Source organism: Haliotis asinina, chromosome 1, assembly GCF_037392515.1.
Source record: "Haliotis asinina isolate JCU_RB_2024 chromosome 1, JCU_Hal_asi_v2, whole genome shotgun sequence".
NCBI classification, from domain to species: domain Eukaryota; kingdom Metazoa; phylum Mollusca; class Gastropoda; order Lepetellida; family Haliotidae; genus Haliotis; species Haliotis asinina.
In genome coordinates, this window is record NC_090280.1 from 36,987,492 (window position 1) to 37,059,580 (window position 72,089).

General features: G+C 39.2%; 3 protein-coding genes across 3 annotated transcripts; all 3 read left to right on the forward strand.

Moving 5' to 3' along the window:
* Window positions 1–12,772: 12,772 nt before the first annotated feature.
* On the forward strand, window positions 12,773–20,294 carry LOC137272303 (carbohydrate sulfotransferase 15-like). Its single transcript, XM_067804669.1, has 6 exons — window positions 12,773–12,893; window positions 13,955–14,059; window positions 16,316–16,472; window positions 18,155–18,326; window positions 19,193–19,340; window positions 20,122–20,294. Exons 1-6 carry the CDS (start codon window positions 12,773–12,775, stop codon window positions 20,292–20,294), a joined length of 876 nt encoding a protein of 291 aa, XP_067660770.1.
* Window positions 20,295–29,961: 9,667 nt separating this feature from the next.
* Window positions 29,962–39,330, forward strand: LOC137272312 (uncharacterized). Its single transcript, XM_067804680.1, has 4 exons — window positions 29,962–30,034; window positions 36,531–36,809; window positions 37,436–37,681; window positions 38,897–39,330. Exons 1-4 carry the CDS (start codon window positions 29,962–29,964, stop codon window positions 39,328–39,330), a joined length of 1,032 nt encoding a protein of 343 aa, XP_067660781.1.
* Window positions 39,331–52,141: 12,811 nt separating this feature from the next.
* On the forward strand, window positions 52,142–56,768 carry LOC137272322 (uncharacterized). Its single transcript, XM_067804692.1, has 5 exons — window positions 52,142–52,202; window positions 53,008–53,286; window positions 55,049–55,333; window positions 56,041–56,313; window positions 56,437–56,768. The coding sequence occupies exons 1-5, from the start codon at window positions 52,142–52,144 to the stop codon at window positions 56,766–56,768; spliced, it is 1,230 nt and encodes a 409-aa protein (XP_067660793.1).
* The last annotated feature ends 15,321 nt before the right edge of the window (window positions 56,769–72,089 follow it).

Consider the following 72,089-nt stretch of genomic DNA (forward strand, 5'->3'; position numbering starts at 1 on the left):
AGTAAATGATTTTAGTAATGTTACGCCACATGGCGTGTGGCCATATTGTGGTCTGTATACGTTCGAGCTTCGAGTCTGGACCAGACAATTCTGTAATACAAAGCATGAGCATCGATTTACGCAATTTGGATACCATGCCGTGTCTACCAACTGAGCGAGCCTGACCACTCGATCAAGTTCGTCACCTCTTTCGACACGCATGGGTTACAATTCTACATATGTGCCTTGTGATCGTGAAGTACGTGATATACTTTTACGCTCCACTCTAGACGAAAAAAATGATGTGTGTGACTGTTCAGATTGTTGACGAGTGGTGCACATTAGCTGCTTATTGGAGAAAAAAAAAACAACCCTAATACGGTTTTTGCAATAGGGGAAACATTTACAGGTATGGGAAAAGGGTGTCAGAATTATCAAATTATCTATTTGGTGTGATAGGTACCTAAACAGTAAATTGTTACTCATGGCTCTGCATTTACGCCTGTACAAGTTGTGAACTTGCGATCTGGGATAACTATTATTTATCGTTTATATTATTGACATTGACGGAGGTATCGAGTAATATAGACATTATTGTGGAGATATATCAATGTATGTCAACACATTTGCAAACGATAGTCCTATCTAATGCGTCGTAATCAATAATTAGCTAGGTATTACGAGTCAGTGTGATTGTTTGAGGGGAACACGGATAGGAACGATGTTGACAACAGGGTTAGTCCCATGCGAAACTGGTTAAGATCAGGTTTTTTTAGCGAAAATCTGGAGGTGATATCTTTCACATCGCTTAGCTGTGACTATTGTTGCTAGACACTTTATTCAGTATTTTATGTCAAACGACCCATAGAACAGCTACATGTTTTCAAAATTTACATACTTACCACGTTTCACCTGCAAAAATAAACACATTTTTCAGAAAACGTGCTACAGAAATAATAAATAGAAACTAAAAGATTTATCATGGTGGTATTGTAAATAGATTTGAAAAATGGCCATATTGTAATACATGTATGAAGGTAAGTATTTAGGATTGGTGATGTCTTCTACATCAGCATAGCCTGTTGCATGTACGCAGTTAGCACTCCAAGCATCCAAAGCAATAACGCCTGTCTATAATTTGTTCAGGCAAAATGACTTTATATCATTTAAATAAATAAATAAATAAATAAATAAATAAATGTGGCTTCTTCTATTTCTAATAAGAGTGCACCTATTATATTACAGTAAAATACTTCTATAACGAACACGGATATAACGAACTGACGGCTATAGCGAACTGTTTTGAAAGTCCCGAATAAACCACTATATGTTATCATAAAAAAGTCGTGAATAACGAATTCTCTATAACGAACTTGCCGGCTATAGCGAACTGATTTGCAATCCCCGTGAGTCCCAGGAACCACTAATTAACGGTGTGAACAACGACCTGGTGCTCACTTTGAAATCTCGTTCTTGAATTTGAGGTGTAAAATACCATGACCCAATAGAAAAAAAATACAAACTTTATATTTTAAGAAATACTAAGGTGTCGGTAAATATATTTGCTAGAGCTATCCTCGGCGATACAGACATATATTCCATTTTTTTATTCAACACAATTAAGAGCAGTTAACTGTTGGATAAGGATATTACGTATGGATGATTATAGACACCCATATCAATGTTAACGCATGTTAAAACATCTAGGTGACAAAGGTAAGAACAGCTGGGTGTCTGATATCAGGTGTAAGTGTGAGTTTTCTTACGTTTGGATTTCACAGGGTGTCGGTGATAAAAAGCTGTTCAATTTGACTTTCAAACAAAGACTAATAGAAATATTTTACCGAGATTGTACACTCATCTAAATATCATTCCCATAATGCTCTTGTAAAATTACAACAGATATCATGACTACTGATTCTCAGCAGATTTGACACTTAAATATACATACAAATGGATCTAACCTCACTCTAGTGGGTGCCTCTGCGGTACATTAGCCCTTCTTGTAGTCTTGCCAGTTTGAATGCTAGCCAAGCTGAAAACCAGGATTTGTTTCACTAAGCGGGTACAAAGTGTAAAGTCTATATCTGGTTGGTAATTCACATTTGTCACAGAACTGGTCTTCAGCATAGTAATATCATAAACTTGACAAAATGCTAATATCGGTACCAATTTCAAAACAATATTTATGGTTTTCCAGAGAAAATGTGGACAATGAACTGCAAACTTTACACTTCCTACTTCCTACTTCGTACGCATGCTGGAGTTGGTATTCATACAACTGGAATTCATGGCGCAGTGGACTGCTGGCATTGCAATATGTTGCAGGGTTTTGTATATTCTGTAAAATATATTTGCATTGTAACCTTGTCATCTTTTGTGTATTATTCTGATTCATACCATCACTAAATTGTCAAATAAAGTACACATTTTTCCAGGATCGCCATTTTATCTCAACACCTCACTGCAGGATAAGAACTCTGTTCCCACCACTCTCACAGTCTGCACATAAAATCTCAGTATAAATTTAAGCGTGAACTTAAACCCATGAGAGATGCACAACTGCAGTGTCATTGAGCACTTCCACACACGTCACACTTCTGTTCTCCATCTCAGTTTCACAGCACGACACCTCAATACTTCCAATGTTCAGACAGTGTTCAGTTTATTGCCCCTGTTCCTAAACATTTCTACAATTCGGTAACTAATAAGGTGATCCGCCTTCAGTTGTTGACAATCTGTAACCTGTTATTTTGTTATTTCTCGTTAAATATTTTATACTTAATTACAAGTTACAAGTGGATAGCTGTGACACACTAATAGTTTTAATATCCTTCGTCAAAAAGGTTTTAATTTCTGATTTTACTGCTTTACAATATAATCATTGATTGCTCTCGCCATGATATGACTGAAATATTATGGTCGATGTGACGATAAAGATTAACTCACTCACGTCTACAGTTCAGACTTCTAATGTTCTACACCACCAACATACTTCCATATCTTGTTTAATGTCCCGGCTCCTAAGCATTTATATACTTCTGCTCTACATCGTAGTGGTGTCCGACTCCTGAACACTTCTACATCTCAGTTTAATGTCCCGATTCTTAAACGTTTGTACAGTTCAGTTCACACTCCTAATGTTCCACACCTCAGTGTTGCCCCGACACACTATATCGTTGAATATTTACATTACACGTCTAAAATATTGCAGGGGCAGTTGGGTTCGACCAAACTTGTGGAATTAATAGATTATCTATACAATGACAACACGAAATATGCTATTGCACGACTATGGTCAACATGCGTCGGCTGTTGATTGTGGTTTATGCGTAATGGGCTTTCAGACAAAGGCACATCAATAAAATCAATAAAATTGTTATGGTAATGGTCTGGAAATGATCGACTCGTGACGAGACAATAAGGTGATCAACATCATGAACGTCGATCTACGCAACTGACAGATGCGTGAACCAAGTCAACACTAAAGACAACCTAATCCTGTTAATGGAATCTTACGACAAGCCTAAGTTACTGAAGATCAACTCCAACCCGGATCTTTCCCGACTTTCAACAAGTCGTGACGTTAGTTCGTAAATATGCGCCTGTTTCCGTTCAATTAAAACTATATAAATATGTCACAAAGTGCCGCTCCCCAGATACAAAACACAGCAAGCACACAAACCAGAACAAACAAACAAACAAAAAACCCACATAAACAAAAGAAATAAACCAACCAACCAAAAAAGCAATGGCAATAAGCCATCATGTATCTATCTAGTTCTATCCATTTCTGTTATCTAGCATCGCATCTGCGATGAAATCAAACAATGAAATTTGCTGCTTGCCTTATTGTGGACTGAAACACGTGTGTCTACTCTCAGCTACCGGGCACTTATACGTGATGCGTGACATGGTAAACGCATGATCTTTTTGTAGTTCCATCATGATGCTGAATGGATGCAAAAATCTGATGTCAATAGGTAAACGCCTTGCAATTGTTTTGGCTGGCGCTTTCAAAATAAATCACTGCACGGTTTCCAGCTAGGTGATGTTATCATTTCTAAGCAATTCAAGTTTTTAAACATATATTTTGCTTCATTTGCTAAGGTACTGCTCTTCAGTTTGTCATTTCTGTGAATTCTGTGAATTTTGGACAAATTCGTTTAACGTTATACTTGACCACTGCATTATCAATCGCCCATACAGTGAGTTAGAGCACTAATAGCATGACGACACAGCCCAAATCACAAACAAATTCACAATTATTCCAAAAGTATTACGATCTAAAAGAAAGTACATTGTACCTTGCAATGACAACAAAATAACAAGCATCAAGCATTCAAACAATGAAAGATTTAGTCTTCTTTAGAAAAAAAGCCTACATTTCCTATGAATGAGGATGTTGGGCCAGCAAGTCTTGTCACTGAACGATTTATCAGAGGAATTAGACAATGCAGACACATTTTCCTTGCATGAAGCCGATACTCAAACCTCACAGACAATTGTTATTACTGAATGTGTTTTGACGGAGTGTCTCTTAGAAAAATAAAAGAATCAGTTCCCCGTGTCTTATATAACATACAGGAAGTCGGAAGTCATGATATGTTTCTTAACTTGGTGGCTTCACATTCATCTTCCGTTGGCAATCTTACTCCCATCATGCTGTTTTCCGAAGCGGTCTCTTGGTATTCACTTAGCAAAACAACACTGTACTTATGAGATACAGTGCAGTAAGAACACGTTTTGTTTTTGAAAACTGACAAATTGTTGAAAGGGAAATTTTTGAAATTCATGCAAAACACCAGCAAGGTGACATCGGGAAAAGTCGCTAGATGTGTGTATGTTCCTAGTGAGCCAAATGTAAACTTCGCGCTTGCTTATAAAGCCGTTCTGGACAGAATGAAAGAATGCAACTTGCTAAAACTGACCCAGAGCAAGTAAACTCTTGCAAAATGTGTGTTGATGAAAAGTACCAAATTTTGATTCTTTGCATTGGTATTTCAAATGATATTGCTGAATTAGAAAAATTGTGAAAAGGTGAAATTGTCTTAAATTGTACTTTTAAATGATATTGGCATCTCACCAAATGCACTATGTACTGAGACTGATCTTTGACCTTACCATGTGATGAGCATATATGTAATATTATTGTCCAAAATTTCAAACCACGTTAAGCATTAACGTTCCAAAACTACTATCTTGATGAACCTCGGACAGACCAATATATACATATTTATTTTAAAAAAGCCAACTTGTTAACGGTTTAATATTACCATAACTGACCTATCGCACCTTCAAAGGGCCTCTGCACAATAGTCATGCATGGCAGCTGATGACATGGCAAAATCATTCCTGACTGTGCAAATTCAAATCCCATTTGTCCGCCAGAACTGCATCATATGTACGTTATTTTGGGGATCCGTGTTCTAGATCAATGTGTCAGACCCAAGTGTGTGAAACACTTGAATAACGGTAGTAATATTTTCATCAAATAATTTGTTCACGAGAAAATAAAGAGGTATCTGTTGTAGTTTGTGATGAATACCAATACGCTTACCACCTCTGTTATCTCACATTGCATCAAGACAAACATGTGGGTGAAGATGTATTTTCACTCAAATTCCTAGAATAGGCTTATTTCAGAAGTTTGAGCAGTGTTGCAGCCACATGCTGTCATCACGCCTTTTGTATAACATTGTCATTGTGTCTCCCTTTGAACTGTATTTCTAATTCAAACATACACTTGTACGATAGTACTTATGGAAATTAAGTTCATTGTGAAATAAATAATTATTGTTATTTGTGTCACAATTTTTTTGTTCATTGATTTCATCACGCGAAGTTTCAGGTTTCAGTCGACATAGGGTTTCAACTTGGAAATCGACTCAAATTATGATAGTATTCGGTGGTTATTTGTGACGGTGCATCTACTGTCCATATGTCCATAGCTTAGACTTCATCTGATTTTTTAAACACTCCTGTTTCTAAAAGTAACACACACGAACATATGATGTAAGTGTAGTCTTCAGTGGACAGTAACAATAGTTTTAATATACACACATGTAAACTTAGGATAGTAATACAGTGGTGCAAAACCGATCATGTGGTCAAATTCTGTATTGTACCCCAGATTCAGCATTGAAACCCTATCGATTCCACTTTCTCAGAAGCTCATTAAAACAGATTAATGCAACTTAAAGAGGCGATGTGATAGCATGGATATATACCTTCAGATGTTGGCAATCTATAGCGTGTTGTTATGTTGTATTATCCTCATCTGTTTTAGAATTTGCTGTTAGTTTTAAGTTCTCATCTAGTTATTTTATTGTTGTTTGTTGACATTTTTATATAATTTAATATTAATTACTATGTATAACATTATTATGAGGGCCCTCGTCACGATATGGCTGAAATATAGGCCCTGTGACGATAGATGTCTTCTTGCTCAAGTTTTAAAGAAACACAAATAAACATATGAAAAAGTGTATTCTTCAGTAAAAAGAAAACAGTAATCCTTTGTGGTGTCAAGACCAACGAGCAAACGTTGGCTATGGAATGGGCATCAAACAAATGATTCCATGCAAATGTGCCTACTAATCATTAGTTGAAAATATGTAACAGTGACAGTGAATGAAATTGATCAACGCAGCTATCTTCTAGGACATGTGGCACCCGTGGCGAGCCACCTCCTCGTGGTGGGTGCTGGGTAACGCCAAGAGCTCGCCAACACCCCCGTGTGGATCCGGGGGCATATTTGGTCCACCAACCTGTTGGCCGTGGGTTGCGGCCCTGTGTCGGTGGAGGACGGGAGTCTGGGGGTTGAGGGCACTGGGAGCCTGTAACCGCGTTCCCTTTGCTCAACACACCCCTTCGACCCTTACTTCACCTAGACGGGTGGTAGAACTGGCCCGGTTCTATCAATCGGCTGGTCACGCCAAGCACTGTGCATGGTAGATATGTATTATTTGCACATGTCCTTGTTTTTTGGGCCTTGCATATTTTGATCTTGTAAGATACATTTATTGATTACTATAAATTGCCTAGAGTCCTATGCCAGAAAGCGGTGGCTCATGGGCCAATCTGGCAATATTGACCTCCAAATTCAGTATGTGTCCAATTACGTGTCACGGGCAGAACCACCCCGGCATTTAGTTTGGTATGCAAGTATTGCTATTTGTGTCATAATTGCTGGAGTATAACATCCCTGTATCCCTGGTGTTGGCATCTTGGAGATCCGGTGCTACTTGACACCGTCCTTGTTGACACTCCATGGTGGGTGGGGAGCAGGGGTGCTGAATACTCTTCCTTTCATGATGTCTTCCCAACAACCTGGTTCATCTCGCTGTGAAACAAAGAGGCGTCTGGTTGAAACAGATTGTACACCTGAAACCATTCCTGTAAATGTCGATTCTTGGGCTCGATTTTTAGTGATTGAGTCTAAGGACTTTCTACCAATCAAACTGAATCCCTTCGCAATTTCAAAAGCTATCTCTGGAATTTGTGGTGAAGTAAAGAACGTTACCCGTCTTCGTAGTGGCTCGCTTTTGGTTGAGTGTGCACGGAGACAGCAATCTCTCAATCTGCTGTCTGTCAAGAACTTTGCCAATATCGAGGTTGCTGTGTCTGGACACAGGACATTGAATTCTTGCTGTTGCATCATACGGGACAAAGCTCGTTGTCTCTGTGATATGTCAGAGGAGGATATAGCTCTTGAACTTGAGGACCAAGGAGTTACAGCAGTGAAACGTTTCACTTTCAAGAAAGATGGTAATATCACTCCAACTAATACTTACCTCTTAACCTTTTCGCGATCTTCTCTTCCACAGTCAGTAAAAGCAGGGTATGTTAACATCGGGGTGGATGTGTATGTCCCCAATCCACTACGGTGTTATAAGTGTCAGCATTTCGGTCATGGGTCTAACTCATGTCGAAACCCTGTGGTGTGTCATCGCTGTGGTGACCATCATGAGGGTGCAGACTGTGAGCATGACATAAAATGCGCAAACTGTGAAGGCCCACATGCAGCTTCATCCAGGTCCTGTCCTGTTTATATACGGGAATCTAAAATAATGAAAATCAAATGCGAAAAGAACATTTCATACCTTGATGCCAAGAAACTGTTTACAAGTCAAACTTCAACTGCGTTGAACATATCTTATTCTGTGGCAGTCACCCGCACTATAGCTACATCCTCGACTGCTTGTCAGACTGACTTGACGTGGGTTCAGTCAGAAAGGCCTGTTAATTCAGGTAAAACACTTACTTCAGCAGTCACTCAGTCTACTATCGGGTCTCACACTGAAATTCAGCCTTCGACATCAAAGACGTCTGTTTCACAGCCAGCTCATTCAAAAACAGGTACTGACCAAACAGGAAAGAAGAAAGGAAAAAGGTTAAATAGAAACTATCCACCTATTGTCCCATCACCTCCAGAGGTCCCGCTACAAAACCCGTTTGAACCTCTGGATATGGAGGTTACTCCTTCCTCACAAGGCAGTCGGAGGAACAGCTCCTCCTCAAATACCCGTGAACGATCACCAATTGAGCCACCATGACTCAGTTGGATAATATAATTCAGTGGAATTGCAGAGGGCTTAAAAATAACTTCAGTGAAATACAATTACTCATTCAAGACCTTCAACCGTCAGCATTATCTCTTCAAGAAACTTATCTTAAAAATACTGATAATATTAACTTAAGGCGATACACTGATTATCATTCTTTCTCTCCCCCAGGAGATAAGGCTACTGGAGGCTCTTCTATATTAGTCCATCAGAGCGTCACTCATAGCCCTCTTACTCTAAAAACGGATCTTCAAGCTGTTGCTGTTCGTCTGACTCTGCACTTTGTGCTGACATTGTGCAGTTTGTATATACCTCCCTCTTCCAGTATTCAACAATCAGATCTTCAAAAACTCTTTGATCAACTTCCGAAGCCATATCTTATCATGGGTGACCTTAACGGGCACAACCCACTTTGGGGAGGTGTCCATACTAATACCAAAGGTAAACTCCTGGAGGAATTCATTTCCAATAACAATTTATGTATTTTCAATGATGATTCAGCCACTTATTTACATCCAGCTACGGGAACATATTCTTCCCTGGATCTATCACTTGCTGACCCCATTTTATATAATGAATTTGAATGGACGGTCCATGATGACCTATGTGGGAGTGATCATTTCCCCACCATTCTGAAAACACTCAACCCTGGTGATGATCCACCGATATTTAGACGGAACTTTGCCAAGGCTGTCTGGTCGTTATATAAAATATTGTGTAATGATAACTTAAAACCTGATGTTTTTGTGAACAGCGAAGATCCAATACAGTTGTTTTCCGATTTATTGAATGACATCGCTGACCAAACTATACCTAAGTCCTCTGCAGTTCCACATATCCGTAAGCCATGGTTCAACAATGAGTGTAAACAGGCTAGGAAGTGTAGGAAGGAGGCTGAAAAGTATTTTCGCCGACACCCTACTGTACACAATCTTGACAAAGTTAAAATTTTAAATGCCAAGGCTAGACGTTCTTTTAAACAAAATAAGCGTCAGACTTGGCGAAATTATGTATCGAAAATCAATTCACGCACGCCTATGTCAAAAGTGTGGAACATGATTCAAAGAATAAAGGGCAAAGGTTCTAAATCTACTGTTCACCATCTAAAAGATGGTGATAATTTATTAACAAATAAATCTGATATTGCCAATAAATTTGGTGAAACTCTCGTCAAGCATTCATCTTCATCAAATTATGTCCATCAGTTTCAAAAGTTTCAGAAACATCAGGAGAGGAAAAGATTAAATTTTACCTCAGAAAAAGGTGAGGATTATAATTAATTATTTTCAATACATGAACTACATACCGCCCTTGAGCAAGCTCATGATACAGCAACAGGGGCTGACAATATCCACTATCAGCTCCTGAAGCACTTGCCTGAATCGTGTCTGGAAACACTGCTAAATATTTTTGATTCAATATGGACTTCAGGGAAGTTTCCATCTTCCTGGCGTAATGCCATTGTAGTCCCGATTCCAAAACCTGGCCGGGATCATACTGATCCATCAAATTATAGACCAATTTCTTTAACGAGTTGTGTCTGTAAAACCATGGAACGAATGGTAAACAATAGATTAACCTGGTATCTGGAAACCAATAACCTTATAACAAATATTCAATGTGGTTTCAGGAAAAATCGTAGTACCATTGACCATTTGGTACGTCTAGAATCCTTTGTCAAAAATGCAATAGTAAATAAACAACATGCAGTATCAATATTCTTTGATTTGGAGAAAGCATACGATACCACTTGGAAGCATGGCATTTTAAAGGATTTACATGACTTCGGTTTAAGGGGTCGTTTGCCTCTTTTTATATCACAATATTTAAAATACAGGCAGTTTCCAGTCCGAGTAGGTTCTACCCTGTCTGATCATTACAATCAGGATCAGGGTGTTCCGCAATGCAGCATTTTGTCTGTGACCTTATTTAATATCAAGATCAACAGTTTATCCAAGGTTTTAAACGATTCAATAGATGGATCACTTTTCGTGGATGATTTTAATATTTCCTGTCGCGGTAAGAATATGCATACTATTGAACGGCAACTGCAATTATGTTTAAACAAAATAAATAAATGGTGTCTTGAGAATGGGTTTAAATTTTCTAAGCCAAAAACTAATTGCATCCATTTCTGCCGTAAGTATAAACCACATAAGTACCCAGAATTATTATTAAATGACACTACTATCAAAGTCGTTAAGGAGGCCAAGTTCTTAGGTTTGATTTTCGACTCCCATTTAACTTTTCTTCCGCATATCAAATCCCTGAAAACTAAATGTCTGAAGGCACTTGATCTATTGAAAGTTGTGTCAAACTCAAAGTGGGGAGGGGATCAAGCTACTCTCCTGCACCTATACCGTTCACTTGTCCGTTCGAAGCTTGATTATGGCTCCATCATTTATGGTGGAGCCTGTAAAAGCAATCTACAACTCCTTGATTCTATCCACCACCAAGGTCGTTCCGAACTTCTCCTATTGACAGTCTCTATGTCGAAGCCGATGAACCATCTCTTACACAACGCCGTATCAAATTAGCTTTACAATATATTACAAAACTATACTCTAACGAATCCAACCCTGCTTTTAACTGTGTTTTCAATCCTCTTTATGAGCATTTATACAACAAAAAACCTTCTCTTGTTCCGCCTCTTGGGCACAGAATTAAACCATTCATTTCTGCTGCCGGCATTGAGCTGAAAAGTATAGCGCCTTCTCGACTTCTTTCTTCTCCTCCTTGGCAATTAGTGAGGCCACAAGTTGACCTCACATTAACAAAGTTAAAAAAAATCAGACACAAACGAATTACAATATAAACAAGAGTTTATGCAATTAAAAAATAATTATAGTACATACAAATCCTTATTTACAGATGGGTCCAAGGATGGTGGCACAGTTGCTTATGCCACTGTCATTGGATCCAGAACAATATCTTCTCGATTACCTGATAACAGCTCCATTTTCACTGCAGAAGCAAACGCAATATTAACGGCCCTTCAATATATTCAAAGACATCCTAATCATGTACAGTATATAATTTTTTCTGACTCTCTTTCTTGCCTTCAGGCTATTAAAAATTTGTCTTGTAAACATCCACTTTTAATTGACATAATTGAATTGTATAATGATATTGCAACTGGCCAGTGCGACATCGTCTTTTGTTGGTTACCCAGCCATGTAGGTATTTCTGGGAATGCAATGGCCGATCTTGCTGCTAAGGCTGCACTCAACAAATCTGTGACACCACTTCTTATTCCATACAGTGACTATAAAGCTAGCATTAGAACTTACATTCGTGATCTGATGCAAAAGAAGTGGGACACCCAAGTGGGAATAAATAAATTACATGCCATAAAACCTTATATTGGTTACACTCACTTGGGCTGTCAGTCCAGATTTGAAGAGGTCATTATGCGACGATGTCGCATTGGCCATACGCGTTACACCCACAGTTATTTACTAAAAGGCGATGATCCTCCGTTTTGTATCCCTTGTGATGAGAGAACCACGGTCAAGCATATCCTGCTTGACTGTGTTGAATTCTCCATCATAAGGGATAACTATTTCAATGTCAAAACAATGAAGGATCTTTTTAGCACAGTTAGTACTCATTTAATTCTTGGATTTTTAAAAGAAATTGATTTTCTTAATGAATTGTAATTGATATGTTCTGTAGATAGTTGTATTTTAATGATTGGTAGTTTAAATTAGTAACTTAGATTGTTAGTGGCTGTACCCTCAAAGGGGGTTGAAGTATTGTAAAATTATTGTCCTCCTGAGAGGGTACGTAAGTCCAATACTCTCATAGTCAATTTAAATCTACTACTAGTTTTTAATCGTAGAATATTTGTTGTTTTAAGTAATGGCTAAATTTCAGGATAATCGCCAATAGCTGAGGGGATGGTGTAAATCCAGCTAGGGTTCATGCAGGTAGCAGAAGTAATGTAAGTCCCCATGGACCTTAGTATGGTGATCTACCTTCAGTTGTTGGCGATCTATAGCCCCGGTTTTATGTTGTATTGTCGTCTTTAATTCCAATGTTTTAACTTTCAATGCTAGTTTTATGTTCTGTGATACTATAGTGTTTTTACTGTCCTTCGCTGACAGGTTTTACTTTTTCTCTTTTCTCATCTTAACATTACTGTAACTTATATTGTTCTCGTCACGATATGGCTGCAATATTGCCGATGTGACGTTAAATATTAACTCACTCACTCACTCTAGGACATGTACATTGACTCAGATTGTTATCAACAGAATGTACCACGGCCTGCGTTAGAATTCAACTACCCGTGCTGGTGGGTGGAAAATGTCACAAAAGATCACTGCCCTTGGACAAGGAGCGTTAGTGGACCCCTGATAGAGATTGTTAAACGGAATTTATTTATTTATTTATTTATTTATTTATTTATTTATTTATTTATTTATTTATTTATTTATTTATTTATTTATTTATTTATTTATTTATTTATTTATTTATGAGGCACTAGGCTCGTAATATTTAGCAGTGTATCAAAAGAACATACAGTTTCTTATGGAGCGATTGGAGGTACATTTTCGAGATCATAATTGGTTTTTTTTGTAGTTTAAGTGTTATCAAAACCGAAACCCAGATTGTTTTATATTGTGTTTGAGTGAGTTAGTGAGTGAGTGAGTGAGTTTAGCTTTAAGCTGCACTCAACACTATCCCAGCTGTATACGACAGTCACATCTGAACCAGACAATCCAGGGACCAACAGCATTAACATTGATCTACGCAATTGGGGTACGATGTCAGCGAGAATGACCACCCGATCCCGTTAAGAACCTCTTACGACTATTTTGTTTTTACATTTTTTTGTTATTCTTTTGTGTGTGTGAAGTATTATTCACACCGAGATCAAGACTGAATTCACCAAGATCAAGATTATCATTTATTGAGTCTGAAGTCTTGGGAACACCAGAATCCAGATTATCATTTATAAATGACAACCCGATCCCGTTAGGCACCTCTTACGAGAAACATGGGTTGCAGAAGACTAATTTTTTTTACATTTTGTGTTATTCTTTTGTGTGTGTGAAGTATTATTCACACCGAGATCAAGACTGAATTCACTAAGAACCAGATTATCATTTATTGGGTCTGAAGTTTCATCAACATTATTGTCACAAACGTATCTTACTGTTCTCGTTCCGCACAGACGTAAGCCACACCTTGATTTAAGGGGAATTATGCAATTTTGAAAGAAGTTAAAAAGAATAACTCATTCACTGTGTAATACCATGACAAAGCTTAAGTGACTGTTAGTAGTTTCAAACTTTCTACCGCTTTTCTGTATGAGAGAAATAATAAAAGCTACAAATATGCAGAACAAGAAAAATTCAACATTTTGTTGTTAATGCTTGTCACAAGTCTGTCATCTTTATCAGGGGAATCCTGTTCTTCCTTCGAGACGTATCTGAACCTGCGGCAGGTAGGCGCTAACTTCATACAGACAGAACACATTGAGAGTAGTGTGAACGAATATATCACAGGTGAGAAGTACTTTTTGTTACCTTTTTAATTTATTATCTTTAAAGGATATTTATACAATCCACAAATCCATGCAAGTAGTGCTTGCTCACGGCGCTGGTATTTGTTTCCTTCGATCATTGGATGTCAATTTCAACTTTATCTTATTGCAAAAATACTTTAATTTCGTTGCCACGAGAGTGGTATTTCAGCAACATCCTAAATACACTGCTGTTCATAAGCGGGCTCGTAGCTCCAAGAGTAAACTGGTAGTCAGCACCGATTACTCTTGAATGGCACATACCCTATACCAGCTTCATGTCTTGTTGATATACGCAACAGCTCTCCTACATGATGAGTGCAAACAAACCACTCCTTCTTATAGAAAAACGTTGCAGACAGACATCTTCCTTTGATACATTCACATTGTAGACAAACGTCTCCTTTTGATACACTCACACTGCAGACAAATCTCTCCCTTTAAAACACTCACACCGCAGACAGACCTCTCCCTTTGATACTTTCACACTGCAGAAAAACCTCTCCCACTGATAGATTAACGTTGCAGGCAACCTCTTCCTTTGATACATTCACACTGCAGAAAAACCTCTTCCTTTGATACATTCACACTGCAAACAAACCTCTTAGTCTGATACATTCATACTGCACCTTTCCCATTCATAAATGCACACTGCTTACAGACCTTTCCACGCAGTGAAGAATGCGATGTAGAATAGGCCCTCAGGAACCCATGCTTGCTTTGAAAGGCGACTATGCTTGTCATAAGAGGGGACTAACGGGATCGGGTCAGGGTCACTCACTCGAAGGATGAGGATATTGTGGATATACAACTTCTTTATTCTGTATAGGCGACGTTTCCACAATGACTCTAATGTCGTTGTCAAGCAAGTAATACACCCGCTTGAACAACATTCCTGTTGGAATACACACAATGTAAAACAACATTTCTACTGAAATGTAAAATACAGTTAGGGCCCATGCAGGTAGCAAAAGTAATGTAAGTCCCTGTGGAACCTTGTAAGGTGATCTACATTCAGTTGTTAGCGATGAATAGGCCATTTTCACACTGTATTGTCTAAACATAGTTTCCAAATGTTTTAAACCATTTTTGATAATCTAGTACTTATACTGTCCTTCTTTGAGAGGTCTCATTTATCGTATGTTTGTATTCTGAATTTGTAACTAGTCACGATATGCCTGAAATATTGCCGATGTGACGCTAGATCTTACCTCACTCACTCGTATTGGAACAACTCACTGCTGAACAATTTTCATCTTGATATATAAACTGTAGAACAACTTACCTACTGAAATATACACGGTGTTTTCCTACTCTCATGTAAAATAATTTAATTTCATTGGTCAATGACGCTTTAACAGCTTTCCGAGTCACCCTTCAATTGACAACGGTTACAAAGATTACCCGCTGCTACGGTAACCACCAAACTCTCCGCTGACAAGTTGTAATGCGGACAGTCGTTATAATATGACGCATGCATATGTATTCGAATCTGTTCTGAATTTCACGTTGGTCACATTCATTTCGCCGACATTTACTGCTTTATATAACCTGTGTTGTACATTGAATATTTTGGCACACTCAGCTCAAGCATAATACACCATTTTATAAGCTTGTCGGAATATAAGCAGTTATAAGCTTGTCGGAATATGTTTCACCGATTTAAAAAATCCAGTCGAAAGGCAGACGCCATTTGGTTTACATGTCAGTAGCAATATTCAAAAGAAAGTAAGATGATATTTTGTACATTTAACCTGGTGATAAGATATGTACGCTGAGAACGTCTTCCTCTGATAATACGGTCTGATGTATGCCTCTTTGACGCAGTGTTATCCCTCGCCACTCGGGCCGGGTAGCACTGTTACAAAGAGGCGTACATCAGACAGTATAGCACTCGATGAGCACAGGACTTACATAGAATAACTTTCCTATTGTAATATACACTCTGCAGAATGTGTGAATTTTATTTTACACCTTTTTTGCAATGTTCCAGCAATATCACTGCGGGGGAACGCCAGGAAATAGGATCCATACGCAGTGATGCAATGTGACGAGCGAACGGTTTAAACAATAGGCTATACGCACCGCCCACACCAACTGTGGCAAAATAGAGATGTCACTTGAGCGACCTATTTCTATAACAAGTGAAACAACAGTCATTTTCTTTTAACACTCACTTGTCAAAGAAACTACTTCCACTGAAGAAATAAGAATACTTTTTTAATGTTGATTCTTTTAGGCGATGCAGCACCAGATTATTTCTCCTATAACGACTTCTGGGATATGTTACCTGGTAACGAAGGATGTACCGAGCCGTGTGTGACCAATGCTGATATCATCCACCACCTGAACCCGCGGGCGAAGATCATTCTGTCACTAAGGAACCCCACAGACAGGTACTTGATAAACATACATCGTAGACGGGCGAGGAATCCTAAAAGCAGGCAAGCAGCAGGTGCAGTCACATACATAGGTATGCACGTACACGCATACGAACACACGCATGTTTGAAGACGACACGTCAGGTACCTTAATCTCCTTCAGTACTGTATCAAGGTACACACGCAGGACAGAGAAGTCACTGACAATACAGACAGACACAAACTAGTAAGGCAAATGTGATGTATGGGAGTTACGGTCACACTGGCGATATGTTTGCTTGGTACCACGGCAACAAACATCTCTAAAACATCCGTTCAAAAACACAGGACCCCGATGCATAACGAGAAACACAACAGTGCATGATAAGAGACAATGAGCGTTATGTGAGAGAAATGCATGTTAGTGACGTACATTGAGAGAGTGATACATAATGAAAGACAATAATGCCCAGTACCAGTGAGAATTCGTAACGTGTGATAGTGCCATATCATAAATGACGTATACAATGATGTACAAAGAGACGATGATGTGTAATGTGAGATAATGACGCATCATAAAAGTGCGTCTACTGGTATACAACGATTTACAAGGACAGACAATGACTCTTAATGTGAAATATTGAGAGAATATGACATACATTGAGATACAGTGTTATGCAACGGGAGACAATGATAATGAGACTAGCGCTACACAATGACAAAGATATACAATGATAGACAATTACATACTAGTATATAGAGAGACAATGACATGTAATGAGACAAGTATAAAAACCTAAGAGGCAAATATATTATAGTGAGAGACGATGATATGTAATGACATACAATGATATGTTTTGACAGACAATCACATGTGATGAGAGACAATGGTATATGTGAGAGACGATGATTATGTAATGACAGACAATGAAATGTAATGAGAGACAATGGTATATAGTGAGAGGCAATGACATGTAATGAGAGACAATGATATGAAATGAGAGACAATGATATGAAATGACAGACAATGATATGTTATTAGAGACAATGATTTATAGCGAGGGACAATGGTATGTCGTGGGATACAATGACATATAACGAGAGACAATGATGCTTGCCGATATCTAATGAAATATAGTAAGCGACAGTTATAAATGTATGTAATGCGATACATAGTTGCAGAAACTAGGAATAATGAGTTTTCAATCTGGATAGGAAGTGTAAATGTTAACATACGTTTCAAGGACAGACATCTTATGAACAACACTACCATTTCCATCTATTACCACACCTAAACACAACGCACGATATGCTCGTGCACAACGCAGTAGCCCCACACACGTGCATGGGGTCCCTTTCTTGATTTTGACGTTATTCCACAAGGTGGAGAAATCACTTTGAACATTAATTTTGACACTCACCTTGCACCACACGTTTGTTAGTGTTTGTTTCTAGTCGTTTGTTTTAAAATGAACATCATATATATGCACATTACATGCCATACACCAGTCATCTTTCAAAAGGGACTACATTCCAAGTAGCTATTGTTGTCAGTAAGTGCAAATGGTAGTGCACTCTCAAAACATTCAGTAATATCATACCAACATTGACTGACTCCGATAAATCTCCTAAATGTTTTTAATCGTAAATAAAAAAAAATCCCTTCTTTTTTGGAAGAGTACATATAAATTAAGAACAGGAGAGTGACTTTGCTCCAGACTCTACTCCTTCTACCTATCCAAGTCAGCTGAGATGGGAAAGGTGGCGTCACAACAGCTCTTCCACGACCTGGTTATCAGTGAAATCTACTCCTTCAACGACTGTCTGCGGTGGCAGTCCCTCCGTGGCTGTTGCTACAACTACACCATCGCCGATTCCCTGACAGAGCAGGTGCGTGTTTTCATTCTTTGACCCCAGTATCCTGCCATGATAAACATTGACACGCCCATCTTTGAGAGACAGAATAACAGAGAAATTGAGAGAAAGAAAAACAGAAGGAAAAGAGGAAAGAGAGAGTCAAACACGTATAGAAATTGAGAGAGAACAAAACGCAGTAAAAGGGAGAAACTGAGAGAGAGGAAGAAATTGGAGAGTCAAATTCCAACATGAACAGAGACTGAATGCGATCATAGTAAATACACACACGTAGGAAGAGAAAACGACAGGGGGCGAGACGGGGTAGAGAAGTGTTTAGGGGTAGGAGAGAGATAGTAGGAGAGACAGATAGGGTGCAGGACAGATGGAGATGGAGAGAGACGTATACACACAGACAGCCATACCGTCTAACAGGCAAGCAGGAAGGCAAGACTGCCCACAGTTTTCAACGAGAGCCGGTGGTTGGTGTTTTTATCAGCTAGAATATACCTTGTGTTCATTTTGCAATGTATTATGATTTATACTGAATACACTGTCCAAATTAAGTGAAATTAAGCAAAGTTGGTCGCGTAGTGTCTTTGGATGGGTACCTGTATGTGACAGCTTCACTCCTGAGAGATTCAGAGATATCTGTCCGGACCCACAACAAAACAGAGGTAACACGTTAGGCAAAAGAGTTTGCTCAAAATTGCCTCTGTTCACCCCAGGTGGGTACCAGGTGGTTTAAGCAGTATACCTAATAAACTAGCCCATCACCAGCTTCTTGGGCTATCCGGGGTAATGATGATGATGATGTCTATGTGTATGCGCTCAAAGTATATCCGTGCGACGTGTTGTCCAGCGCTGTGTAAGTGGCTAAATATTATGATGCGTTTCAACAGATTGATCTGCGGAGAGGGATCTACCACGTGTTCCTTTTGGACTGGATGAAAGTGTTCCCTAGAAAACAGATCTACATTCAGACTTTCGAGGACTACATGTTTGATAAGACAAAACATCTGGTAGACATTTTCAAGTTTTTGAATTTAAGTGAGTTCATTTTTTTTCTCATCGTCATGGGCATTATTTGACAAAGAAACTTGGATTCTTAATGTGGTTAATGTGGAGATTTCGAAAACGAGTAAGGTAGTGGAAAGCGTAAGGTCGTTCCTAGAGCAAATATTTCAAGTTACGAAAAATGCACTTGAACACCCCCACGCCACGAATAACAATTGATTATTCACAGATACGGCAATCTCTTTCTGAAACGAAATGACAACGAAATTATTGCCTGGTTCGTCTGGACAAATGGGATGCTATGACACGTTTGGGTTTCATGAGTCATGACCTGGTTTCCACGTGACACTGTTTCTTATTCGCTCTTTAAACCTTCTGCTTTACCATATTAACTGTTTTAGTTACCACACTTGTGGTCACAAGGTAGATTTATTATTGTTATTAAAGTTATATCGTTTTGATGCAACTTCCTGTACCGTACAATTTCACAGTTGCATGACAGCAGTATCGGTGAGTGAGTGAGTCTATTTTTTACGCTGCTTTTAATGATATTGCAACAATATCACGACTTCACACATTGTACCCATGTGGGGAATGGAACTCGAATCTTCTGCGTGACGAACGATCACTTTCCGTAAGTAACCACTAGGCTCCCACCGCCCCAGATGATGGTATTATAATTTACACCGAGTCGTATTGTAAAGAAACTTGCTTTTCACAAAATATACTGACATTAAGCAAAACGGCAAATACCAATCTCTGCAACAGAGTATACTCATCTTTTCCACCATGACTCGTAATTGTGTATTTCCAGGGTCTCTGACGGATGTCGCTCTACTCGACATCACCGGTCCAGAAGCAGACCGTCAGAAGAAGACTACTCAGACACTTGGTGGTATGATGATGAAGACACGTTACATTCTGGAGATGTTCTATGGCCCACATAACCAGAAACTCGCAACAATGATGGAGAAAGACTTTTGGTAGTTGACAAATTAGCTTCTTCTGAAGTAGAAAGGAATCTCCAGGTAACTCTTCTCCAGAATGTGAGACAGGATAGTGTGACTGTCGGCCTAACTGAAAGTTACGAATATATTCCCACTTTGATAAAACAATGTATTGTAAACATAGTTTGAAAATAAACGAAAGTTCCGATCCACAAAGCGCTCATAATCTTACGACTTGTAGTAACTCCATAGTTTTCGATAGTTTACGAACGTCGTAGCTGTAAGGACGCTTTGTTGATCGGGAGACCGTTGCATTTGTTCATGCTGTGTGAATGACCCACGTTAGGGGTTGTCTTCACGTAAATAATGAGGCTTCGTACACATATGTACTTCCGACAACTATGTAGTCATTTATGTCAAAGGGAGGTCACTCTTTCCGTCTTAGTATGGGCGTGTCACAGCACGCACTAAATGTGATGCTGTGAATCGAAATATTCTCTTAAAGTTAACAAAGAAGTGGTCAGTCATTTAAAACCTCGTGACAACATCGTAGATTTGGCGAGTAGACGAACCATTTAAATTGCAAATAAATAAACTAGTTTTACACATTGTACTATCTGACATTATGATCATTGCTGTCGCCTTTTATCCATGTGCTTCTAAGCATGGGTAGCTATCTATTTTTCAATGCGAATGGCAATAACATTCAGCATTGACAACCAGAGATAGCTATGATGAGTATAGTTGTGTGGCATGCGTCTACCTTTGTGGTGTTCATGTCCGTGTGCTTACTAATCCTCTGTGGGTCGGGAGAGTTCTGCAGGTTGGGAGTGTTGCCTTTTGTAACAGGGATTTTATATTCAAGGGAGGCAACTCCTCCCTTCTTATTATCTCCCAGTACAATATAATAATTTACATTATATGCGGCATGCGGACATCGAGGTGAGGTGAAATAATGAGTGAGTGAGTTTAGTTTTACGCCACACTCAGCAACATTCCAGCATTATGGTGGCAGTCTGTAAATAATCGAGTCTGGACCAGACAATCCAGTGATTATCAACATGAGTATCGATCTGCACAATTGGGAACCGATGACATGTGTCGGCCAAGTCGGCGAGCCTGACCACCCGATCCCATAAGTCGCCTCTTACGACAGGCATAGTCGCCTTTTATGCTAAGCTTGGGGCTGCTGAAGGCCTATTCTACCCCGGACCTTCACGGGTCGAGGTGGAGTATAGTTTAACGTCGTACTTCAGAATATATGACGACGTGCATGTGTGTGCATGTGTGGCTGCTTGTACTAGCTCAGACCTAAACTGGTTTTATAGTGCTAACTCACTGAGATAACATGAATAAGCATGAATACTCCACCCAGCCTCATTATACTGACTCCGAGCCGACCAGTCCTTGTTGTACCCATTTCTGTTTTCAAAAATACATGCTCGCTAGTTTTAACTCTTTTGTGATATTCTAGTTATTTTACAGTTCGTCGATGAAGGGATCTTTAACCACTTATATTTATTGTTATTGTACATTTCTAGTCACTATATGGCTGCAATCTTGTCGATGTGACGTTAAATTGTGACGTTTAAAAAACGGCTTTTGCTGTTCTGCATATTGTGAGAACCGTATATGCAGTTTATAGCACAGCGATTTCATGAACCTAGTTTGCTGAGTGAGTGAGTCAGTGAGTCAGGATTTTAAATCTCAATCTACAATATTTCAGCCATATCGTGACTACATAAAGTTATAGATTTAATAGATTTATAATGATTGCAAAATATATACACATCTTTCAACGAAGGACAGTGAAACAACCAGACTATCTCAGATGTAAATTTAAAACTAAATCTAAATTAAATCTAAAACATTTTAATAATAGCAGATGATACAATATAAAAACAGGCGATAGATCTCAAACAACTGAAGTAAGATCACCTTACTACTGACAAACACCTGTGGTGATGCTGATATAGGCTAGTACCGAAGGGTGCGACCGAGTTTCAGTGGTAAACCCTTGAGCGACCATTATCCCACATACTTCATCCAGATGTTACTCATTGTTCACTGCAACAGTAAACCCACACGTGTATTCGAATTGGAATGACATATTTTATTTTGTTTGAATTGTTCAAGTCTGTATTTGTTGATCGTATCATAGACTAGGAGTGGCCACACACATGTTCACGCTCCACGCTCACATACGCAAAAATACGAATAAACACACGTCTATGAAGAACTGAAACCAGGACCTTTCGCATGACCTGAACCTGGACATATGCACACATGCACGCACGCAAACACACGGTCACTTATACGAGCAGGTAAACGTATGCACCCAAAACATTCATTTATGGACAAGCGAACCTTGCAGAACTAGCACACGCACGCAAGCACTTAGGCAACCATTACACCAAACCACACCACGCCACACCAGAACACCACACACTCTCCTTACGCACGCACATGTACTTCGTTTCGTATAGACCCGTTACGATTAATCCATCTAGCAATAAATCTGAAGACCAGGATGGACAAATGGTGATCACGTGCACTATGAACATAAATTGTCCTTTTGTTGAATTGTGTGCTGTATTCGACAAGACTTAGTGTGGGCTTATTCGATTCTTGACTGTACCGCACACCTGTCGCATCATTTTGATCCAAGTGGGTAACAATACTCGCGCACTGCTGTATAGCTTGTAGAGAATCGATTCTTTCTCAAAGCAGTCCTGTATATGTTCAAAGTTGCAGTGTCCTGACTCTTGCACCCTTTCAGACAGACCCATCAGCTGCAGTAATACAATGTGTTGCTCCATTAATATCGTCACTTATCTCCATGTGTTGTTGGATATGTATCCTAATGCTTCTAGCCTTTGGTTATTTCCAATTATGTCAACATACTCATGGAAACGAATAAGAGAAGACAGGAAATTGTTTTCCTGAATTTCACTATGTGCAATATAAATCTACAGGGTGATTGTCGCTATACGTTAGACATGTTTTCTTTTCCCGGAATAACCGCATTTGAAGATTTCGTTTGCTCACAGGTTTTACTCTATGTGAGTAAGACCTAATTCCCTGCTTTACCTTTTTAATTAGACTTGTTTTAATATACAAATGTTTTCTTCCAGGCAGAACTGGCTCTGTTTGTTCCAGATAATTAAGCGGACGCTCTATCTTGCGGCCACCGTGCCGACAAGAATGTAGGGATTGGATTATCTAGTTATAGTTAGGCCTACTATCATTAATTTTTCTTTACTAGGGCTTCAGTTACTGTTATGTAGCTTCAGTACATGTTCATCTAATTATCCATCATTGACAGTGTATATGTATAATAAAGTACCGCTCTTAGGTTATGTTGGGAAAGTAAGACCCTCGACTGTAGGGTGGGGAGAAGACGGAGGGCATTTATCATACACATGCAAAGCTTGTGAAGAACCTTGGAAAGGAATAGAGTAAGTCTTGTACTTCCATGTGTTCCTTTATTCGTTTGTATGAGTCTGATAGATGACCATGCTTCTTTACGCTGTAAGCAAAGTTGTGCGTATCATAGTTTTTTGTCTTTCTTTTTGTTTTTGTTTGTTGTAAATCGATCTACCCATTTGGGATACGATGAGATATGTCAGCCAAGTCAGCGCACCTGACCAATCGATGTGGTCCCAAATGATGACCTCTGCTAGCAGCACCCGCGAAGATCAGGGTTACGACTCATCTTCAGCGACCCCAGCGTGTCGCAAGAGGCGACTGACGGGACTTCAATATCCAATGAATATACCTAGAACTATTTTTGTCTTCACACGTGAAATAACGAAAGCGAATGTTTCAGCATTTAATATGACCATACTTTACCGCATATGCATGTGTGCAGCACATCATAAGCCTTTGACTTAAATAAGCACATCAATGAATAACATAAACCTTTGACTTAATAAATCTGTGCACCACATCCATGGATAGCATAAACCTTTGACTTAAAATACAGGTATTGCATACTGATAGCACACTAGTTATAGATAAAGGGGGTATTTTAACACCGAGGCACAAAAACTGACATTTCGACAAAACAACGAAAAGACGACTATTCTTCATTTCGACCGTGGAGGATGGTTTTTCCCCAAAGATATTATAAATAGTCAGCTGCATTGCATTTGTTACCATGTTTTTCATTGTATTATCAAAGAATACATGTATATCTCCCAACGTTAGATTTAACAACTGCAGTGTTATTTTTCTAAAAGTGTTTAGATGAAGATAACAGCTATTATGCTGTTGGTTTGATATGGGGCTCCTCAATAATCTTTTGCCTGAAATATTTATTGTAGTTTTCTCTGTCAAAACAAAGCCAGTAAACAAAGAAATAACATGAAAACTGTAAGTGACGATTTATATGCTAAATATATCATGCTACTACACTGAGAGTGAATGGTGTCCTGGGTATCCATCAAAACATATACTATTCATTGCAATGGCGGAGAGAAGCTACATAGATGGAATACGCAAAGGAATGGCGCCACGTGTTTCCTAAAACATGGGAAACACACACATACACACAAAAAAACCCAAAAACAACAACAAACAAACAAAAAACACAAAAAAAGCCAAAACAAACAAACAAAAACAAGAATGATTGGTTGATGCATTCATTTGATAATATCATTCAAACTGAACTTTGCATGTTCTCGTCACATTTTACAACCGTTAAGAAAATTATTAAAATAGCATTAAAATGTATGTTTGGACCTCACTGGTTTTCAACAATCAAATGGTGAAACCACGCCATGGCCATGCACACAGCCTGCATTTATATATAAGCATTCTGATGGAGCTGGTGTGAATTATTCTTGAGATACACCAACAAGTCTTAATGTGTAATCTTTGTAAATTCTGGTCTCACGTTTCAAATGTGACTTTCACATTGTTGCTTGCTCTTCGTTTTTCGTTAAGTATCCTCTGGTGAATCACAACCCTGTATCGATCATGCTCGCAGTTTGCAAAAACATCCGAAGTCATCCGATGGCCCATTCTAAAATGCTGTGAAATCCCCCAGGAGCAACGTTAAGACAGAATGATGTACTCAACTGACGTGGTTTTCATCCTTTGTCACTTCAGTCCATATATGCAGTTTCATGCTGTTGACCATTGGACTGTCAGATCCTCACTCGATTATGTACAGCCCGCCGCCTGTTTTATCCGCAACACTGCTGGATCAAATGTTATACAAACAAACAAACAAGACTGCTGTACAAGTTACCTGTTAACCTTTAACAATTGCGTTAACCTTTAAATATGGCTCCTCTCCATTGTGTTCGATACTGTTTCAAGTTTAACATTTCCCACAAAAGGTATCTCAATTACGCTGAAATTGGCTTGCTCCTCTCCACACCCTTATATCCCGAGTCACCAGCACTCTGTGTTGATTGTTTCCGAAAACATTGGAAATTGTACCGATTTCTATACAACACCACCGTCGTGATTATTATGATTATTAGAATAATTGTCCAAATAATTACAGGAAGTGCAATGCCAGTTGAGGTATGACGTGGTCGTTCCTTCCCCATCGTAGATGATGTGGTGTCTTGAAGAACACCAGTCCAAGTATCTGTAACACAATCATTGAGTTATATCAGATCGATAAATGTACTAGATCAATAAATGTGTACAGATTTATGAACATTACACATCCCCACTGGATCAGGGCTGCTTAACATTTTGCAATTGCTTTCATTTTTTCATTATGAAGTAAAATATTTGCCAGTCTTGTACAAGATGGTGCACTCATTCGTGTCTCATTCTTGAAGGTGATACGATGCATACACAGGGAAAAGCACATCCGTTAATGGTGAGCAGACGGTGAGAGATGCTGAGGAAGGTTATACCACTCTAATATCAATCATTTTGTACTTATTCGACCTGGTCAAGAATGGAGAAAATGAAAGCACGTATAACGACGCTTGTTATTGGTAATAAACTAGAACTAAGATTAAACCAGGACAATATCCGATTTTATTTTCTCAGTGCTGCACGTTGGGGACAGAGGTGGTGGGTTAGCCTGGCAGAAAATGGATTCCACATGGGTACATTGTGAGAAGCCCATCCATGGTGTTCCGTCGTAATATTGCACAGATATTTCTACCTGCGGTGTAAAATTGAACTCACTCACCCACCGTTGGGTAGAAAAATCCCTAAGCTGACGAAAAGACAGCAGTAGCGACTTCAAGAAACCATTTAGTTCACATGAAAACTATTCCTTCTGCTTTTGTGTTGGAAGTTAAAACCAGCATTTTGCACAGCTTGTACCTCATTCTCCATAAATATATAGAAGCATAGACCTTTACTGGTCTAGTTGAAACAGTATCTGTCCGAAGACGTACAAAATGGCATTTTTTGTGCTCGATCTTAAGGTGATGATACAAGAACTGAGTCTTACTAATGAATTGCATTGGCATCTCTCTGTTACCTTCGTGAAACATGATGTCTCAGTGACCTAGCATTGCCAATCCTTCATATTCCTGCCTATGTACAATCGGCCACACACACGTGCATGGAAAAAGCAGTTGACTCTAACGTTATATTCCGACCTCACCTCAACTCACCTCAACTCACTATGCAATAACAACTCTGTGTGTAAGAAAGTCTTCAAAGTACAAAATGCTTCAGGCCTCAACTCAGAAAGCATCACAGCCCCCTCCCCACCTTCACTAAAACAACAGAACCCCTCCACCCCACACCTCACCAAAAACACAACGCCACTCCCTCTCCCCACTCCTCCACACATACCCCTCACGCGTCAACCCAACCCCACCTCATAGCACCTCAACTTGCCCACCTCAACCCAACTCACCCCACACCCCCGCCTGCTTCACCTCTCCTCAGCACACCTATGACAGCGTGTAGGAGTCATATCAAATAAAAAGACAAACAGACAAAACATTTTTATGTATGCATCTTGTGTTGCATTAATGCATAGAAATGTCAACTCACAATTAACTTCGTCGCATTTCAGACTCCTGACAACCTTGCCGCAGGTAAATGCCACATTGAATGTTTCAGCTGATCCAAGTTGCGTTGCAGTGCATCTGAAGCTTCCGTCTGTGATACGTGTGACAGGTACAGACAAACCTTGACACTTAGAACCCACAACCTGGAAGTGTAAACCCTCCGAGCAGTAGAAGCCAGTCAGGTTTACTTGGGTTGTTTGATCCACTTGGTTAGTGATCACAACGCATGAAGGGAGTCCTGCAAACAGAGATTCACATAAGACTGGTTCAGTGTGAGAAAGCTGTAATTTAACGTCACACCAGCAATGTTTACACACAGTCATGACGCAAGAATGCCTTGAAGAGTACGACTTCTGGGTTGTAGAAGCCAATCAAATATGCATTGGTTGTTTGATGCATAATCCTTAATTCAATACATGAAAGGAGTCCTTCAAACACACACACACATTCCAGGGGTTCATGGAGTACTTGACAGATATATTTTTAGCGCCACATAGACAATATTTCAGCCAGATGTGAGAATGCCAGTAAGAGTACGACATTCGAGCTGTTGACGACAGTCAGGTTTGCTTCGGGCGTCTGGTGCCTGTCATCACTAATTAAAGAAGCACAAATGGAGCGCCACAAGCAGGTACATGTACAGTATGGTTCAAAATTATTGAGAATAGCTAAAGCATTTCATATTATTAAACGAGAACAAATCAGATAAAATTGAATGTATTGTGAAAGTGAACTGACCTTTTCATGTTGTGTAGGTAACAATTTAATATTTTATCAAGTCTCCTTGAGCTTCACGGCACAGTCTAAGACGGGTAGGCATACTTCCTATCAGAGAGGTTAGTGTCTCGTGAGTTATGCTGTCCCAGTATCGGACCACTTCTCTCTTCATGTCTTCAATTTTTGTCAACCCCTTTTGATTCACACATTCCTTCATCATCCCCCAAATGTTCTCAATGGGATTTAAGTCAGGACTATATGCAGGAAATGGTAATGCAGTCACATTTTTCTCCTGAAACCACTGCTTGGCATGTTTTGCGGTGTGTTTAGGATCATTATCTTGCTGCAAAATCCAGTCATTTCCATAAAACACATGTGCACTTGGAAGGAGAAAATTATCTTATATGTTAGTGTAGCGTTGACTTGTCAGATTTCCCTCAAACACACACAGCGGGGTCGTTCCTAATAAGGATATCCCTCCCCATACATGAAACTTTGGGCTGTATTTAGGTCGTCGATACAACGGTGCTGACGCAGACTTTGTCCATATTTTCACATTATTGAGATATACCCATATTGAGCTTTCATCAGTGAAAATCAAATTTTCCCAGTCAAAGTTTTCATGTGCCAAACACCACTCAACACGCCTGTCTTTATGTTCTTGTTTCATGAGAGGAGAAGGAATTCCAGTCTTTTTCTCCCATCCAAGATCAATCAAATTTCTTCTAACTGTAGATTTTGATACAGCTGCTGATCCCCTTTCTATCATTTCATACCTGATGTTGGAGATGCTTGCCCTTTGCTTTTTAGACGCTAAAATTCCCAGCCGGACGCGATCTGAGAAGTCCAATTTTCTGGGTCTCCCTGCTCCTTTCTGGTGCCCCAAATCCTTTCCCTCTTTAAAATTCTTCCTAATCCTATACACAGTAGAAAGAGGAGTTCCTGTTCTCTCTGCCAATGTATTTACATCATCAATTCCTTGATTACACAACTCAAAAATCAACCTTCTTTTATCTTCAGCAGACATTGTTGACAGTGCTGAGGAAAATGACGTCTGCTACAAATTCAGGGGAGGTAACTCTAATTGTACTATACTCAGTAGGCCAAGATGAGTTACCCCCCTTATACCATTACTTAGTTTTAAGTACCAGTGAATCAGTTGAGGTGTTAGGATAGCTCAAAGTAAGAAGAAAAATTCTCAATAATTATGAACCAGACTATATATGCATATTGCCTTGAGTCGCTCTGTGAGCGCTTTACAGAGTGAGAGACAATTCAACATCGGACCAGCAATATGTCAAGCATAATGAGCGGAGATAATGTTTACCGTTGATTAAAACCATACCTATATTCCATACAATCAGCGAAAGACAGTACCTTAATTATGTATTACCTTAACTATTCATTCGTCAGCAGAATATACATTGGGGCGAGTGAAACCTTCTGATCATTATTACACATTGAATCAAACAAGTTTGTAGTGAGCTGGTATCTGCTTTTCTCACTGTTTACTTGTATACGCGACCCGTGATCGGCGTTACAGCTGATCTTCAAGAACTCTTTATGATTGTGGTGAGACTAAACACAGGGGATTTCATGGTCAGAGTCTGTTGATGATTGTCATCGTTAGCCCTTTGCGTTACACGGTGTTCAAGGTGTAAATCACTGGATAATCTGGCCCAGACTCGATTATTTAAGTCCGCAGACATGAAGACGAGTGACTGCTGAGTGACCCATTAAACGAAACAAAATAAAACAGTCAGTGTCTTACCAGTGATACTTACTGTAGACGACCATGTGGCAAGTCAACAGTGGCGAAGGTGGAACTGCACATCGCCACACTCCAGCATCAGATATTGTCGCTCTAGGAATGGTCAAAACGCTACAGGTGTCATTGACAACTGCTGCTGAGTAGTGGCCGAGAAGTTGACATGATGAGGCTTTTAACTCACAGATAGCGGCCACCTCCCTATTTGGCGTAGAGTAGCCATGCTTGTCCGCTGTGTCGGGTGCAATACAAGTGATGGTGGCTTCAGAGCCTATCTCTGTCTGATCTGGGCAGGTGAGAACCGACGTACCTGTAGACATATATGCAATCATCCATTGAGTCAGTGTGTTTAGGTGTACGCCACAATCAGCAATATTTCGAGCTGTATGACGGTGGTCTGTAAGTAATCGAGTCTGGATCAGAAAAACCCCGTCATCAACAGCATCAGCATCGATCTTTTATGGCAAGCATGGGTTGCTGAATGCCTATTATACCCCGGGACCTGCACGGGTCTGGCGCTCGGAATTAATAGGTACATAGCAAGGACTGGTCGGCTCGAAGCCGAACGAAATACGCAGTCAGTCCTTATGAAAAACGTATGTGTACAACAGATGAATCGCGCATTTTCATTCTTAAAGCTGTATGGCTTATAACGGAAGATTTAAAGTGTGTCTTCCTGGGGGAACGGATAGACACAATTGGTAAAGCACGAGGTAGAAGTGATTCGACAGACAAATCAGAGAAACCAAGTCGAACGACAGAAAACCGAGCGATATTTCACTGAGTGAGTGAGTGAGTGAGTAAATATAGCTCTACCCCGCTTTCAGCATTATCTAGGAGGGTTTAGGGGTGGGGGTGGGGGATTGGAGTTGTCACCAATAATGGGCTGCACACATTGTAGAGATGTAGGGAATTAACGTGACGAGTGGACACTTTTGAGACTATTCTAGCACATCTTTTCTTTACAAGAAGATCTGCGTACGTACCTAAAACTGATTTTATCAAGAGCAATAGGAGCAGAGCCTGCATACTCAATGCATCTTCAACCAGACGAACGATCCGCACATTTACGAACGGCACATGTATGCGTCGATAATGCTAAAATGGTAGAATAGTATACTTTAAACAGGTTCCTAAAACATGAAAACAATACATTGTCTCAAACTATTTTAAGTCACCATTTGCCGATTTAATGAGTGAGCAAAAAATTCAACGTCACATCGACAGTAATCCAGCCATAGAGTGACGATAGAACAGTATACTTTAATAACAAATAGATGAAATGTATTTATCTTCAGCTATACAGTATTTTTATTTGCTGTAGTGAGTGAGTGAGCTTAACAACAATACAATGTAAAAACAATACACATACAGTTTGCAAACAACTAAGACCAATCACTTAAAGCTCGTCCATGGAGTACTTGCTTTACACATAACATAATAAAAAGAAACAACATTTATATATGAATGTTGCTTCAGAATTTGTCGTTTGTTGTGGCGTCATCTTCTCCAGCATACACAAGCGCCGAGCTGCTTGTCATGTTATGTCCCAGGCATATAGCATCGATCACACGCTGACGCTGGTCACGTACTTCATACTGGGACAATACGATACGATTTATAGACGAACGGTTTTTTCTATACATACACTATACATTACACAGCTCTCCTAATACTTAGATAATTAATACTTCATGTTGTCATAATAATACTACAAATAGAAACGTTTGACAGAGGTAAACTGACACTTGACTCACCTTGTAAACGTCTACACGTCAGCATGGGAACAGCTGTCTTACCTTTATACATGATCTATACACATAGAATATATACGTGAACATGTTGCATGTACACATTTCAACAACTTCTGTTTCTTCAATTGAGTGAGTGAGTTAATATTTAACGTCAGATCGGGCGTGTACGGCTCTCAGCGTTACCCAGCACCCACGACAAGGAGATGGCCATTCACGGGTGCCTGATCAGTTTTGTGAGTGAGTGAGTGAGTGAGTGAGTGAGTGAGTGAGTGAGTGAGTGAGTGAATTGATATTTAACGTCACATCGACAGTATTTCAGCCTATCGTGACGGGAACATAACACTGAAATGGAACATATGTGTATTATAAAAACCTATCGACAAAGGACAGTAAAACAACTAGAATATTACAGAAAGGAATGTAGAACTAGTATTCAGACCTAAAACAGTTTATCTATAGAAGGACAATACAATATAAAAATGGTCTATAGATTGCTAACAACTGATCACCATACTAGGGACTCTGCTTCTTGAAATTCTCAGATCTCTGTTTTTGAAGAAAATAATAACATTGTTAGGATGTACACCGAAACGTCTCCGTCCACTCCAATAAATAATGTAGGGAATAAGTTTTCTATCCATAAAAGGTGCTGCTCTTCATCACACCAGCTTCTAAATGCCACTTAAAGGGGCAAAGATGCGGAACGAATAAAGCTTCTCGCCAATGGTCTAATTACGAAACTAAGCTGCAAATTGGTCGACCGTGACGGACACGGGGACTGGGTTCCTGTCCACATTAGCAAAATTTCTTCACCCTAAACAGTGAGGAGACCGGATGACCATCACATGCCGTTATTTGAAAATATCCCTGGTATTCCTTTTCTGTTTGTAATAAAATATCCTAGGAGTGCATTTTTTTTCTGATGCCTGGATGGTATAGTGGGTTATCCAGTTTGATCCCATTTCTGTGTGTTTGACCTCGATATTTATTCATGTCATATTCAGATTGCCTTACAGATACCAGCATGAACCTACCACTGCTTTGCCTATCAAACCTACTCTATCTGTAAGCACCCACCCTTTCACTTATTTTACATGTACATTCGCCATCGTAAAGCTACTAACCATTGAGCGATTGTACATTCTATATCAGAAACATTCGAACCTTTAATTCTTCGTACATGAAATATTATGAACCTCTTTAATGGATTGCACTTGCAACTTTGAACATTCAATATGCTTTAAGTGATCGAATATTCGTCATTATTACCTTCCAACTTTCGAACCGCATCAGGAATCGCTGAACCCTTAAGCAAGCACGCGATTATCGACTTTTCCCCAAACCTATATACATCGCCCATTTTCAGTCCGACCATTCATTAACCACTACTATCAGGCAGCTCCGTTCAAATCGTTCCCAGCTGTGTTCGTAGACGGTAATAAGCAATATTGTGTGACGATTCAATTGTCAGGTAGTGGTTAGAAGGTCCGCCAGGAAAGCGTAAGGTCCAGGTTCGATCCCTGATCGCATCATACCAAAATACACTAAATTATGTCACTAGCTGGTCCCCGCCTAACGCTCGGCAGTAATGGGTACAACACAGACTGATTGACTCGGAGTCTTAATAATGTGTCTGAGTAGCGTGTTCATGCTTAGTTGTGGCATAGTATCTCAGTGAGCTAGCGATGTACAACCAGCTTAAGTCTGGGCTAGTACGTGCAGTCACACATACACATGCATGCACGTAGTTGTTTAAGTGACATATTCGTAAGTACGACGTTAAACCCCATATCATCTCACCTCTTCTCAGCTGTACAGGCGTTCGCTCGTTACGTCGGAGACCTTCGATGTCCCACATATGTACAGTGTATGGAACCCATTTCTGGTGTTCCCCGCTACGATATTGCTGGAATAATGTCGAACGTGGCACATGACCACGTGACCACATGACGTTCATGACGTACTAGAAAGTAAAGTATTATACATGCATACTTACCTCAGCAATGGAGCAACTCATGGCACGATGTTCAAACTAGTTCTTGTTTTTGATGATATTTTTTTACAAAAGTGAGGCATTAGTATAGGTTTTGTTTTAAAAAGTATCAGCATTAATCAAGTCTGAAAGGTGATGGAGATGCTTGCAAACATATCATTCATCCATTAGCCATCCACCAGGAAACGACAACGGGAATGGTGCGCTGCTTTTCACCATTGTGGCGTCACAGTTTGCTCATTGAGTTAATTGTCTGTTGATTTGATTATGTAACAATGATCCGATAGCATGCTTTCTACCCATATCGAGTTTCCCTTGAGTAACTTTGTGTGAAACTAACAAGCGGCAACATTCATATGTCAGAAATTAATGAAGGGGGAAGTATGTACCAATTAGCAGAAAGGCAGACAGGCAGGCACACAGTGACTGGTTGACGGACGGACGGACGGACGGACTGACGGACTGAGTGGCTGAGTGACTCACTGACTGACTGTGACTGACGGACTGGCTGACTGCCTGAGTGACTAATTGACCGAGTGACTGAGTGTCTGACTGACTGACTGGCTGTGAGTGACTCACTCACTCACTCACTCACTCACTAACTCACTCACTCACTCACTCACTCACTCACTCACGCACGCACGCACGCACCCACGCACGCACGCACGACGCACGCACACACGCGCGCACGTACTCACATGCTACAGCGCTGCCACACAAAGAATGTCGAATTAACGTGTATTTACTAATTGATACCAGGAAACACTTACCTCTAATATATTGGGACTCTTTTAGATGTATGAAACAAGGAATAAGAAATACGTGTTTCATGTATTAATGATATTCAACCACAAACCTGATATTTTATGTCAGTAAGAGGTAGGTAAAGGGCGCTTAATTTGTGTACTTGGCTCAAGTCTTCTCACTCCTGTACCAGACAGTTGTACATTCTCACGTGTATGTCCATGTCGGCATATGCGTATACGAATGTGTATATGTTTGGATGTTCACATATATGATTAATTGAAAGCTGTATCAACTCTTATGTTGAAAGTAAGGTCATGTTACATGAAATGGATGTCGTTATTCGTATCCGATCGATGTTCCATTGAAAATTCTTCGTTTAACGTCATGCTCATATGTGCAAGATATGCAACGCTGGCACAGTACCGACTAAGACCCTGAGCAACATGCAACAACCACATCGATCTACTGGGAGATGAGACATGCACGACACCTGACACCTCCTACTGCAATCACGACTTGAACAATACCGGTGGCGAACGGCTTGTCTCAGCATTTGAGTTCGAATACACCGCATACTTAATGTTTCAGATGGAAATTACTTCTTCGAGTTCCTCACAAGAAGCATACGGATGATAGAGCCACCATCTTCTTACAATCGACAGACGATGGACTCCACTACTGGGCGTCCTGTGTGTCCGCTGTTGCTGCTTTTTCTGATATCAGTGCATAACAGTATGTGTTGATGTTCTGAAGCTGATAATTGAAGTACGTGTGGTTTTGTTTTTCGTGCGTGTTGCTTAACGCTGCACCCAGCGATATTGCAGCTGTATGGCGGCAGTCTGTACTTATAGATTCTGGACCCGCGGACAACGGCATGACTGTCGATCTATGCAGGTGGGATACGATACATTGTGTCAACAAAGTCTGCATATCTGACCACCCGATCCTGTTAGTGGCCTCTTCCGACACCTTGGTTACTGAAGACCAATTTTAACTTGGGTCTTCCCAGCTAGTCAACGAGTGTGGATATGCTTCGTCTCTTTCAGTGCCTACAAATCAGCTGGTATCGCACTTTGGTATGAGGCAATAGGCAATAATACGTGATGATTCATTCACCAGATGTTTTAATCATACACCCCTTTGAACTTAGGATAGAAAAGCAGGGGTGCAATACGGATGACGCGGTCATATTCCGTATTGCATCCCAGATTACGTATTGAACCCAATCCGGTTCGACTTTCTCCAAAGCTCGGCATTTTCCGGGAGTGTCCAGATTAATGCAAGATAGAGGGCATATAATATATACAGAACGTCATTCTAGTGCATGTGGGTGTTTTGTATTGAACGAGAAGTTATCAGAGATGTATTTATTACCAACCTCTTATTATATCCAACATGCAGGTATCTGATAGTCTAAACCGAGTGCATAAACCTGAAAATATATTCATACACGTGAGTAGGTAACGGTTGATTGGTCATTCTGTTCGTATAAATGTATATCCTTACGCGTGATTTTTACTGGGTCATACCCTAGCTTATGTAAGTAACTGTCATTTTTTATTTACCCGAGTATATAACGTTCGATGTTAGCGTCAAATTGTTTGCCGGATTAATGTTACATCCAGACTCACGATTTATTTAAGCATTTAAACGGAGTACATCAACCATATGTTATACTTATACTCATGTGTATACTCGAGTGTATGCTGATGATGTTTGCCATGCCATGATGTTTGTTAAGACATGGTTACATTCACATTGACGATTTTTGTAATGATTTATACAGTAGTATAGGAACCAAATCTTATAATCACACACACGCGTTTATACTGATTGATACGTTAGGTGCACGTTTCTATTCACATATTTATGTATATTGACACAACCATCAATTTGTTTGGCAAAGGTGTGTTATATCCAAACAAACACTTGTGTACTGATGTCTTAAGTTTGATTCATATGTTTCTCTGATTCACACGGCGATACATTTACTTGAATATGTCAATGTACATTTATGCAATGATTGATACGGCTTGATGTTTGTCAAGCAAGCGTTGTATTTAAACACGCGATTATTTAATGATTGACTGGTGAGTATGAGCTTGTTGTATCCAATTACACGAGTATACGTAATTTTTGTATCCATTAACATTTCGTATACAAACTTTTCTTGAGTTTCAATGCCGTGTTATATCCCAAAACTAAGTTATGTACTGAAGTGTTGATTATGTTTTCTATCTCATTTAGTAAAACCACTAAGGGTAAAGTACACACTTAACACATATATTTGTAACAGGTGCGTCTGAACTGATCTGTCCTAGCTTTGGGTATCTCGGTTCTCCTGTCAATCTGACGTGCATCCAACCCAGTATTGTAACGTCACATGGATATACAGGATCGCAAGGTGACACTGCTGCTGCCTGTAATGTATCACGTTCATCCTGTACATCACTAGGCGACTACAGGGCGTTTACCATCAACCAGACACACAGCATCCTCACCATACCTGCAGCACAACCAGCACATGCAGGGAAGTGGTCATGCCAAGGGTCATCCTGTAACCTCACCGTTGTCAGTAAGTTCATATCATGAAACACTAGTAGTAACTGAAAGACAAGGGATGACTGAATGGTATTGAAGTGGGTGTTAGATGTGTTAAAGCGTGTGTTAGAGCATTAGGGCGAGGGTAAACTTACGGCATTACTGATAGTGTTAGTGTCATCGTTAGTATGAGTGTTACACCGTGGTTTCGAGAGTTAGAATGAGTGGCAGGACATGTTCTAGAGTAAGTGTGAAAGTCTTAGAGTAAGAGAGTGAGTCTTAGAGTGAGTCTTAGAGTGAGTGTTTGAGCGTTCGAGTTCAGAGAGAGCTAGAGTGAGTGAGTTTACTTTTAGAAGGATTCCGGCAATGTCACACGGGGGGCACCAGAAGTGGGTTTCACACATTGAAGCAAAATGAGTGAGCGACTTAGTCAGCAATGAGTTCAGTTTAAAGCCATGTTTAGTAATACTCCAACAATATCACGAAAGGTGGCATCTGAAAAAGACTCCACACATTTTAATCGTGTGGGGAATCAACCCCGGGTGTTCTGCGTGACAAACAAACGCCTAAACCACTGGGCTATCCCACCCAGTCTTGCAATATTAAACGTAATATAAAGATGTGCATATTGATTCCGAAAACCAGAATATCTCGTTGCAGAGGAACCGTCATGCCTCCTGACAGACGCCGCGAACAATTCCTCTCTGTGTGATAGGGGTGATCTTGCTGTTCACGTCATAGAATATTACTGTTCAGATCGGGTCCATCTGAAGCTGGTGCCTGAAGGCGCCGAACTTGCTAATGATACAGTCCTTAAGACGAAAAACGTAACGGTTCAAATCACAGTGACCAGCACTCCTTCCGACTTGGTTTTCACCTGTGGCGAATACATTCTAACTATTCCATGTGAGTAATGATATCTTTTTGTGGAGTAATTTCTTGCACTTGAAGCTTAAGTGAGTGAGTGAGTTAATATTTAACGTCATATCGGCAATGTTTCAGCCATATCGTGACGATAACGCATTTGACATTGAAATGGAATGTATGTATAGTATAAAAATGTCGACAAAGGACAGTAAAACAAGTAGAATTTAGATTAATGCAAGCATCAAAGCTTAAAACTAATAGTACTATTTGGACAATACAATAAAAAAAAACAGGCTATAGACCGCCAACAACATACTACATTTGAAGCTTAGGAATCATGAAGAACTGTCTTACAAGATACACACATGGTATTTATGGTTTGCAAAAGCTTGATACTCTATGAATTTGTCCTTCAATGTTTTTGTTTTCACACCATTATATATCTTCTGCTCCATAGGTTGTATGTATAACCGTGACGATTGGAGTTTACTCTTCAGTTAGCACATGCTTCTCGAAAGAGGCGACTAATGGGATCGGGTGGTCAGACGCTCTGTGTTGGTTGACGCATGTCATTGTGTTCTAATTGCGATGGGATTATCGATGCTCATGCTCTGATAACTGAATGTTCTGGTCCAGATTCGATTATTTACAGACAGCCGCCGTACCTCCGTAACATTGCTGGGTGCGAGTGAACCAACAAACAAACCAGGCAGTCATACGCTGTACAGAAGGACAGATCTCAAACGTGCAGCGCATCTGGTTTCCGTATCGCAATTAGGCTCATATGAAACCACGCAGATAGTAAACTAAATCACATCGACATGTTTATTACTCACAACTTCCAAAGACACGTGTTAGGCCATTACTTCCCCACTGAAACCATGAATATGTCTAATGGATATTGACACGTGCACAGTAGGGATATATTTCCTCAGCAGTGGCGGCGATCCTATAACCCACCACTGGATGCTTATGCTCCAAAAGGAGAACAAGGACTCGCTTAACGTTGGTATAAATTTAAGCATCTAGTTAACAAAACGAAAACAAAACAAAAACACTTGTGATTTCATGTGCCCATGCATCAGAAAGGCTTTGCAATCATGTAATGTCCTTCTGATTCAAGCAAGACTTGTAATCCTTTCTTGATCAGTCGTGGAACACAGAACCTTTTTAATGGCTTCATATCATGCAATATGTAGTTTTATGTGATCACTGTATACTCAGAAGTGGGTAAAGCTTATGTTATCTTTGCAGGCAGTTGTAAAACAGAGAACGTCAGGACAGGGCGATATGAGAAGGGCTCTGGCTTAAATCAACGAGCAATTGTAATTGCGGGGATCTTTGTGTCAGGATTTTTCACAACTCTCATCATTCTAACCTGCGTGATAGGGTTGAGGAGATATCTAAAATCACTTTCTGAAAAGCAGTGTTCTAACATGACCTCTGCACCTGCCCCTCCAGATGACGCAGCTGATGAACGATCTCATGTACATGGTTGGGGAAGAGAAGGTCGTGGGTTTGGTGCCTTAGATGCTTTAGCTACAGCGATGGAGCAAGACCAACACGCTCCCGCCACGAACATGGAGCTGAGCACGTTTGGACGGTGTTCAAGCGACTCAGCTCTGTCAGATGGTGATTTCGATGATGATGATGATGATGATGATGATGATGGAATGAAGGGATTTTAAATATGCAAGACTCCAACTGTGACCCTTGGGGGTTGAACTGGCGACACGAAGTTATGACTCTCTCCATAATTCCTGCATGACAAGTGGACACTTGAACCATTAGGCTACCACATCGCCCCTGAACCATGCAAAGGCGAACATGTATGATATACTAATGTTTTTGTTTAGTTCTTTCCTTTTCTATCCACGGCGTGTGTATCCACGGTTTCGTTTTCCTTATCTTTCGTTTTTTGGGTGGAGATTTTGGGGGGTGGGGGAGTGGGTGGGCACAAGTAACACATTAGAAACGTCACATCTCTCTTAGTTTCATTCCCCATTAGGGTCGCATGTGTTCGTAATGTAATACTGCTGGAATGTCAAAACGCGCACTTCTAAGGTACTGTCATTTGAACAGTAGTGATGGAGAGATGCCTTTCTACATTTCTGCTGCTAAAAGCAAAATCAGTTTCGAATTTATTGTCATCATGAATGTGTTTGCTTCATTGTCTAACGCTATTTTCAGTAATATTACAGCTACTTAATGGCGTAGTGTACATACTCGAGGTAAGACCAGAGAATCCATTGACTGAAGCCGTGGGGTACCACGACAGAGCATATCTCTATGAATCACGAAAAAAAATGTATGCTGGCCAATTTTGTCCATCTGAAACAAACCAGGAATGTGTGGTGCAAATCAATCAAAATAGTGAGTTACCTCCAACATAAGTTTTGTACTTGATGCATGTTGTTTTTATAACATAGTAAACCAAGAAATAAAACAGTCGTTTAGTATATCGTTGTCTGTGTTGTCTTGTTGTGTTCATTAAGATCTCTTTTTATTATTTTTGTTTCTTTCGGGGTTTTGTATTATTGACGTTTCGATTTATATCTGTTATTGAAAGTATTATTATAATACATTATTATAGAAATAGTGTCAAATAGTTTGAACTCATGAACTCCAAACATAAACATGAAAGTCAAAAAGCAGGAAGGCCTTGTCAAAACTACTATCGATGAATAATAATCAAACCAGTTTGCCTAATTGTTGATTTATTGTAACTGTGACAGGAAGGTGATCAAACAGTGTAGTTTCTCTTTTATTTCTACTTCCGTATCAGGCAGCTTCATATCTATATTAGGGGATGACGAGTGATCATGAGATTCGATGTACTGCAAATCAGCGAGATACTGTGTTTCGGTTTTGACTAGACTATATAACTATCCGACATAGAGTAATTAAGAACAGCACCACATGCTATATCTCCATAAACGTATATGCAAATAAGGCTATAACGAAGTCTAAGTGACCACTGACTCTAGCTATGACCGTATCGTTTTTGCTCGTTATACCCATTATAAAGTCAATATGGCCTAGGAAGCCGCTCTAAGTCTATGTTACAGTATAGGAGTTACGACACTCGTAACGCTGCGATAGCGTCGAGAAAGAAACGTTACATCCTTTACTTTCTTAAAAGAGTCCTTTTTACAGACGTAGCCAGACACTGGAACCTGGATTTTGTCACACAGTAAAATATATGTATCTGCGTCTTCCTCATTGACTGATCATTTTGTAGTGTTTGACTCGAGCTATTCACATGACGCACTGTCAGACGTGTTAAATCGCGAGAATCAGCTCGCTTGGCAGCTAACAGGTGTAACTATTCCAACCCACACACAACACGTGAACCTGAGTGAGTAAACAAGGGGTTTATTGCGCCACAGTCACAGGATGATCTTTACATAATTAGTCACAATAGTATAGAGTACAAATAATTATTAGAACATATTGATACGGTAATCAGTTGCCAAAATACATCATCATTATATGCCGATACATAAAGTACATCATCATTATATGCCGATACATAAAGTACATCATCATTATATGCCGATACATAAAGTACATCATCATTATATGCCGATACATAAAGTACATCATCATTATATGCCGATACATAAAGTACATCATCATTATATGCCGATACATAAAGTACATCATCATTATATGCCGATACATAAAGTACATCATCATTATATGCCGATACATAAAGTACATCATCATTATATGCCGATACATAAAGTACATAATCATCATACATCGATATACACGACACATAAATCAAGATACATTTTCTAACACATAACATCACCCCAATTTCCGTACATACAATTCATAATATCCAAAACAACATTACGCAGTACATAATGAAATACACAGTGTCGAACACACTCTATTCAACACGGGAAGATATTCACTTATGGTGCAACAATTGAAACAATACACGACACGCTCCACGACAGCCACGAAACCACTATCATCAAACAGACAAAACATGAACAGCAATAAAGGGAACGAGTTGGGGTTTACACCGCTTTTCACAATATTTCAGCAATAGATTGGGACACCAGCAATGGGCTTAACATATTGTGCCCACGTGGGGAATCGAACCCGGGCCTTCGGCGTGACGACCAAACGCTCTAACCACTAGGGTACCTCACCGCTCCTGAACAGAGCAATAGGGAGTAATACAGTCTAAAACATATTAACGACCCACGTTCCACATAAACATAACGACCTTGCCAAGGATCGTAACATGTAGTCATGATAGCAAAAATGTATTGCAGAAAACACTGAATAGTAACGGTAACGAATTGCCAAGGTAGAAGAAAGTAAAAGGGTCTTACCTGAGTGAATAAATAAGGGGATTATTACGCCACAGTCACAGGATGATAGACTGTGGTCGTCCCTGTTTTATACCCTTTCGCAGTTGTCATAGCTAATCGGGTTTACTGATAACATAGCTGATACGTTGTAGTATCTAAATCCTATTGCCTAATTCGACTACCGATAACGTTCCTACTGCGAAGTTAAGTTACTCTATATGTCAGAATTACATGAAGAGTTTCATAACGTATTGGACGACAGCGGCGTTGACAAGTGAAAGACATGCTGTATCTGCTGACACATACAGGATATTGGTCTTGGACATTCGTTATCAGCGTGACCACGAGTGAAGTACACGATGAAATGGGTTGGCCTATCTCTATCTGTTGCAACATACAAGATATTGGTTTCGGACCTTCGCTATCACTATGACCCTTGGCAGATTGAAGATGTGGAACGTGTAGCTTTTCGATATTTCAATAAACTATTCCGTCATATAATCTATATGAAATATTGTGCATTTTCACCATGTTAATAAATGCATCAACACAAGAGGGGCTGTTACGGTGAAAAATTTGACAAAAAGTATAAGAAATCCCCTCAGAACCAGCAAAATATAACACTGAGAAGTCTGAGTTTTTCAATAATTTGTATTAAGCAAACAAGACCTCTATACAAAAAAATCACAAGAGCAGTTTCATGTACAATACATGAGTCAATCATGAGTCAAATCTGAAGTGAATGAGTTGATATTTAACGTCACATCGTCAATATTTCAGCCACATCGTGACGGGAACATTCAAAAATGACATGGAAAATATGTACATCATAAAAAATTCAAAACTGGTGTGGAAAGCTAACACTAACATCATTATTTGGACAAAACGATATGAAATACGGGCTATATATCACCAACGACAGAAGGTAAATCACCATACTAGTGAGTGAGTAAGTTTAGTTTTACGCCGCACTCAGCACTCTTCCAGCTATATGGCGTCAGTCTGTAAATAATCGAGTCTGGACCAGACAATCCAGTGATCAACAACATGAGCATCGAATTGGGAGCCTGACCACTCGATCCCGTTAGTCGTCTCTTGAGACAAGCATAGTCGCCTTTTGTGACAAGCATGGGTTGCTGAAGGCCTATTCTACCACGGGACCTTCACGGGTCATCACCATACTAGGGACCATGGGAACTTACAGTACATTTGCTTCCTGCGTGGGCCCTAACTGGATTTACATCATTCCCTCACACTTTGGTAATTTAGGAAATCTAGCCATGCATTATAAAGACATATATCTACCATTAAAAATGTGGAAAGTTTGAATTTACTTTGAATGTTTGTTTGTGAACTTGTGAACTTGTGAACTCTCAGGAGGACACTAATTTTACAGTACTTCAACCCCCTTTGAAGGTACAACCACTAATAAGCACAGGTACGAATTTAAACTTCCAATAATAAAATATTTATCTATTTACAATTCATTTAACAAATCTAATTCTTTTAAAAATGCAATGATTAAATGAGAACTTATACTAAAAGAAGATCCTTCATAGTTCTTGATTTGAAAAAATGTTGTCCCTTGTGATGGAATACTCAACACAGTCAAGCAGCATATGCTTGACTGTTATTCTTTCATCACAGGGAATACTAGACGGAGGATCCTCACCTCTTAGTATATATTCGTGCGTATATCTTATGTGGCCAATGTGACATCGTCCTGTGATGACCTCTTCAAATCTGGACTGACAACACAAGTAGGTATAACCAATATTGAGTTTATCGCATGTAAGTTATTGGTACCTACTTGGAAGTCCCACTTTTTCGGCATCAGATCACGGATATAAAATCTAATGGGGGCTTCATAATCAGTGTAAGGAATAAGAAGTAGTGTCACAGATTTCTTGATTACTACTTTAGCAGCAAGGTCCACCAATGTGTTACCAGAGATTTCTACATGGCTGGGTAACCAACAGAAGACGATGTCGTATTGGCCAATAGCAAGATCATTACACAGTTCAATAATTTGTATTAAAAGAGGATGTTTGCAAGAAATATCTGAATAGATTACATACTGTTTATGTTTAGGGTGTCTTTGATTATAGATAAAAGTCGTTAATATGGCCTTAGCTTGTGATAATAGAACTGCTATCTGGCAATCTAGAAGAAATTGTTTTGGATTCAATGGCAGTGGCACAAGCTACTGCACCACCATGATTGGACCCATCTGTAAAAAAGGATTTGTAATTGCTACATTTACGTTTTAGTTGATGATATACTTGTTTGTATTTTTATTCATTAGTTTCTGACTTTTTAAATGTAGTTAATGTCAGTCCAACTAGAGGCCTAACCAAATGCAAAGGTGGAGAAGAAATAAGTCGAGAAGGAGCTATTGGTTCCAGCTCAATGCCGGCAGCAGCAATAAATGGCTTAAATTCTGAGCCCAGGAGGCGGAACAAGAAAAAACTTTTTGTTATACAAATCCTCATAGCGAGGCCTGAAGACATAGTTATATGCAGGGTTAGATTCGTTACAGAACATTTTTATGATATGTTGTAAAGCTAATTTTATACTGCTTCGTGTAAGAGATTGTCCATCTGCCTCGACGTAGAGACTGTCAACAGGAGAGGTTCTAAAGGACCCAAGACAAAGTCTTGGACCTTGATGGTGAACAGAATCCAATAGTTTTCGGTGGCTGTTGCAGGCTCCACCACAGACGATGGAGCCATAATCAACTTTAGAACACACGAGTGATCGGTATAGATGGAAAATTTGAAACCACTTTCAACAAGTCAAGTGCCTTCAGGCATTTAGTTGTAAGGGATTTAATATGCGGTAAAGACGTTTAGTGTGAATCAAAGATTAGACCTAAGAACACGGCTTCCGTCACAACTTTGATTGGCGTGCCATTTACGACAAAAATGCATCAAGTCAGCTTCCGATTTAGAAACTCTAAAGCCGTTGTCAAGACACCATTTATTAATCTTGTTTAAACACAACTGCAATTGCCGTTCAATAGTGTGTATAGTTTTACCACGACACGAAATATTAAAATCATCAGCCTCATAGTTAGAAGAGGAAGAGTGTTTAGCAAGGGTTTCACCAATTTTATTTGCAATATCTGATTTATCGGTAAGTAATTGACCTCCATGTTTAAGATGATGGACACTAGATTTAGTACCTTTACCTTTAATTTTCTCGACCATGTTCCACACCTTGGACCTGGGTGTCCGAGAATTTATTTTGGATACATCATTTTTCCAAGATTGCCGTTTATTCTGTGTAAAGGTACGCTACGCTTTAGCATTTAAAATTTTCAATTTATTTATATTATGCACCATAGGATGGCGATGGAAATAGCGCTACCTTAAAGCCTGCTGCGAAAGTACGGAAAGCACTGAACATTTATGAAAAGAAATGTGACCCATAATAACATTCATTCATAACTCTAAACATTGTGACCCAATTAATTATCATCACATAAACAATAATACAAATTGCAGAAAATACACTCTAGTAACACACGACACGAGACAAATAAGGTCTACCCTACTGTTTTAACCTTTCACTGCACTGAGATATATGTACACACAATCAGAAACACACACACACACACACACACACACACACACACGGACACACACATTAAGAAAGAAAGATGTTCATTACAAATGTGTAGAATATGCTGCAGTGAGATTTACAGTTTGCGAAAGTAACAGGGTCATGCGATTGAGAAGTGCATTACACGTGCATTAGCCAGATGACCATGGCTTACTGTCCATAACGCGATTCACCATTAAATGTCAAAGTCATTCATTTCGTCCGAATACCCTCTAGTCTAAAGTCATTACCGAATTCGACATATTCCAAACCAAGCAGAGGGATCTGGATTAGAATTTGTCTTTAGTAACCCATGGTCGTTGTAAGTAAGGCTCGCCGGCTTCGACAACACATGTTATCCTATCCCAGTTGCAAAAGCGATGCTCAGGATATTGAAAAGTAGATCGTGTTGTCCAGACTCGACTTTTAGCGGAAACAACTATACAGTTGGATTATGCCTTTATACAAGAACTGCCATACCACTTTGACGTTATTTCGTCCACGTCATGTGGTATTGGAGATTATACAGGCAATGCCTTTCGGTATTACTTTTTCAAATTGGTTCTCGTAAACATTGAAAATACCAAATCTAACCCTGGATTTATTAATGAAATTTTGACGGAGACTTAAACATAAAAAAACCAAACGCCAGTAATCGAGATTAAATAGACAATGCCTTACGGTGTTACTGTTTCAAACTGGTTCTCGTAAACACAGAAACTACCAAATCTAACAGTGGATTTGTCAATGGAAATTGAAGATTTAAACATTAAATGCATCAGTCAAGCACGTTGACTTTAATCATAGGATATGTGTTCTTTTATTGATTGGCTGAATTTGTCATAATCACCTGAAGAGTTGATGTAAATCCAGTTAAGGTCCATGCAGATCTCCATGGTCTCTAGAATGGTGATCTGCCTTCAGTTGTTGGCGATCTGTAGCCAGGCTTTATATTTTGTCTTGTAATAATGGTGCTATTAGTTTATGTTACACGCTCGTACGGCGATGCTATAGTTGTCTCCCTATCACCACATGTTCACCTGTATTCTTGTCAATGTTAACTTTGTTCTCTTTGCGATATGGCTGAAATGTCGCATATTTTCACTTACTCACACACAAAATGTTCAACCTGACTGATAGTCATGCTTCTCAACCACTTTGTTAAGAGCTGAATAAACAGAAGGCTTGTTAAACTTGTTTTCAGATAGATTTTCAGATTACTAATCTATAAGGATGTTGTTACATCCATATCAAGCGTTTTCTGTATGACTACTTGTTAAGCAGTTGGTACAACGCTGGTATAATTTGTTTTCATCCTACACTTAGACAGGCAATGTGTAATTACGAACATATTTTCAAATCACCACTAAAACTTTCTTACCTTAAATATTACATCTAGATTAAATAGTGAGTGAGTGAGTGAGTGAGTTAATATTTAACGTCACATCGACAGTATTGCAGCCATATCGTGACGAGGGCATTCTTAAAAAAAGGAATCTATGTGTAGGATAAAACGACGGACAATAAAACAACTAGAATATCACAATAAGAAATAAAACTAGCGTGAAAAGTTAAAACTAATATCCCTATTCAGACAATACAATATAAAAACAGGCTATATAGATCCCCAACAACTAAAGGTACTTCACCATACTAGGGGCCATGGGGACTTACAATACTTCCGCTACCTGAATGGTCCCTAGCTGGACTGACACCATCCCCTCAGCCGCTGGTGATTGTGTGCAAGATTAGCCTCAAATTAAAATGACAGAAATACTACGGCTAAAAAGAAGAAGATCAAATCTGACTTCAAATGTTTTGGGACTTACGTAACCTCTCAGGGGGACAATAATTTTACATTGCTTTAACCACCCTCTAGGATGCAGCCACTAACACTCGAAGTTACTAATTCAAACTTCCTAGCATAAAACATTTATCTATTTACAATTCATTTAGCAGATCCAATTTTTTAATAATGCAATAATTAAATGAGAGTTAACATTATTAAAAAGATCCTTCAAAGTTCGTGAATTAAAATATTTATCCCTTGTGATGGAATATTCAACACAGTCAAGCCGGATATGCTTGACTGTGATTCTTTCATCACAAGGGATACAAAACGGAGGATTTTAACCGGCCGGCCGAAGAAAGAAAGGGTTTAATTCTGTGCCCTAGAGGTGGAACAAGAGAAGACCTCTTGTCGTACAAATCCTCATAAAGGGGATTGAACACACAGTTATATGCAGGGTTAGATTCATTAGAGTGTATTTTAGTAGTGCATTGTAAGGATAATTTTATACGACGTTGTGTAAGAGATGGTTCATCGGCCTCAACGTAAAGACTGTCAATAGGTGAAGTTCTGAAAGACCCAAGACAAAGTCTTAGACCTTGATGGTGTACAGAATCAAGAAATGAAATCTATGAAATCGATTAAAACTTTGGATAAACTATTGATCTTAATAATAAATAAAGTGACGGACACAATGCTGCCTTGTGGAACACCCTGATCCTGATTATAATGGTCAGACAGGGTTGAACCCACTCGGACTTGAAATTGTCTGCCACTTAAAAACTGTGATATAAAAAGAGGTAAACGACCTCTCAACCCAAAATCATGTGAATCCTTTAAAATGCCATGCTTCCAGATTGTATCATACGCTTTCCCAAGATCAAAGAATATCAATACAGCATGTTGTTTATTTACTATAGCATTTTTGACAAAGGATTCTAAACGTACCAAATGATCAATGGTAATTCTATTCTTCCGAAAACCACATTGTATATTTGTAATGAGGTTATTGGTTTCCAGATACCAAATTAATCTGTTATTTACCATTCGTTCCATGGTTTTGCAGACACAGCTGGTTAAAGAGATCGGTCTGTAATTGGAAGGATCAGTAGGATCCTTACCAGGTTTGGGTATAGGGATTACAATGGCATTACGCCAAGAAGGAGGAACGTTTCCAGATGTCCATATTTTATCAAATATTTCTAAAAGTGTGACAAGACATGGTTCAGGCAAATGCTTCTGCAGCTGATAATGAATGTTGTCATCACCTGCTGCTGTGTCATGAGCTTCCTCAAGAGCAGTCTATAGCTCATGTAATGAAAACACTTCATTATAGTCCTCACCGTTATCTGAATTAAAAATAAGTTTTATCTTCTCCTGTTGTTTCTGATATCTCTGCAACTCAGGGACGTAATTTGCAAATTGACATTTGTCAGTAATTAAATTATCAGCATCTTTGAGATGGTGAACGGCAGATTTTTAACCTTTGCCTTTAATTCTTTGAACCATGTTCCATACTTTGGACACTGGCGTGCGTGAATTAATTTTGGAGATATAGTTCCTCCCAGATTGTCGCTTACTTTGTTTAAAGGTACGACGCGCCTTTGCATTCAGTATTTTAAATCTGTTAAGGTTATGGACAGGTGGGTGATGGCGGAAATATTTCTCTGCCTTTTTCCTTGATTTTCTAGCATTTTTACAGTCTGTCGTAAACTATGGCTTTCGTACATGTGGAGTTGTAGAGGATCTTGGTATGCACTCATCAGCAATTACATTTAAAACGTCAGAAAATACCTGAATAGGATCAGAAATATCACTAAAATATTCGGGTTTTAGTTTAGATGTGCACTGAGTTTGAAATAAGGACCAGTCCGCCTTGGAAAAATTCCATCTTGTATAAGATGACGAATCAGTCGGAGAAGATTCAGATAATATCGTTGGAAAGTGATCACTTACACAGAGATCGTTGTGAACTGACCAATCAAATTCATTCAGTAGATCAGAGTCTGCAAGAGACAAATCCAGAGAAGAGTAGATGCCGGTTGCAGGATGCAGATAAGTGCTTGAATCATCGTTAAAAATGCACAGGTCATTATTTGAGATAAAATCTGCCAGTATTTTACCTTTAGTGTTAGAATTTGTACCACCCCAGAGTGGATTGTGACCATTAAGATCACCCATTATAATGCAAGGTTTCGGAAGGTGATCATAAAGAGCTTGTAGATCAGTCAGGTGAAGTGTTGAAGAAGGCGGAATATAGAGTGAGCATAATGTAAGGACAACATGAAGTGTGAGTCTCATTGCAACTGCTTGGAGATTAGTTGTAAGTGGTACATGGCTGTGGATAACATTCTGCTTAACAAGGATTGAGGACCCACCAGTGACCCTATCACCCAAAGGTGAGAAATAATGATATGCATCGTACTGACGTAAATTAAAAGCATCTGTCTGTTTCAGATGAGTTTCCTGCAGACAAAATGATAATGGAGCCAGATCTTGGACTAACACATGTAACTCATTATAATTAGTCCTCAATCCTCTACAGTTCCATTGTACTATATGTTTTGAAGACATTATCTTTTAGGTGGGTTGATTGGGGATCTACCCCTCACTTTCCTGGAGGGCGACAAGCTCTGTGCCCTGTGTCTCTACGAGTGAAGCATATTTATTGAAGAATTTTATACGATTCTCTGAACCCTTGGGTGGTCTATCAGTCATTTTCCCATTACCTTTTAGACTTTGAATTTGTTTCAGATCCAGTATGTTCTGTACATTGTGACAATCTCTTTTCTTCACCCTGAGCAGTAGATGGCACACGGACGGTCACATTTGTTTCTGTAGTCTGAGTAGTTTGTCCTGGCGTGAAAAGTTTCGGGTTACCAGTTTTAACCCAAGTCAGGTCTGTTTGAGTCACGCTTGATGAAGTGGATACGTTTTTGGTCATGGTTTCAGAAGGTAATCTGATGACTGATGCATAAGTCGTATTAGGTAGTGTTGATTCCACAAGTTTTTTAGCATCTGCAAAGCTAACATTTTGAGTGAATTTCACTTTGGTTATTTCCATTTGCTTTTGCCATGTTTTACATTCTTTGGAAAAAGATGAATGAGTGCCTGAACAATTTGTGCATTTTTTGACAGTGCTAGTACAGTCTTCGTTACATGAGACGTTTCACTACAATTAGATCAAAGAGACACAATTTAATATTATCATTTCCGTAATGACTCTATAATAACTTTACTTCCTGCACATTCGGGAGAAGAATGTCATCAGTACACCGTACCCACGATCAAGTCTCTATTTCCGTGGTTCGCATCAAAACCGAGGGAATAAATCCTAATTTACATTTTCTATTTCTGTGTATCATTTCAACCAATGCTGCAGTCAGGGAAAGGTGGAAGTAGAAGTGAGACATATGGCGAAGGTAAAATCCATTTTAGGAAACGTTTCATTAGACTAAGTATTTTCTTTTTGCCCACAAACGCAAAAATTATGCAACTAATGTATCTGATGTGATCATTACGTGTGTATGTAAATTATCCAGATTCGAACCACGGACTTAAATCGGACGTCTTGTTCACATGACGAAACAGATTAAGGACGCCGTCTGTGAGATAACTCTACGCTTGGCTAAATTTATATGTATTTGGTAGTGATTTATGTGACAGTTTAAGTTGAAATGTATATAATATTTCCAATCGATAGCTCTCTTTGTTTTTTTAATTTTTTTTATTCTTTGGTGTTTTGTTACAGGGAAATTCCAAACAGTTTGCCCATGGAGCAGTGCACTCTTAATCTAACTTATCACTCTCAATCTAACTTAAACGATATAAAGAAAACTACGTTTATAAGGAACACTCTTATAAGAAATTACCGGGTGTGAGAAACCTCTGTTTGTCCCGAATACGTTCTGTGTATGGCAATTATGTTACTGCTTAAAGGACTGAACGCTAGACCAGGCTCATTGATGATGTATGGTGCCTCTGTGTGACAGTCACCTTCACCTTTTGGACAGTGACACTAAATTTAGATGGATTGGCGTCCTTGTCAGGGTTGTTGTACCACATTATGATGACCATCCACAGAACAAGAGACCAGTCTTTGTAGACAACAATACCAGGAACTGTTTTTTGTCGGTGCTACGATTTTATAGAACTGAACTTAATAGTCCCAATTTAATCTGTACAACAATAGCTTACGGTAAGTTGAAGCTGTTTATTTGTCCTGTGTAACTGATTATAAAATCTCTTGTTTTGCAGAAGTCTTTAAAGCAACATTATCTTATTTAACTCATATACATAGGGTAGGATGAGTGTTAGTTACTTGCATTAATCAATTTCAGATGCATAGATGGACAATGAGCTATGAATAAATGGGTTCATACTTTCACTGTATGTACATCGCACTATCTACCAAAGCATTTATGAAATCGATGAAATTTCTTTCAAAAAACGCTTTTAAAATGTCTTTCATTTTGCTTCCGTTGATAGAACTGACCTACCAGTTTGAGTACCGTTCTATCATACCACCTCGTGACAAACAAGTTCAGGAGTTCCCTTTGGGCAACTTGAAACAATGAATAAGCTGTCTAAATAGGATAGTGACCGTTGTCAAGGTCGGGATATGTTTACAGAGGTTTCCATGGGTAAGGGGTGGAGAAATGTCCTTGTTGACAACTTTGACCGTGTAGTCTTTGGTTTCGGAAAGGTGGATGTTATTTACTTACAGGAGATATTTTCATTCAGTCACATATTGCCTGCCGTTGTGTTCTTCAGATGATGCGTCCTCTCACTCAGATGACTGAATGGACGTTTCTTCTGCTGATGTTCGTCTTAGCAGGTTTGTTATCCTGGAGCAGTATACTGACTGACAGGTGTTAAATGATGTTTCATATCAATGCACAGTTCCATATAGAAAGCGGAAAGATGTAACCCTTATTCCCAGAACCGGGCACCTTATCGGTAACACACATAGACGGTGTTCTAAACCATTCTAAATCACAGCGGCTTCCAGAAAATGGAAGTGGGACACCTGGTAGTCTGGATCTCCGAGTTTGTTTATCCCTATGACAGGAACGAATTGACACGGTTCCAATGACCAAAGGCCATAAATGCACAATTCTACATTCAGAAAGTTTAAATGTAACAGGTGTATTTTTGATCACACTTTCTCCATAAAGTCAGGCGGCTGACTTTGTGTGTTGGAGGTTAGGCGTCTGACTCACAGGGTAATGTATTGTGCACCGAGTAATGTAAGCTGATATTTTAACATATTGGACACTGAATAACGCAAACTGATATATTAACTTATTGTAAATAGATTCACGTAAACTGGTACGTTAGCTTGGCCTTATTCTAGGTGATATAAATATGAATCGACGTCACATCTCACTTTGCACCTTATATATGTTGGATATTCTTTCATCGGATTCTACTATGTGTTAATGCAATGCCGAGTCGGACGTCAGTGTGAAATATTCATGTGTTATGTAAACCCAATCATCCTTTGCACCATTCATCGAGTTTAAGCAAGTGTGGAGGTACATCTAACTTAAGGCGTTCACATTCTTTTTCATAATTCTGTAATCATTATCAACTATAATGAAAATGGATACATGTAACTTGAACATGTTCACTTTTAACAGGTACGTCGGAACTGATCTGTCCTAGCTTTGGGTATCTTGGTTCTCCTGTCAATCTGACGTGCATCCAACCCAGTAATGTAACGACACATGGATATACAGGATCGCAAGGTGACACTGCTGCTGGCTGTAATGTATCATTTTCATCCTGTACATCACTGGGCGTCTACAAGGCGTTTACCATCAACCAGACACACAGCATCCTCACCATACCTGCAGCACAACCAGCACATGGAGGGAAGTGGTCGTGCCAAGCATCATCCTGTAACCTCAACGTTGTCAGTAAGTTCATAGCATGAAACACTAGTAGTAACTGACAAACAAGGGATGACTGAGTGGTGTTGAAGTGTTAGAATGAGTGTTACAGCTTGTGCTAGAGCATTAGGGTGAGTGTTACACTTACAGCGTTACTGAGTTTTACTGAGGTTTAGTGTCAGCATTACTATGAGTGTTACACTGTGGGTTCGAGAGTTAGAATGAGTGGTAGGAAAGGTTCTATAGGAAGTGTAAAATACTTAGAGTAAGAGACTGAGTCTTGGAGAGAGTCTTAGAGTGATTGAAATGTAACGACAGATGGATACACGACATCGTAAGGTGAAGTTGTTGCTGTCTGTACTGCATCAAATTCATCCTGTACACCAATGAGTTACAACTACAGCGCGTCCACCATCAACCAGACACACACCTCACCATACCTGCAGTACCCCTAGCGCATGCAGGAAAGTGGACGTGTACTATAGTGCCTTTGCCTAGATTATCCGGCAACTTCACTTTGCTAGTAAGTGAGCGGGTGAGTTAATGTATAACGTCACATTGGCAATATCGCGACCATATCGTGACGAAAACAATTGACATGAAAACAGTGAAAACATTTGGAAAAATATAACTAGTCACGGTGGACAATAAAATAATATGGTATCATAGATATTGGTATAAAACTAGCATGGAAAATAAAACATTCTAGTAATTAAAGCAGACAATACAAAATAAAACACGGGCTATAGGTCGCCGACAACTAAAAGGCAGATCAACAAACAAAGGATCATGGGGACTTACAATACAGCCTGGTAAGTTTAAATTTATTAAACGTTTCAGGACTTACGTAAACTCTCAGGAGGACAATAATTTTACAGTGCTTTAAACCCCCTTGAGGTTAGAGCCACTAACAATCCGAGCAATTAATTTAACCTTAAAATCATAAAATATTTATCTATTTACAAATCATCTAACAATTCTAATTCCTTTAAAAATGCTGTAATTAAGTGAGACCTACCATTATTTAAAAGGTCCTTTATAGTTCGTGATTTAAAATACTTGGTACTAGTAATTACCAGCAAGAAGATCTGCTGTACTTTTATAACACAAGTATATATTTACCATCATACAGTTGGGAGTATTCCTTTTTATCCATGGTGATCCTCGTCAATGTTCTATAAACGCTTGACGATGGAATTAGAGAGGAAAAGACGTAGAAATGGAGTGTTCTCTCACCTCCAGAATGATAAAAGATACAGTGTGTGTATGTGTGTTTGTTTGTGCGTATGCGTGATGCAAACGTGACGCCTGGACAAAATTGATACGGCGGGCTGTAGTGTGATCGCCTTGCTTGAGACGGTGCATGGGCTTGTTCATTTGAGAGTCTTTCATTCGTAGCACATATTCACTGTTCACTTGCTGTGAGTTGAATCGTTTTCGTTTCATAGTGCACGGTGATTTCACGTTTATGCGATTTGTCGCCACATGACAAAATTCTTACTCTGTGCTTATTTTGAACTCGTATAATTTATCTAGTTTTCCTTTGCGGTTCCTATTTTACAGAGCGTGCTACATTCCATCTTTTGTTCAAGAGAAGACACAAAACATAAGACCTGAACACCTAAACTGTCTTACTGCTCTCTGAAAGCTTTCTCATTTCATGCTCTTGTCCCTTAATACATTAAACGATATTTTGTAATTAAGAATGAATCACTCAGGTAATAAAGTGTGCATGATGTATTATATATACAACACTATGCAAACTGTTTTAGAAATAGTTGTATTTCAGAACTACCTACCTGTTCCATGACACATCATGTTAATGCCACCTATCCTGGCACTGCCGAGGGTACCTCACTGGAAGTAAACATCAAACGGTATTACTGCTCTGTGTTGGCGCAACTGAAATTATCTACGGGGGATAATGTAGCTGAATATCCTAATGAAACTGTCACAAACATAACAGATAAAACGGTACTCATCAACACGACCGACTCCAACACTGAGACGGAACTGATATTCACCTGCGGTAACCACAGATGGAATATATCCTGTAACCTGGACAACAATGAGAGTAGGTGGCAAACTGACATAACTTGTAATCATTAATCCTGCAAGATGTATTGTTTCGAATAGCTGTAATATTGCTAATGAGGCGTACAGCAATAATTATTCATTCAGTCCTGAAATATTCCCAGCAGAAGTACGCTATTACTTTGTTTTCCGTTGGTTGCTTATAATGGTAAACAATATAAAACGTGAAAGTATAATCTAGAAGTTCAAATACTGGTTGATGTTATAGATGTCAGTTACATTAGACTACATGTCACTGTCGGGACAATAATGTTACGGTACTTTATCCTCCTGAGTGGCAGTTCATTCAGTAATTCCAACAGGTGATAGCTCCCTAATTTTTAATAATGAAGACATTTAATTTATGTAATAAGATATTTAATATATTATAACTATATATGTAGGTATAAAAATCATAATTTTCACACTAAACACCAATGAATCTGTAATTACAAAGTATAGATAATTATTGAAAAATACCTGTGATGCTGTTTGGCAGCTTGGGGTTTTAAGTATTTATTTGTCTGTATTCCTCGATGTTTATTTACATCCATGGCCTATACTTTTGCCTTCACAAGATATCATAAACATGAGAAAAAAAACGGAAACATTGGGCAACCAAATATGAATGCTTAATTATTATCTGCATACTGTCTTTGTTATAACATGTTGAAATATGTCGTATCTATGATAAATATGTCTTTACAGATAGCACTGTTCCACCTAGTAACCAAACAAGTCCATCATCACCTGAGAAAAAGGTAGTCCGTGACTACATCGTCATTGGGGTTGTTGTGTTAATCGTGTTAACGACCACCATCATCATCATTACATGTCTAAGAAGGATGAACATAAATCGGAAAGTACCACCGGTGTTGCAATGTCCCGACCCGCCATACGTGGAGGTTAAACAAGCCTGCAACAACGCATACGCTAGTGTGGAGGACCTCAACTTACAAGGGAGAGCACCCATGGAACACAGTTGTTCAGCAGTTTATACAGAGACAGGATTCTATGACGCTGTTGGTGACAGACGTTCTCCAAAGACAAGACAGGATGACTCAGGTGTTCTTATGGAAGCAGGGGGATTTTGAATGGTTGCAGGCAGAAATGCCGAGGAGGTTTACACGAATGACGATGGCCCTTCAGACACTGGAAACTATGAGACAATTGGGAACAAAAGTGCTAGAGAATCGGGTGCAAACTCTGGACTTCATCCTGTCACATTTGACATAGCGGGATACACAACAGTTGGGAAGATCAAGCCACCTCTCTCTGATGGGTCACTCTGTCACATGGGGAAGCAAGAAAGTGTGTCGGAGCTGAAAGAATCTCAGAGGACAAATAGACTTAGTGAGCTATACGCAAAAGTGAACAAGAAGAAAGGGACTCCAGTATTGGTTATTTCAGATGGAATTTCCACAAGTGGGATGTGAGCTGCTTACCGCAGTAGAGGGTACAAGTCCTGGATACTTTAAGACCATTTTGATGTCGCGGGTGTATTATTGGCACACGTATTATTAGCTGTGGAGACAATATAACACATTTGCAAGAGGTCACTCAAATTTTGATTATACAGAGTAAGCGTAAGTAAGTGAGTAATTACACCGCATTTAGAAATATCCCTGCCATAGCACGATGGGTAACACCAGTAATGGACTTTACAATCAAACTCTGGCCTTCCGCGTAACCCGCGGTTAAAGCACCAGGCTACACCAACGCTTCTAATATTTAGACACAGTGGATGTTATAATAGATGTATTGTATAAATAACTGTATGTATAGACCTCTATCTGAAGTTGGTACCTTCCTTAGTTAATTTGTAGCCACAGGATCTCATATTTGTACATAAATAAATTCTCATTCATGTATATGTGTTCAGTTTGTTTAATCTTCTGACAGTTTTTGCCCAATTATTATGTACAAATGTTTATTTCCGGGATTCCGGTTTGCATCACTAAATGATTGGTCAGCCCTGGTGTTTCTACGTGTCCATAACATCGACCCCAGGTTTAGCTGAAGCAGACTTACTCATTTACATGTTGGCGTGATATAGCTTGCAGTATGCCGAGGCTATCAGTAAACATTACATAGGAAAATGAATAATAGCAATATCAGTGTTCATTGTTTAAACTGAATGCCTTAAACCCCTCATCTTCCCTTACAATGTTACTGCATGCATGTTTGGGTATATTGGTAAGCTGTTTCAGAAGCTTTAGAAAAAGCCCTCGGTTGATCTGTTCATCTAAGCCGTCTCTAGGCCGCTTTTTTCATGTTCTATAGGTCGTTTTCCTTCTGTAATACATGCTCATTTCAGAAAGTGTGGTTCAGCGTGGTGCGTTAAGTACAATTTCAGTCACTTCATTGTGTAATCGTCCAAACACAACGACATTATAAACTGCAACATTATCAGTTGCGCTGATACCTCGTATTATCACAGATAAAGATACTGAGAAGCAGGAAGTACCGGTTCACTTGGGAAATACGTTCAACATGAACATGTTATCATTTACATTATTAGTGACAAATCAACACCAGTTACTTCATGGTAAATCGCATTCTTGTTTCGCAACTTTGTACGATACAACACATCGCTGGTGTATGGAGATGAAAAGAAGTAATCAGCACGAAGTGAAACTTAGCAAAGGATGGTGTGAAAGATGCAAAGATATACATATGAAAACAAGTTTCACATGCAATAATTAGGATATAACAAGTGAGGATAATTTGGTACAAACTGCAAGACAATTAAAGAATGACCAATATCTTTTGTGGATAAATCTTCTTTTTATTTCTTTGAAACACAACCCTAGATGTGACGTTAAATATTAACTCACTCACTCACTCACAACCCTAGGGGATCATTTATCTCACATGGATTGGTTATGTCCTTCGTTGTGATTGAGTGAGTTATAATGACCTTCACATTGGCAAATTTACCCTTTGGCAATATTTCGTCGCATCGGCAATATTTCAGCCATATCCGTGACTACCATCCGCGTGGGAATATGGTTCTACATTTCGAAGGACACCAAAAACGAGCGTTGCACCTTTTACCCATATGGGGAATCGAACCCGGATTTTCAGCGTGACGATATAACACTTTAAAACTCTTGTGAAATTTCTTTCATCTTACACTTAGACTACACTTACGAAAGTATTTTCAAATCATCAGTACAACTTTCTTCCGTTAAATATTACATTCATGTTAAGTAGACACAATTCACTATTATTATTTCCGTAATGATTCTATAATAAGCTTACTCTCTGCACCTTCGTGATGGATGCACATGAGCGTAAAGAAGCATGTGATCACTGCAACGTACAAACGATCAAGTCTGTATTTCCCGGGTTTGCACCAAAACCAAGGGAATAAATCCTAATTTATTGGACAAGTTGAAACAATGATTAGGATAGTGACCGTTGTCAAGGTCGTGATATGTGTACAGTGGTTGACATGGTTTCCATACTGGGTAAGGGATGGAGAAATGTCCTTGATGACAACTTTTACCGTGTAGTGTTTTTTTCGGAAAGGTAGATGTTATTTACTTACAGGAGATATTTTCATTCAGTCACATATTGCTTGCCGTTGTGTTCTTCAGATGATGCGTCCTCTCACCCAGATGACTGAATGGACGTTTCTTCTTCTGATGTTCGTCTTAGCAGGTTTGTTATCCTGGAGCAGTATACTGACTGACAGGTGTTAAATGATCTCGCATATGAATACACAGTGCCATATAGAAATAGGAAAGATGTAATCCTTATTCCCAGAACTGGGCACCTTATCAGTAACACACATAATCGGTTTTCTAAACCATTCTAAATCACAGCGGCTTCCACAAAATGGAAGTGGGACACCGGGTAGTCTGGACCTCGGAGTTTGTGTACCCCTATGACAAGAACGAATTGACACGGTCCCAATGACCAAAGGCCATAAATGCACAATTCTGCATTTAAAATGTTTAAATGTAACAGGTGTATTTTGGATTACACTTTCTCTATAAAGTCAGACGGCTGACTTTGTGTGTTGGAGGTTAGGCGTCTGACTCACAGGGTAATGTATTGTGCACCGAGTAATGCAAGCTGATATTTTTACATATTGGACACTGAATAACGCAAACTGATATATTAACTTATTGTAAACAGATTCACGTAAACTGGTACGTTAACTTGGCTTTATTCTAGGTGACATAATTATGTATTGACGTCACATCTCACTTTGCACCTTATATATGTTGGATATTCTTTCATCGGATTCTGCTATGTGTTAATGCAATGTCGAGTCGGACGTCAGTGTGAAATATTCATGTGTTATGTAAACCCAATCATCCTTTGCACCATTCATCAAGTTTAAGCAAGTGTAGAGGTACATCTAACTTAAGGCGTTCACATTCTTTTTCATAATTCTATAATGATTATCAACTATAATGAAGTGGATACATTTAACTTGAGCATGTTCACTTTTAACAGGTACGTCGGAACTGATCTGTCCTAGTGTTGGGTATCTTGGTTCTCCTGTCAATCTGACGTGCATCCAACCCAGTAATGTAACGTCACATGGATATGTGGGAACGCAAGATGACACTGCTGCTGGCTGTAATGTATCATTGTCATCCTGTACATCACTGGGCGTCTACAAGGCGTTTACCATCAACCAGACACACAGCATCCTCACCATACCTGCAGCACAACCAGCACATGGAGGGAAGTGGTCGTGCCAAGCATCATCCTGTAACCTCACCGTTGTCAGTAAGTTCATAGCATGAAACACTAGTTGTAACTGACAAACAAGGGATGACTGAGTGGTGTTGAAGTGTTAGAATGAGTGTTACAGCTTGTGCTAGAGCATTAGGGTGAGTGTTCACTTACAGCGTTACTGAGTTTTACTGAGGTTTAGTGTCAGCGTTACTATGAGTGTTACACTGTGGGTTCGAGAGTTAGAATGAGTGGTAGGAAAGGTTCTATAGGAAGTGTAAAATACTTAGAGTAAGAGACTGAGTCTTGGATAGAGTCTTAGAGTGATTGAAATGTAACGACAGATGGATACACGACATCGTAAGATGAAGTTGTTGCTGTCTGTACTGCATCAAATTCATCCTGTACACCAATGAGTGACAACTACAGCGCGTCCACCATCAACCAGACACACACCTCACCATACCTGCAGTACCCCTAGCGCATGCAGGAAAGTGGACGTGTACTATAGTGCCTTTGCCTAAATTATCTGGCAACTTCACTTTGCTAGTAAGTAAGCGGGTGAGTTAATATATAACGTCACATTGGCAATATCGCAGCCATATCGTGACGAAAACAATTGACATGAAAACAGTGAAAACATTTGGAAAAATATAACTAGTCACGGTGGACAATAAAATAATATGATATCACAGATATTGGTGTAAAACTAGCATGGAAAATAAAACATTCTAGTAATTAAAGCAGACAATACAAAATAAAACACGGGCTATAGAGCGCCGACAACTGAAGGTATTAAGGACCATGGGGACGTAAAGTACAGCCTGGTAAGTTGAAATTTATTAAATGTTTCAGGGCTTACGTAAACTCTCAGGAGGACAATAATTTTACAGTGCTTTAAACCTCCTTGAGGTTAGAGCAACTAACAATCCGAGTTATTAATTTAACCTTAAAATCATAAAATATTTATCTATTTACAAATCATCTAACAATTCTAATTCCTTTAAAAATGCTGTAATTAAGTGAGACCTACCATTATTTAAAAGGTCCTTTATAGTTCGTGATTTAAAATACTTGGTACTAGTAATTACCAGCAAGAAGATCTGCTGTACCTTTATAACACAAGTATATATCTACCATCGTGCAGTTGGGAGTATTCTTTTTTATCCATGGTGATCCTCGTCAAAGTTCTATAAACGCTTGACGATAGAATTAGAGAGGAAAAGACGTAGAAATGGAGTGTTCTCTCACCTCCAGAATGATAAAAGATACAGTGTGTGTATGTGTGTTTGTTTGTGCGTGTGCGTGATGCAAACGTGACGCCTGGACAAAATTGATACGGCGGGCTGTAGTGTGATCGCCTTGCTTGAGACGGTGCATGGGCTTGTTCATTTGAGAGTCTTTCATTCGTAGCATGTATCCACTGTTCACTTGCTGTGAGTTGAATCGTTTTCGTTTCATAGTGCACGGTGATTTCAAGTTTATGCGATTTGTCGCCACATGACAAAATTCTTACTCTGTGCTTATTTTGAACTCTGTATAATTTATCTATTTTTCCTTTGCGGTTCCTATATTGCAGAGCGTGCTACATTCCATCTTTTGTTCAAGAGAAGACACAAAACATAAGACCTGAACACCTAAACTGTCTTACTGCTCTCTGAAAGCTTTCTCATTTCATGCTCTTGTCCCTTAATACATTAAACGATATTTTGTAATTAAGAATGAATCACTCAGGTAATAAAGTGTGCATGATGTATTAACACTATGCAAACTGTTTTAGAAATAGTTCTATTTCAGAACCACCTACCTGTTCCATGACACATCATGTTAATGCCACCTATCCTGGCACTGCCGAGGGTACCTCACTGGAAGTAAACATCAAACGGTATTACTGCTCTGTGTTGGCGCAACTGAAATTATCTACGGGGGATAATGTAGCTGAATATCCTAATGAAACTGTCACAAACATAACAGATAAAACGGTACTCATCAACACGACCGACTCCAACACTGAGACGGAACTGATATTCACCTGCGGTAACCACAGATGGAATATATCCTGTAACCTGGACAACAATGAGAGTAGGTGGCAAACTGACATAACTTGTAATCATTAATCCTGCAAGATGTATTGTTTCGAATAGCTGTAATATTGCTAATGAGGCGTACAGCAATAATTATTCATTCAGTCCTGAAATATTCCCAGCAGAAGTACGCTATTACTTTGTTTTCCGTTGGTTGCTTATAATGGTAAACAATATAAAACGTGAAAGTATAATCTAGAAGTTCAAATACTGGTTGATGTTATAGATGTCAGTTACATTAGACTACATGTCACTGTCGGGACAATAATGTTACGGTACTTTATCCTCCTTAGTGGCAGTTCATTCAGTAATTCCAACAGGTGATAGCTCCCAAATTTTTAATAATGAAGACATTTAATTTATGTAATAAGATATTTAATATATTATAACTATATATGTAGGTATAAAAATCATAATTTGCACACTAAACACCAATGAATTTGTAATTACAAAGTATAGATAATTATTGAAAAATAACTGTGATGCTGCTTGGTGACTTGGGGTTGTAAGTATTTATTTGTCTATCTTCCTCCATGTTTATTTACATCCATGGCCTATACACAGGGGAGAAAAACGCAAACATTGGGCAACCATATAAGAATGCTTAATTCTACCATGACTTTAGTAAATACTGGATTGTGATTGGTTAATCAAAGTCACAAAGCTACGCGTTCGGTTTTAAATCAAATTTAGAGCTATTATAATTTCGTTATATACCTCTGATTTTCCAACACAATATGTTTATCTCCTAATTGTTATTTGCATACTGTCTTTGTTATAATGTGTTGAAATATGTCGTATCTATGATAAATATATGTCTTTACAGATAGCACTGTTCCACCTAATAACCAAACAAGTCCATCATCACCTGAGAAAAAGGTAGTCCGTGACTACATCGTCATTGGGGTTGTTCTGTTAATCGTGTTAACGACCACCATCATCATCATTACATGTCTAAGAAGGATGAACTTAAATCAGAAAGTACCACCGGTGTTGCAATGTCCTGACCCGCCATACGTGGAGGTTAAACAAGCTTGGAACAACGGATACGCTAGTGTGGAGGACCTCAACTTACAAGGGAGAGCACCCATGGAACACAGTTGTTCAGCAGTTTATACAGAGACGGGATTCTATGACGCTGTTAGTGACAAAAGTTCTCCAGAGACAAGACAGGATGATTCAAATGTTCTTATGAAAGCAGGGGGATTTTCAATGGTTGCAGGCAGAAATGCTGAGGAGGTTTACACGAATGACTTTGGCCCTTCAGACACTGGAAACTATGAGACAATTGGGAACAAAAGCCCAAGAGAATCGGGTGCAAACTCTGGAGTTCATCCTGTCCTATTTGACATAGCGGGATACACAACAGTTGGGAACATTAAGCCACCTCTCTCTGATGGGTCACTCTGTCACATGGGGAAGCAAGAAAGTGTGTCGGAGCTGAAAGAATCTCAGAGGACAAATAGACTAAGTCAACTATACGCAAAAGTGAAGAAGAAGAAAGGAACTCCGGAATTGGTTATTTCAGATGGAATTTCCACAAGTGGGATGTGAGCTGCTTACCGCAGTGGAGGGTATAAGTCCTGGATAGACCATTTTAATGTCGCGGGTTTATAATTGGCACACGTATTATTAGCTGTGGAGACTATGTTACTCACATTTGCAAGAAGTCACTCAAATTTTGATTATTCAGAGTGAACGGGTCGAGTAATTACTCCGCATTTAGAAATATCCCTGCCATAGCACGATGGGCAACACTAGTAATGGACTTTACAAACGAACTCTGGCCTTCGGCGTAACACGCGGTTGAAGGACCAGGCTACACCACCGCTTCTAATATTTCGACACAGTGGGTGTTATAATAGATGTATTGTATAAATAACTGTATGTACAGATCTCTATCTGAAGTTAGTACCTTCCTTAGTTAATTTGTAACCACAGGATCTCATATTTGTACATGAATAAATTCTCAATCATCTATATGCGTTCAGTTTATTTAATCTTCTGACAGTTTTTGCCCAATTATTATGTACAAATGTTTATTTCCGGGATTCCGGTTTGCATCACTAAATGATTGGTCAGCCCTGGTATGTCTACGTGTTCATAATATCGACCCCAGGTTTAGCTGAAGCAGACTTACTCATTTACATGTTGGCGTAATATAGCTTGCAGTATGCCGAGAGTAGCAGTAAACGTTACATAGGAAAATGAATAATAGCAATATCAGTGTTCGTTGTTTAAACTGAATGCCTTAAACCCCTCATCTTTCCTTACAATGTTACTGCATGTTTGGGTATATTGGTAAGCTGATTCAGAAGCTTTAGACAAAGCCCTCGGTTGATCCGTTCATCCAGCAACAAAATACGTGATACGTGATATATGAAACGTACCTAAATTACACCTACATGAAACGACATTAATAACGAACTGACATGATATCATGACCTGAGTTTTGGTCCGAACTACACTGACAAAGAACTAACAATCTTGGTCGCTTTCAGTTAGCTATAATGCAGTATGTTCACAGTAACTGGTAGCCTGTCCTGAAGTAACTACAGACCATGCATGTCTAGAATGTATAGCATGTCTCGATTGCCACCGTTTCACGTTTGTGTAATACATGCTCATTTCAGAAAGTGGATGTTAGTTAAAAATAACTGGTTCCACAATCACCTCTCAATATCTGTATATTTCTGTTTGGAACATGTGTATTTTGCCGTTTGTACATAAACAGTGATTATTGTATTTATGTGCACATGAAGCTCCTCACACTTCGAAACCACAAGGGATGAAACGACTTGTGAAACCCTACTCCGTGAACATATCTGCTAATGTATGCGCATTAAACTGGTGTTTTAACTTTTGTTTAAATATGACAGGAAACACTTATCGAACGTGATTTGGCTATGTTCTGCCTTGTGAGGCAAATACAGATCTGCGTATTGTCGTTTGAAAGTGAGAGAATTATAGACGGAAGGAAATAGCGAGGGAATATTGCTCTCCATCTCGAGGGACACTGAAACCGGACGTCCCACCTTTTACCCATATGGGGAACTGAACCAGGGGCACCCGTGGCGAGCCACCTCCTCGTGGTGTGTGCTGGGTAACGCCAAGAGCTCGCCGACACCCCCGTCGTGGACCCGAGGGGATATTTGGTCCACCAACCCGTTTGCCGGTGTCGGTGGAGGAGGGGATCCTGGTGGTTGAGGGCAATGGGAGCAGGACCAGTGTTCCTATTGCTCAACACACCACTTCGGCCCTGACTTCACCTAGACGGGTGGTTGAATGGGCCCGGTTCAACCAATCGGCTGGTCACGCCAAGCCCTCTACATGGATTTTATGTCATTGCACAGAATTTGATTTGGAATAGTTTACATTTTAGTCTTGGCTCCCTTTGTTCATAAAATATTATTTGATTTGATGTTTGATTACATGAACTTTGTCTTATGCCCAGAAGGCGGTGGCTCATGGGCCAATCTGGTGGAACTGTTAATATTTTTAATGTTTCTGCTGGAGTATATCATCCGAGTATCCTTGGTGTTGTAAACTGGGGGCCCGCTTGCTTTAGCATTGTCCTTGTGATACTCCGAGGTGGGTGGGGAGCTCGGATGACGAACCAATATACCAATAATCATGGATTACCAAACCCCTAACCAAAAAACCAAACGTTGTCCTTGTGATACTCCGAGGTGGGTGGGGAGCTCGGATGACGAACCAATATACCAATAATCATGGATTACCAAACCCCTAACCACAAACGTCAACTGGAAAATGACGATCAACATCGAGCTTCTATACAAATTGATCACTGGCCACATTTTTTTATTATTGAGACCCTTGACAAGACTCCTTTGAAATTAAATCCCTTTGCAATTTCAAAAGGTATCTCTGGCATTGCAGGTGAGGTAAAATACATCAAACGCTTGCGATCAGGTTCACTGCTGATTGAATGTAGCAGAAAACAACAAGCTACCAACCTGTTATCAACTGATATGTTTGTCGGAGTCCCGGTAGTAGTTTCTGCCCACAGAACACTGAATACAAGCAAAGGTATAGTTCGAGACCGTGAGTGTCTTCCAGCAGACATGACTGAGCTTGATATAATGTCCGAGATGAAAGATCAAGTAGTATCTTTCGTCAAACGTTTCACAACACGGAAAAATAATGAGACTGTCCAAACCAACACATGTACATATCTGTTTTCATTTTCAGCTCCAACACCTCCAAAGTCAATCAAAGCAGATTACTGCAATCTGAATGTTGACTTATATATTCCAAATCCTCTGCGCTGCTTTAAGTGTCAAAAGTACTGACATGGTGTTAATACTTGCACATTGTCTGTTACATGTGCTCACTGTGCTGAGAATACACATGTAACCGAAGATTGTGACAGTATTCACAAAAAATGTGCAAACTGTTCAGGAAATCATTCATCATTTTCGAAAGAATGTCCCATTTGGAAAAGGCAAATGGAAATTAACAAAATCAAATTTTCCAGGAACGCCAGTTTTGCTGAAGCAAGAAAGATTGTACAATCTACTGAGCACACTGAAACTTACGCCTCTGTCACAAAAACAGTTGAAACCTTATCAAAAGGAACAACTACGCCAGTACTAACTTCGTCAAGCTCATGTCAGACAGACCTGACATGGGTAAATTCAGATATTCCTCAGTCTATCTCTCCTGATCTTCCACAGTCTATCTCAGAGGAGTCTACTCAGACAGATACAGCTCAGTCTACACAAAAGACCGTATCTCCTTCATCAAAGTCTTCTTCCGATCACAAATCATCATCATCACCATCTCAATCACACAGCTGATAGTCAGCCTGTTAAAAGTAAACCGAAGCCTAAGCCTGATGCTTCAAAACAACAAAGTGGCAGAGCTCCTAAAGTGTCACAAAGTAAAATTCAATTGTTTCATAAATATGGGTCTCTTGAAGACATGGACGTTTCTGAAAACGTCCATTCTAGGGCACATTGCTTGTCGCCCTACAAAAGAGTGCGGGGTAGATCCCCAATAAATCCCCGTAAAAGATAGTTTATTCCAATAATATTGTACAGTGGAACTGCAGAGGATTAAGGACTAATATACATGAATTACAGCTATTAGTCCAAGATTTTACACCTTCAGCGTTATGTCTCCAAGAGATACATTTGACCTTCATCATTTTAATGCATATCATTGTTTCTCACCTCGGGTGATAGGGCCAGTGGTGGGTCATCCATTCTAGTCAGACAAAACGTTATTGAAAGCCCTGTTTCACTTAATACTAATATGTAGGCTGTTGCAGTGAAAATTACTTTACATGTAGCGTTTACACTATGCTCTCTCTATATTTCGCCATCTTCGGCGTTTGCCAAAACTGATCTTCAAGCTCTATATGACCAACTCCCGAAGCCCTGTATTATAATGGGAGATTTAAATGGGCACAACCCACTCTGGGGTAGTGTAACACAAACACTAAAGGTAAATTGTTGGAGGACTTTTGTTCTGACAATGATTTATGTATTTATAATGATGGTTCCAGCACATATTTACACCCTGGTACAGGGACCTATTCTGCTCTTGACTTGTCATTGACAAATTCAGAACTACTAAACGAATTTGAATGGGCAGTCCAGGATGACCTCTGTGGAAGTGACCATTTTCCTACTGTATTAAAAGCTGTAACTCCATCCGATGTTCCTCCATCATCAAGACGAAACGGCTAACTGGGCTTTATATGAGCCAGTGTGTGCTGAAAAACTTAAACCCGAACGTTTTATTGAAGTTCCTGGTGCTATTAAATGCTTTTCTGATGAACTGAATTCCATAGCCATAGCTGATGAGTGTATACCAAAAACCTCTGTAGTTCCACACATAGGAAAACCATGGTTCAACGATGAGTGCAAACAAGCTAGGAAGACAAGGAAAACAGCAGAACATTATTTCCCATGGTGCATAATTTCAATAAATTTAAGATTTTAAATGCTAAAGCACGGCGTACCTTTAAACAGAACAAACGCCAATCTTGGCAAAATCATGTATTCAAAATAAATTCTCGAACACCCATCTCCAAGGTATGGAACATCGTCCACAAAATTAAAGGTAAAGGTACTAAATGTACTGTCCATAATCTTAAACATGGAGCTTAGTTGCTTAATGATAAATCAGATATTGCTAATAAACTGAAACCCTTGCTAAACACTCTTCCTCTTCAAATTATGTACCAAAATTCCAGCAATATCAAAAACAACAAGAAAAGAAAACTATTAACTTCAATTCTGATAATGGGAAGATTATAATGAAACGTTTTCTCTTCATGAACTCCATACTGCGTTTGATCAAGCTCACATACATGATCAACTCCTGAAACAATTACGAGGACCCTGTCTGGAAACTCTCCTAAATATTTTTGATGATATTTGGACATTGGGTAACTTTCCTCCTTCATGACGTGACGCCATAGTAGTACCAATACCTAAACCTGGACGTGACCATACGGATCCATTCAATTATCGTCCGATTTCATTAACTAGTTGTGTTTGCAAGACCAAGGAACGCATGGTAATAATCGCCTTGTTTGGTACTTGGAAACAAATACTCTCATAACAGATATACAATGTGGTTTCCGTAAAAGCAGAAGTACAGTCGACCACTTAGTGCGACTGGAATCATTTGTGAAAAACGCACTAATTAATAAACAACACGATGTGTCTATCTTTTTTGATCTCGAAAAAGCATATGACACAACCTGGAAATATGGCATTCTGAGAGATTTATATGACTTTGACTTGCGAGGTCGTTTGCCTGAATTTATTGCCAACTTTTTAAATAACAGACAGTTCCAGGTCCGTGTGGGTTCTACCCTGTCTTGATCATTACAATCAGGATCAGGGTGTTCCACAAGGCAGTATTTTGTCAGTCACTCTTTTTAGCATCAAGATCAACAGTTTATCAAAAGTTTTAAACGATTCAATTGATGGATCGTTATTTGTGGATGATTTTAATATTTCTTGTCGTGGTAAAAATATGCATACCATTGAACGGCAATTCCAGTTGTGTTTAAACAAGATTAATAAATGGTGCCTTGAAAACGGTTTTAAATTTTCTAAATCGAAAACTAACTGCATACATTTTTGTCGTAAATACAAGCCACATAAAGACCCTGAACTGTCTCTAGATGGGACGCCCATTAAAGTTGTGAAGGAAGCCAAATTCTTGGGTCTAATCTTTGATTCACATTTAACGTGTTTACCACATATTAAATCACTTAAAAACTAAATGCCTGAAAGCACTTGACTTGTTGAAACTTGTTTCAAATTCTAAATGGGGAGGGGATCAAGCTACCCAGATCCATCTCTATCGATCACTGGTTCGTTCTAAACTTGATTATGGCTCCATCGTCTATGGTGGAGCCTGCACAAGCAATCTTAAACTTCTTGATCCTGTCCATCACCAAGGTCGTCTAAGACTTTGTCTTGGGTCCTTCAGAACTTCACCTACTGACAGTCTTTGCGTTGAGGTCGATGAACCATCTCCTGCACAGCGCCGTATCAAGTTATCTTTAAAATATATCACAAAATTATACTCTAACGATTCTAACCCTGCATATAACTGTGTCTTCAATCCTCTTTATGAGGATTTATATAGCAAAAAGTCTTCTCTTGTTCCACCTCTTGGGCTCAGAATAAAGACGTTTATTGCAGCTGCTGGTATTGAGCTGGACAATATAACTCCCTTCTGTCTTCTTTCCTCTCCTCGTTGGCAGTTGGTTAGGCCACAGGTTGACCTAACATTAACTACATTTAAAAAATCAGAAACTAATGAATTACAGTATAAACAAGAATCTAATCAATTGAAACATACATATAACAATTACAAATCCTTATTTACAGATGGGTCCAAGGACGGTGGCGCAGTGGCTTGTGCTACTGTCATTGGATCCAGAACAATATCTTCTAGATTACCAGACAATAGTTCTATTTTACCGCAGAAGCTAACACCATATTAACAGCTCTTAAATATATTCCGAGACACCCGAAACGTAAACAGTATGTAATATATTCCGACTCTCTTTCTTGTCTTCAGGCTATTAAAAAATATTTCTTGTAAACATTCACTTTTGATTGAAATTATTGAACTGTATAATACTCTTGCTACTGGCCAATACGACATCGTCTTTTGTTGGTTACCCAGTCACGTAGGTATTTCTGGGAATTTGATGGCCGATCTTGCTGCCAAGGCAGCACTCAACAAATCTGTGACACCACTTCCATATTCAGATTACAAAGCTTGCATTAGAACGTATATCCGTGATCATATGCAGAAGTGGGACACTCAAGTAGGTATCAATAAATTACATGAAATAAAACCGTATATTGGATACACCTACTTGGGTCGTCAGTCCAGATTTGAGGAGGTCATCATGCGACGATGTCGTATTGGCCACACAAGGTATACACATAAATATTTGCTTAAAGGTGAGGATCCTCCGTTTTGTATCCCTTGTGATGGAAGAATCACAGTGAAGCATATCCTACTTGACTGTGTTGAGTATTCCATCACAAGGGATCAGTATATATTTTAATTCACGAACTCTGAAGGATCTTTTAAAAACACAAGCTCTCATTTAATCATTGCATTTTTAAAACAATTAGATTTATTAACTGAATTGTAAATAGATAAATATTTTATTATTGGATGTTTAAATTCATAACTGTGCTTGTTAGTGGCTGTATCCTGAAAGAGGATTGAAGTATTGTAAAATTATTGTCCTCCTGAGAGGGTACGTAAGTCCACAAACATTCAAAGTAAATTCAAACTTTCCACGTTTTTAATTGTAGAATAATGTTCCCAAATTGCTGACGGCTGAGGGGATGATGTAAATCCGGCTAGGATCCATGCAGGTAGCAAAGGTACTGGAAGTCGCCATGGTCATTAGTATGGTGATCTACCTTCAGTTGTTAGCAATCTATAGCCCATTTTTATCTTGCATTGTTCTCTATAGATAAATTGTTTTAGGTATAGTTACTAGTTTTATGTTCTCATCTGTGATATTCTAGTTGTTTTACTGTCCTTCATTGACAGGTTTTATAATAGATATATATTTCATTTCAGTATTAAATGTTCTCGTCACGATAAGGCTGAGATATTGCCGATGTGACGTTAAATATTAACTCACTCACTCACTCACTCACTCACTGAACCCGGATTTCCAGCGTGAGGAGAGAACACTTTAATCATCAGAATGCCCACCGTCCAGTTCAGCGTGGTGGCGCTAAGTACAATTTTAGTCACTTCATTGTCTAATCGTCCAAACACAACGACATTATAAGCTGCAACAGTATCACTTGCGCTGGGAATGTGCCTTGCATTATCACAGACAAAGATACTGAGAAGCAGGAAGTACCGGTTCACTTGAGAAATACGTTCAACATGAACATGCTATCATTTACATTATTAGTGACAAATCAACATCAGTTACTTCCTGGTAAATCGCATCCTTGTTTCGTAACTTTGTATGATACAACCCATCGCTGGTGTATGCAGAATAAAAAACAAGTAATTAGCACAAAGTGATGCTTAGCAGATTGGTGGTGCGAGAGATCCCAAGTTATAAACATGCAAACAATTTTGGTTCCACTTGCAATTATTAGGATATAACAAGTGAAGATCATCAGCTAAGTCTGCAAGACAATTAATGAATGACCAATACCTTTTGTGGATAAATAGCCTTTTTATTCCTTTGAAACACAACGTTTCGGGGTCATTTCAGACGAATTCATCCTGTGAATAATAACCAAGATCTTTTATGGATAAATCTTCTGTTTAATTCCTTGAAACACAACGTTACGGGGTCATTTATTGATGTATTCATAAAAGATCTTGGTTATAACAAAGTAGTGATGACGTGTGTTCACGAATGAGTTAAGCATTTAATTTGGTTTAGCCGCACCGGACACCAAACAACAGAGATAATAGGATCAGAGAGGA

Coding starts and splice junctions, on each gene's coding strand:
- LOC137272303 (XM_067804669.1), top strand. CDS start 12,773: ATGTACATTGACTCAGATTGTTATCAACAGAATGTACCACGGCCTGCG. Junction 16,473..18,154: donor CTAAGGAACCCCACAGACAG/GTACTTGATAAA, acceptor ACTTTGCTCCAG/ACTCTACTCCTTCTACCTAT. Junction 18,327..19,192: donor CCGATTCCCTGACAGAGCAG/GTGCGTGTTTTC, acceptor GCGTTTCAACAG/ATTGATCTGCGGAGAGGGAT.
- LOC137272312 (XM_067804680.1), top strand. CDS start 29,962: ATGCTTGTCCGCTGTGTCGGGTGCAATACAAGTGATGGTGGCTTCAGA. Junction 30,035..36,530: donor TCTCTGTCTGATCTGGGCAG/GTGAGAACCGAC, acceptor TATTTGTAACAG/GTGCGTCTGAACTGATCTGT. Junction 37,682..38,896: donor ATACATTCTAACTATTCCAT/GTGAGTAATGAT, acceptor TTATCTTTGCAG/GCAGTTGTAAAACAGAGAAC.
- LOC137272322 (XM_067804692.1), top strand. CDS start 52,142: ATGCGTCCTCTCACTCAGATGACTGAATGGACGTTTCTTCTGCTGATG. Junction 52,203..53,007: donor GCTGATGTTCGTCTTAGCAG/GTTTGTTATCCT, acceptor CACTTTTAACAG/GTACGTCGGAACTGATCTGT. Junction 55,334..56,040: donor TAACCTGGACAACAATGAGA/GTAGGTGGCAAA, acceptor ATGTCTTTACAG/ATAGCACTGTTCCACCTAGT.